The following is a 67774-nucleotide window of genomic DNA, read 5'->3' on the forward strand; positions in this document are numbered from 1 at the left end:
CAATGTTATTAGTCTGTCTTTTGACAATTTTCATGCTTATAAAATATGCACCTGCTTGAAGTGGGTTTTACAAAATAAATAAAAATAAATATATATTTCCTCCCTTTTGAGCACATATTGGACAGAGCGTCAGTGTCACGGACCCCCAAGAAGATCTAATAACTGCGATCCTCTTTCGAGCGACGCGAAGTGTCTCTGGAAGGATGATTGCATATTTTATAAAAACAATAAAACAGACTATGATAACGTGACTTTCACTGTGTTCTTAAAGGAAGAGTTCTTTGTAGAAAGGCAAGCCGACGGCTAATAGGATACCATCCAGATTTTTCTAAGTTTTATTAATGTTTGGTTTTATTATGTAAAATGAATGCGCGGATTGAGAGTCTGATACGGTTCCGAATTTTGCGGATGCGGTTCGGATGCGGATACAAAGTCTGCAGATGTGGATCGGATGCGGATACAGTTATTTAAGAACATTGGGGATGCGGAATCGGATGCAGGTACGAAGTCTGTGGATGCGGATGATTGAACTGTTATCTGTGCAGGACTCTACAAATAGGCAGATCCCCCACCCCGCCACATTTTCCTTCTAAATCCCCGTCTTCTATCCACTACTGCAGTTGTGTCCTGCACATACTTCAACTCAGAAGTTGGGAGCTCCATGATTTTTGAGTTTAATTTTCTTCAAATTCGGATGCGTTTTTTTTTTTTTGCCGGGGGTATTTTTTTTATTGCACATTCGGTATCTGTTTTTGCTAATGGAGAAAGAAAAAAATGTTTTTGTTAACGAGAAAAAAAAAAAAAAAAAAAGATGTGGGATTTCCAATTATCAAAGGACATGCTCGTGATCCAAAGACCTCAAAAACGTCCTTGTGTCGGTGAGAAAAACGAGAACATGGGCAACAGAAGTGTAACTCCCATGAAAACAGTTTTGAGGACGGTGCAGTGGGTACTAGCTTGGAGTCGACACAAAGTGAAGTTGTAAGGTTTGGATTTGCCTTATTGAAGAACAACTCTAAAATAGGCAATGGCTTTTTCTCCCCTCTCTCTCCCCCCCCCCCCCCCCCCCCCTTCCCAGTTTTACAGCTTCTCTACTGCGATCTTTCCGTTTATATGTCGACTGAACACTCGCAAGAGGATGCCCCACGTTCAAATCACGCTCCCTGACTTCAAAGTTTGGTTTATGGGTTAGGTGTGCTCACGGAGTGACTGCCATCTGGAGCAATGATTTTCCTACCCCCCCCCCCCCCCCCCCCCTTGTTTTTCCGAAGGTACCCCCTTAGTTCACAACGAATCCTTTATTCTATTGCCCCCCCCCCCCCCCCCCCCCCCCCCCCCTAAAAATGTAGACCCCCCGCCCTAATTTCAACTCCTGGGGAAACCCCTGATCTGGAACCGCACACCTGAACCATCTAGTAACTGGTGTGGGAAAGCCAGCCCAAGCTACACTGCTTGCTCTCCGTAGGCGTGGAGCTAAGCAACGAGCGCGAGCTGGAGGCCGAGGTGTTCGAACACGCCCTGCCGTTCTCACCTCCACGTACTACGTACCCTTTTACAGTGGGGCTATCCTTTGGAATGTAAAGGAGAGTCGGAACTGTGGCCAAGAGCTAACCGCCTGGGTCCGATCGCTGACGTCGGGTTACGCTAGTGTTTTTGTCCGTAATCGTTCGCAGAATCCGCGCATGTCGGCACGGGATCTTCCGGTGGCCTTTGGTAGCCTTGACCAATTGTCGGAACTGGCCAAGGAGAAGGCGGAGGAGAATGCGGCAAAGAGAAAAGAAAAACATCTCCCCCGCTCCCCTTCCAACCTTTCTTGACCACTCCTCGCGGTTCCTCCGTACCTCGTGACCTCGTGACGGCAAAACCGACAACCAGTCGCGAAACGGGCCGCACGTTTCGACGACGTCGCGGCGTGAATCATTCCTCGCCTTTTATGGGCATAACCACAAAGTCGTTGCGTCATACGGCTTGTCGGTGCTGCGAGTTTCGACCAAATCAGCTAATTCTATCGGACCCAAAAACGTCAGCAATATAACAAATCGCTCCAAAGGCTAAAACAATTGTAGTGCAAAAAAAAAAAAAAAAAAGGAGCGACATTTTTTTATTACGAAACGCGGGATTGGCCAATGTTTATTCTCCTGACGTCACGGTTATTGAACATCACGTGACTAGAGTATTGACGTTGCTTTGTTTTGTCTATTTTTAGTCTGTCGGGGGGGTGATGTCACCGTTTGCCAAGAATTTCGGCAGGGCTTCCCTCAACCTTCGGCGACCACCGTCGATGACTCATCCCACCGTCGGCTTGCACACAGCGCGGGCCACGAGCAGAAGGGACCGCTCTTAGCGAAGTGTGTTCTTTGGTGATTTTGCCGTCCATCGGGAAGCAGACGCGCGTTCGCGCGCGTGTGTGTGTGTGCTCGTGTTTTGTCCCCCCCAAAAAGCCTATCGCCATGTACTGCACGACAACGGCCAGCAGCAACGAATCAGCCGATCTGAGGATGTCCGTCGCCGATATCCTATCGTCGATGGCGAGCGGGACCAATGGAATACCAGATAGTCCGGTGACGACCACGGTGAGTTCAAAATCTCTCCCGTCCCGTCGGGCTCGACGGAGGAATGCCTCGAAGTCCAGGTTAGGACTAGCGTGCCCCACGCGAATTCCCAACTTCAGTTTCTTTTGGCATTTCGCTGAACTGACGACAGTCGGTGATCGATCCTCGTAATTTTATTTTTGACGGGTCTCGCCTTTCTCCGAAGTAGGTGTGGCGTGGTACTTATAGCGGCGATGAACTAGCAGACTGTGTGGGTTGTCTTTGGGCTAGCTTTCGGCGGCGCTGTGTGCGTGTGCAAGCTGTAAAACGGTAAAACTGTGCGACACGTATGAGATCGTAATCCACAGCGTTGTTTTTACGAGCGATATGCCGTCAGCGTGATAAGTGGAGCCGTCTCGCAAATAGCAACTTTTCCTTCTAAGCTGATTGTGTCTTCATTATCTCGCACGTTTTCTGGTATCGTGTTGGGTTCGCCTATCTTTTAGTCCTTTTGGACCGTGTTTATTCGACCATATGACGTCGCGGTGAAAGTTTGTACCGCTTGGCCTGACCCCGATTAATTAAAATGATTGACTTCTCTCCAATTACTTACAGCTTCAGAGATCGTAAGTCGTTCTTTCGGTATTGTTGTTTGTTAAAGCAGTTTGGAATTTACAGTTTTTACACGCCGAAGCGCAGCGCTCCCGACGCGTGTTAACTGGCGCGATATGTCGGTCGTCTGCTAAACGAGGTCTCATTTACTTTGGCTGTGGTGTACTAGCCCTTGACGGGTGATTGCTTTTTTACAGGGAGATGTCCGATTATTATTTGTTTTTAATTTAGTTTCTTGTCAGATAGTAGGTTCTGTCGTCAACAACGAATTCGCGTGGGGTTGCGGTGTCAAGCGGAATACTGCTGATGCAGTTGGTGTGGTAAATTCGGGGAGGGTGTGACCTTAGCGCTTTACTTTCCCACGTTGTAGCGACCGTGGTTCCAAGCAAGCTGTCGTCCCACCACGAGGGAAAGAAAAATAAATGTTTTCTCTCTGGGGAGTGCTATTTCGGTGTCGTCAGTGTGGGGTGCCTTATTCTGCTTGCTAGTGTGTCGGTTGTTGCGATTTTTTTTTTACTTGAAACGAAAGGCTTGTAAACACATAAATAAAAACAAATAGCGGTTTGGTTACGGTGACCGTAATAGGGAGTTTTAGTAGATTTTTCCGATAACGACAACCGGTAACAATACGATACATGCGCAAAGGCGCCGGCGCAGTATGGGGTACCGTTATCGGAGTCCTCGGTACGACTTACTAAAATTCCCGAATCACTATGTAATCTAGTTCGTTTCAGTTTTGGTGTATTTCAGTTTTCCAAATTAGGGTTTACCCGTTCCGCGTTTCGTAAAAGCCGCTTTATTTCGGTTCGTGATAAAAGACGGAAGATAGATCTCGGGAGAATCGTTCCCGTAACACAATTAATTATCGGTTAAATGTTTCTCCATGCTATTCGGTTTGAGCGCGTTGGAAAAACAATTACGTGAAGACGCGATGTTGTGAGCCAAGAAACTTAACTCGAACCCATTCGTGCGTTTCCCCTTTTCTGTATTTCACATTTCGACCGCCAGCTGGCGCCAATTTTCGCTGCACACTTGGATCGGTGGTTGTACCTTTCTCCACTGCTTCACGTCTTTTCCGCTGGGTGGCGTCACCCCCACTGGAGCGATTAAATTAAAAGGGTTCAGCGGTATCCATTCATCCCCATGACTGGTGGCGCTAGTCGCCGCCCGATTCAAAGGGAACAGCCGCCATGCATCTATCCATTCATGGCGAATAGAGCATATACTGTACTTTCGTTTCTTATAATAATAATAATAATAATAATATTTATTCCGGCTCAGGGCAGCCGCGACGCCGCAGAAAGGCCGATGGACCATACCGTAGAAGTCTGCGATGCCGCACAATACAAGGTTGAACACTCATGAATATGTACAGATGACAATGCGTAATGGTTTGAAAATCGGATGCATGTACAAACAGTTGGGAAAAAAAAAAGGGGGGGGGGGGCGGTAGGGCAGAGGTCTATGGAAACACACTTGAGGCCTGCCGGCAGAGGGCTGTAATGTCCTCGAGGTCATCGGGAATGTCTCCAGTCAGTTCAGGGGGCAGAGAGCACCAATTCCTGGCTGTGCGCATCAAGCGTGACTCGAGGTGGCGTAGCGTGCGTGCCAGGAGAGGCTGCATCTTTCCGGTGCGGGAGTTGAAGCGAGAGGTGTCTGAGGGCTTCATTGGGGTTCCCATCAGGTTGCAGAAGAGACGGATGGAAGCCACCTCTCTTCTGTGTGCGAGGCTGTGCCAGTTAGCTCCCTGTAGGGTGAGAGCGTGGAACGAGAACACTGCGCCTGTAGAGCGTGTAAGCAGCCCTGCACTGCACACTGTCCAGAGCTTGTTTGAGGCAATTCTGGGAGGGGCTCCACACAGACTAGCAAAACTCTAGGTGGGGTAGCACGTACAATCCCGTGTATAGGTGCCGGAACGCGCTGGTGTCGGTAATTATTATCATCCTAATATTAAAATGTGATGAATATAATAAATATAAACGCAAGAAGTCTATCAGCTTTTCGGGGCCTTGATTTTCGCCTATGCATGGAATTACCTTAGGGAAGATTTTCAACTGTGATCTAAGACATGATTTTTAAACTAAAGAAATTGCAGTTAATACATGCGATATGTAACTCGACGCATAGCACACGAAACGGTGCCGTCCAGTCAACCGAATCTAACAACTAAGGAAGCGAGGGGTGTAAATATTTTTACGATAGGTAGCGCGAGCTACCGCCCCATACAAAGGGTGCAGCCAAAACCACCCATCCATCCTGTACACGTTTAGCATACTGTTCGTAGCCTAAAAATATACTTTAAGTATGCTCCGTGGAAATGTTGGATATAACATGAGTGTATTTTGTGTATTACCTTTCACCAGAAAAATAATTCTGCTACATTTTAAATAAAAATTGTATTTACAATTTTTTTTTTTGCATTGTTTTTTTAATCGGTTCCGCTGCAGTTTTGTGTCAGCCGAACGAGTGGTTGGCTGATTCTGTTAACCTGACTCGGTTCCGGACGCAACATGGGGACATGGTGAAAACAAAACAACTCTCAATTCGTCCTGAGAGCTTTGACCGGGCGCGTCGGCGATTAAACTTCGTTTCACCCCAGGTCAGAGCGCACAAAAAGGCTAGATTTAAGACATACAAACAAATGCATGCGTACAGAAAAAAAAAATCATGCCGGGTTAGCTAGGCTTAATTGGTTTAGCCGGGGTGACAGCCGTGACGCAGCACTTTTCGGGCTGCTTGATTAACCTCGTCGGCGCCTTGCGTTGACTGAACTTCTCTTGCAGCCACTTTTTCCCCCGAGGCCCGAAGTATATACTTAAACCTAAATATCCTCCCCCCCCCCCCACACACACACACACACTAACACAAAAAAGAAAGAAAAAAAAAAAAAAAGAAGCAGCTTGTTTTTAGGGAGCTTAGCGACCGGGAATTATGGATATTGTCAAAAAGCGAGCCCAGTCAAGGAAAATGAGCCGGAAACGCCATCAAGTGCCTTGAGCAAAGACTTGAGGGCAGGAAAATATGCAATAAATTCTGCTTAGAGCTGAGCGCAGGCTCTGCTCACCCGATGCAAATGGAACAGCTGACAAATCCAGAACAAGCCTTGGATTGGAGTGGATCGAGGGCGCGACACTAGGCTAAATCTAATTAGAGCTACTAGATTTAGGGACAAATGGAAAAGCCGCAGACCCCAATCGAATCCAAGCCGAAAGTATCCGAGAGTGTGCATCTGGCGACCATGCTGTCATACGGTTATTGACGTGTGTGGTTGAACGTCGTGTTTTCATTGTGTTTCCGATAGAGGCCTCTTCACTGGCGATGTTGGCGGCGAGAAAGTGTTCGTTTAATCCCGACTGGACGAACCCGAATATTTCGGAATATGCAAGTTGGATTAAGCCCGTGCAAAACGATCCTCAAAGTGCTCAATGCTCATGCCTTGTGTTGTAATGGTCTTACATATTTAACCGCCTCTACAGTGGCCAGGGAATTTCACCTGAATTTGTCGGGGAAAACCTGGAAAAGTCGGGGAATTTCAAAATAGTAATTTGCTAGACACCCTGATTTTATCTTTGTTTATTTTTACATGTGTTTTTGCGGGACTACGTCCAAGAAAGCTAAGAATGGTTTAACTAGCAAGATAGGCGTTTACTAGAGTACCTTCTCTCGGCTCGAAATTGTGGCACCATCCGTAATAAGGCGGATAATTATGCTTTATTCACCCTGTAGGCTCGATGATGCCTACTCCATGCATTGCCGCATAATCTTCCCTAATTAGCCACAAGGATGAAGCACTTGCCTGGTTTCAAAACTTAACTGACCTCGGAGAACCTTTTCAAATATGCATTCTTCCTTTCATAAAAAAAAAAAAAAAAGAAAAAAAAAAAAGAAGAAAAGATCAAGGAAAAATGATTTGCGAGAATTATTTTTCGGTTCTTGCCCAAGCAACGTTTACAAAGAAAATATAGTAAGGGTGCAGGCGAGAGTAATAACCACGTTCAATTAACCTGAGCCTGGGGAATTGAGAGACATCAGTATAGTGATGTTTCTCTTCTCCAGTCTCGGGTTATTTCAACGTGAAATAAAATTTGCGAGAGCGCAACTTTCGCGAAGTGCCGTGTATGCACGGTCTGTATTTCTCACAGCGCTGCCTGCATGAAAAGTCACGAATTTGACATTTGGATCAACGCTGAACTTGGGTTTCTCGACGCAACCTGCTTGTGGGTGACGTCGAGGGAAGATTCCCCCGTGTCATTTCCAGACGGTGCTTTATAGTGTACCCTCTGAGGTTGACAGTTCCGAATAAATCCCCGATTTCGAGTCTCGAGTGACTTCGAAAGGCGGCCATAGGAGAGGAGGCTTGTCGCGGGGAAGAGTTTCTGTCTGTCGATCATCGGACAATCCCGGTGCGGTTGAAATTAATCCGCGTTTCACGGCTCGGCCGTCTCAAACACTTATCGCGAGTTTGGCGCGGAAATTCCACAATTTTACTTTGTAAACGGGGATTAAAAAAAAGAAATAGACACGATGTCTCGTTTTTAACCTGCCGGTGTTTATTGTTGAGGTTCACAATGCACCCAACTACCCAAGCCCGTACCACGCTGTACCAACGGTGTTAATGCTCTCTCTCTTTCTCTCTCTCTCTATCTCTCTATCTATATATATATATATATGAGCGGTTTCATTTGGATCCAGGCGGCGAGTGGCAGTCGTATTTTTTATTTTGCTTCAAATTTTTATATTTTGTGGAGCATGTTTTAAGAAGAACAATCCTTTTTATTTAAATGTCCTGACATGTTTAGTTTCTGAGAAAAAAAATCTCAAAGTAGCGGGAAAGAATGACGAGGTTTGTAGGATTGTCGTGTGTGGCGTGTTTTAATCTCACTCTATCTCAAAGTATTCAAAAGAGAGCGTCTATATTTTTTAGTGTAATATATATAAAAATAGGTGAAACGGTATTATAAGTACGATTTGTTATTCGTCGCCCCGATCTTTGTAAAAATCCCCAAACATACCTCTGTGAACAACTGTAACCTAAATTGCGGATTTTTTTTTTTATTTTTCTTTGAGTAGACTATGTTTAGTATCGCTTTTAAAATAATACAACGTGTAGAACCTTTAATTGTATTCCAAATTAAGCAAAGTTTGTGTTTTTATCATGAACGAGTACTCGGGAATAAATTATGATACAGAGAAGGTTTTCGCTTTCTGTTCAATTTCAGCACGCTGTATTTAAAAAAAAAAATCTATTTTTTTTTTTTTTCCGTGTCACGTTTTCTTCGCACCCTTCTTTTACTCAGAATACATTCGGTTAGAGGTATTTGCGCTGGTTTCGAGTTTTAAGCCTCTGAATATGCTAAAAAAGAGCAAGCGCTGATGGTGGGTTTTGACGGTTGTCGCGTGTGGCCTTTTTGAACCACTCTCAATCTCAAAGTATTCAAAAGAGAGCTTCTATATTTTTTTCTATTGTTATATATATGCAAGTCGGTAAAACGACATTTTATGTACTATTTATTATTCGTCGATCCAATTTTTGTAATAATCCCCAGGCATGCCACCGCGAACAACTGTGACCTAAACTGCGGATTTTTTTTTATTAGTCCACTATGTTTAGTTTTGTTTTTAAAATAATACCACGTGTAGAGCCTTTCATTGCTTTCCAGATTATGCAATGTTCGTGTCTTAATCACGTTAGAGTACTGAGAAATAAATTATGAAACAGAGAAGGTTTAACCTTTTTTTCTATAACAACAAGCTGTGTTAAAGCGTTTTTTTTTTTTTTACTTTTATTTTAGCCAGCATCTATTCTGCTAGAGGTATATGCACTAGTTTTGAGTTTTAAGCCCCTAAATATGCTAAAAAAGAGCAAATGCTGATGGTGGGTTTATGGGTTATAGCTGTATATCTTATTAATTCCTCATTATAATAATCTAAGGGACGTTTATTTAATAAATAATCATATAAAAGACATTGATGTCGTTAGGCGTATAATATTGCAACTGCCGAAAGCTGGTTTTCAGACATTTTCCGCTGGTGCCATGATTAGAGAGGCCTCAAGCCTAAACCCTATGCATCAAAGTATAATATTGTAAAACATTAGAGTAAAATGCACTTCCTATTGGAAATCTATTTTTTTTTAATTTCGAAGTTTTATATTTTTAATGCGAAATTCATGTTGATAACAGAACAGAATAATTTTTAGCATATTTAGCGGCTTAAAACTCAAAAGCAGTGCATACACCTCTAACGGAATGTATTCTGGCTAAAAGAAAAGTGTGATATAAACGCGACGCAAAAAAAAAAAAAAAAAATAATAATAATAATAAATAAATAAAAATAATAAAAAAATGAAAAAAAAAATGTTATCTTGTAAACCTTGAGATGGGGTACGATAAAAAAAACGGACCCCCATCTCAGGGTTTACAAGATGTCGATTAATTACCAGCTCGCCTGCACTCTCTCACTGCTTGCAATAAAAAATGATTTTTTTTTAATACAGCGTGTTGAAATTGAAGGAAAAGTGAAAACCTACTCTGTTTCATAATTTATTTCTCGGTGCTCGTACATCATAAAGGCACAAATCTTGCTTAATTTGGAAGGCAAGGAGAGGTTCTACGCGTGATATTATTTTAAAAGCGATACTAAACATAGTCGACTCAGAAAAAAAATCCGCAATTTAGGTCACAGTTGGTCGCGGAGGCATGTTTGGGGATGTTTTCAAAAATTGGAGCGACGAATAATAAATAGTACTTAAAATGTCGTTTTACCGACTTGCCTATATATAACAATAAAACAAAATAGAAGCTCTTTTTTGAATACTTTGAGATTAATAGTGGTTCAAAAACGCCACACACGACAATCGTCAAAACCCACCATCGGCACTTGCTCTCATATTTAGAAGCTTATAACTCAAAACCAATGCAAATGCGTCTAACGGAATGTATCCTGGGGCCTTTTTAAGAAAATTATTAAAGTTCGGGATAATTAAGTTGTTAACTATTTTCGCATATTTTTTTTAATGAGTTTAAGGGCATGTTTAAATTGGAAACTTGCTGAGGATCATCGAAAACCACTAAATAAAACAATTGAAGTGCGACAGAAGGCACGCGCTGCATTTTACATGTTTCTGAAAGACAGCGCAACTTCGACGGGTTTTTAAGTTTCGGTTTACCATCGGATCGCTTCTCGGCATCGACGGCACCGCACCCCGTGGAAAATAGTGGAATCAACATCTGTTTCGCTGTACTCGCGCAACGCAGCGGAAGCAGGTACAGCTATTTCTAAATCAACTCTTTGTAGAGCTACTTGAAGCTCGTGGGGTACTCGGCGGCGCACCAAAGCTATCACTCGTGAAGCAGGCACAAAGCTTGCAGTGGCGGAGCGCGATAATAATCTAATCATCCGCGTTTTGCCACTGCTAGCTTTGCCCTTGCTTCACGAGTGCTTGGTAACTTTGGTGCGTCCCCGAGTTTCCCACGAGCTTCAAGTCGTTCTAAAAAGAGTTGATTTAGTGGTCTATCTCTATCTCTGCTAGACGGCGGTCTGTAACATGTATCTCGCAGTAGTAAATACATGAACGCACGCTGGTACCTTTCGCATCCAATCGAAAGGGACAGGAGTGGGAATTGAACCCGGGATGCTTGGGATCTGCAGCGCGAGCTTTTTCTCCACCTGTTCCAAACTGCTGTGCGCATAAAAAGAAAAAAGAAAAAAAGAGGTTGTTGATATACCCCAAAGGGGGAGGAATCGGGTGTAGACAGATCAAGTTTGGTAACCAGTAGCCATATTTTTTTGTTTCTTCACTATTTGTCTCACCGATTTGTACGGTTGTGCCAAGTCACTGTCGCCGTGGCCTTCGCAGTGACCAGATGGTCACGGCGTTGGAGGAGTAGAATTCCTCGCTCATCGTCTTCGCATATGGATGGGGTCTGTATGGGCATTGGGAGTGACTACCAGAGGCACCCACGCGTGTGTACGGCGGCGGTTGGGGTGAGTAATCGGTGAAGGACAAGTGGCTCCCAGATGGCGGTGCTCACTTGAGTCACCTCTCGGGCACCATCCTTCGCGCACGCCGAGCTCGTCTTCCGTTCGTCTTCCGTGCCTCGAGTTCGGTGGATTTCCTGCTTCTCGGGTGTCCGATTGAGTCACCCTGTTTCTTGGGAGGCGCCACGAGTCGCGTATTGTTGTTTCAGATGGAACTTTTCGCCGAACCTCGAGCTTTTCGATTATTGTTCGGCGAACGGTCGAACTTCTGGCCGAGTTCCACGAAGTTGGAATTTTTAATTTAACGGTGTTGTCCGACTTCTACACGGAAATTTCAAATTTGTAGAAAAGAAAAAGTTGCTCGATCTAAAATTTTCGAGTATAATGAACAGTATTTTCGCACTATACAATGAACGCAAAGGTGTACATTTTCACTGATTTAGCGGATTTGTAAAAACTTAGCAACCCTCTCCCTCTTTCCCTCCCTCCCTCTGCCAGGTGGCGCAAGCTTTTTTTTAGTTTAGGCACAAGCGCAGAAAAGTAAAACTTTTCGAACGTCGAATATTAAATTTCGAAACCTGCGAACCTAATAGAACTCGAAAGGCGAAGTCAACTGTGTCCACGGATTTGTCTAACCCGGGTAGTGGATGTTCATCGCGTCGTTTCCGTTTTATCAATATAGTATAACTCGGCGAAGCGGTGTTTGCTGAAAATGAGTGATAGGGCGCAGGCGAGCTGGTTTACGTTCATGATTTAAGACAAGCCTGAGACTGGGGAAAACAGGAAGGACAAACACGACGAAATCTCAAACCACAGCAGCAGCTGGGGTTTGAGGTTTCGTCGTGTTGGTCCTTCTTGTTTTCTCCAGTCTCAGGGTTGTCTTAAATCGTGAAGCGGTGTTCGCGCTGAAATCAGTCTTACGTTAAGTTTAATTAACCGCATCGATCCAAAACGAATCAATGGATGAATGGACGCATAGCCTGTGTTTTTTGTTTTTTTTCGTGTCAAGAGGGAATATCTTCGTTATACGAGCCAAACATTAAGGTTAAGTTTTTAATAGTTATAATAGATTCGTTGATGGCGCAATCTACGTCCGTCGTGAATCACCGGGCAGCACCGGAAGCGTGATCACTTCATCGCCACTAGCCTTGCCCAACTTCGCCGGAGCAATGGCCTATTCCATTCGATTGAGTCGGGCTTGAAAAACACGACGGGAATTTTTTTGGTGATAATGTCGCCACAAATACCGACGTCAGTGACAAAGAGGCGTGCAGTGTCTCGATGGTTACGCTCGTAATATTTGCCCGAATTATGTTCGCTCAAAAATGCTAAAAAAAAGAAAAGACCATGGGAAGCAATAGGTTTATAGGGGTAGAATCGTGTAATTTAGCTGCTTGATCACTGTGATCTACCACTCTCTATCTGGCTTTTTGTCTAATCCAACGTAAAGCAACTAAAAAAAAAATGGCAGTCATGCGAAATAAGTAAGTGGCGGCCTTTTGCAGTGTCATCCGTATTGTAGGCGATAGTAGTATACATTAGGGATCGTGACCGAAAGCCAGAGTGTTGTGAAGCTGAGCGTACAAAAAAACGGAGTGGCGTTGTGGTTGATTCGTTGCGTATTCACCGAATCGCAGCCTCTGGTATGGTCCGCTGCGTTATTAGGGAGTTTTCGTAGACCGCGTTGCCCCCTCCGCTAAGCGTTCCGCAACGAAGAAGTTGCTACTGCGCCTGCGCGCCGATAGCCTTGACTGTGGAGTTCCCGCTATCGTAGCGGATTGCGGAGGGCCTTGCGGGACGGCGAAAACGATCTACGAAAACTCCTATTGTTGGGTCGGCGTGCTATCGAGCGTGAAGCTTTCCGGCATACCCGCATAAATGGCTTTGCGCGATCCTAACCAGGCGCGTGCTCATTGGGCGTGAGGAATGCTGCATAAGGCGCGCGATCAAAGTCCCCCTCGTCCACGGATTTCCTAAAGATCGTGAATGACTTGACATTATAAAAATACAGCTACCAAAAAAAAAAAAAAACTGAGGGCCACGAAAGGAACATTTGCGACAGAGCAACAGCTGTACCTCTCAACTTAACGTTATTATACTTTAAAAAAAAGGAAGACACCTTAACAGGATGAAATCGGATGCTAACAGATTAGATATTGTGATTGTGTTTTCTTCCTTTTTTTTTTTTCTTTGCAATAAAGTTTAGTTGCCGGTGGTACAACTTGATCCTGTTTTTTTTGTTTTTTTCTTTTTTTTGTACTTCTTATTTCTATCTTGTTAAACTATTACCAACTGCACAGTTCAACACTCTGGTTCAAGGAATAATCGTGTAGCAGTCAACGCGGGGGGAAGGTGGCATCACTGTTGTTTTGTATCATATAGACCAGGGGTGGCCAAGCTGCGGCTCGCGAGCCGCATGCGGCTCTCCGCGTGTTAAAGTGCGGCTCGCGGCCCCCTCCCCTACTTCCCCCCCCCCCCTTTCACTTCCACGCCTCCCTCCCGGTCATACGACCACCTCCCCAAGTAGAGAAATGGAACACGTTTTGATATCGAAAGACAGGTTGCGGTTTGTTAGTCTTGTGCTACTGCTACCTTACGTATAGACGCTTTACACACGTGCCAAATTACAGCCGCCATTGCTGACCTTCTCTTGTCTTACCGAGATGCCGAGCAACTGAAACAGTAGTTGCCGATCCTCTCCAAAGGCCGATGCTTTACAAAAGAACCCAGTTGAATATAATGTGGCAATAACCTGGCCTGCTATGGTAATGATGAAGTGCAATAAACGAAATAAGAGGAAACAAAAACTGAAGGTCAGTTATGGCGGCGCCCATGCACAGCTGCTGCAAAGCGTCTATAGTTGGACCGCTTATGACTCGGATAAATTGAAAGTAGTCCGAGATTGTTTTTTAGCCCTGAACAAAAGTTTGCCCCCCCCCCCCCCCCCCCCCCCCCCGGCTCTTGGAAGTTTCGTGGTTCTGTTTGCGGCTCTTAGGCTAGGTCAGCCTGGCCGCCCCTGATATAGACCGTTCCACTGACGTCCAATAAATTTCCACCCGCGTGCTGCCTCTTTTGCTTTTTGGGATGTGGTGCGTGTTAATTCTGACCCTGCGTAGTAGCTCTCTTCTGCGGAGTACCACACACACAGTGACGTGATTGCTGCGCCAATTGCGCCAAGGGGCTAACCCTGCTACATCCTGCTACATTTTTTTTTTCTCAAAATATAAATAACCTGCGCAAAAAAAAAAAAAAAAAAAAATGTCGTTTGCCTTTTTAAATTGTAACTAAACTGAGCACCGTATTGAACTTGCCTATATTATGTGGCGCAAGCGGCCAAGCGACACAAGTACCCTCCATGAATTATCCATCCGGTCCTGCATGGTTTTCCCGCCATCTGGCGTTTCGCGCTATCGTCGTCCCGTGGATCTCGTCTCGCGTCTTTTTTTTTGTTTTGTTTTATATTTGCAACAATAGACGCGGGTGTGTGCGGAGGCTCCGACGCTAGAGCGTGCCGGGTACCAGCCATGCCGTCGTGCTGTGAAACGAAACCGCGTTTTTGGGCGGCGGGAGTTACTTTGTGAACTGGAGCACTCGCTCCTGAAAGCAACAGTCGTGAGAAAACTATATTTGGCCCCTGCCTTCAGAGTCACTGTGGTCGCGCGATGTCGGGTGTTGCCGTCCCCACGTCGCTGCGGATATGACGCTTTCTAATGTGAAACTAAGTACCACAGCATGGTCATCAAAATTCCTGTCCGCCTTTTAATCATACATTACTACGAAAATCCCTCTTCAACTCAAAGACTGCTGTGTCGAAGTATTGATTACATAGGTTTCTCTCGGTGGGCTTTCTTTCGAGAGAGATTCCGGTACGTGAAAAATCTGCTGCGAAAGAAAGTTGCTGAAAGAGAAGTGAGCTAAAACAAAGAAGGCAATGTATGCCCGCTGAACCCATGGTTTCGGTTTCGATCGATCAACCGTTGTCTCCGCTCGTGCGACGATGCACGCGCGACTGCAAGCCTGCTGAAGTTGCCCGCACGTGTTTGTGAACTTGATTGCACGGCAGTGGCACTAGCTCCGACGCTTGCAATCTTTTTTTTTTTTACGTTTTCTTTTTTTAGACGAAATTCTGGTACGCCGGGAACCAGCAAAACTGTGGCAAGCGGTTTTTCGGATTCGCTCGGCAACGCCTACAGCACTGTACACTTGTTGGATGTCTCAGCAGTAAAAACACAGGCAGGAGCTTCCGTCACAACACGTCAATTTAGAACACTACAGAAGTCAAAACACAAAGTGCCCTTCGCTTGTACAGCACTTAAAAGGAATATTTTTATTTTTCTAAGAATATCTGCTCCAAAAGTCACTTGTGCTGCTCCGAAACACTGTCTTGGCTGCTCCAAAAGCCACATTTGCTGCTCCAAAACACTGTCTTGGCTGCTCCAAAAGGTGCTCCAAAATGGCTTAGGCCAATCACATCACTGCACACACAACGCGTGCGTCCCTGAACCCAGTACTGGAAAGCTGTAATTATTCGCTCTTCCTCGCGTGAGTTGAAATGTGGTGTCTCCAGGGTGCAAATAGCCCCCCCAATGTCTTCCGCTTTTGAAGGAAACGGCGGCAAGTTTCGCAGTATTTGCGAAATCAAATATACACGCTATCTTCTGGAAATGGCCACTTACGGCACTGTCAGGCTTAATTCACTCTTACAATAAAAGAATGACGAGTAAAAAAAAAAAAAGGAAGGAAATAGACGCGAACCGGAAGTGGCCGGGGCTATCCAATAGATGTCGCCACTGACTTTGTGGCCGAACAGAAAAGGTGCGAATACATGCCCGGGTGGTCTACCATACTTCGTGTCATTACGATTCAGATCGCAGCCGCTATATAGCAGCGTCGAAAGTGCGACGTCATTGCGGTTCTCATCTTTCTGCGCGTAGCTCATCGTCGAGAAAGGCGAAACCACGCCCCGCAGCCGTCAGTGACTAGGTAGAGTCTCTAGCAATATGAAAGACCCATTCGACGAGGTAGTTTCGGGCAGCTTGATAGACCCTTTTTTAATATTCAGCGCTATCTGGGCTTGTTTACCAGAAGCCGGATAACTTTTACCGCGGCAAAAAGTTAACCGCCCTTCTCTGCTAGTTACCTACAAGTACCTAGCCACGTTTGACGGGTGCTGGATGAGCGATAGCTCCGTGTTTTATTATGGGGTGGTAGTTGGTGTCATCTACCGGTTGTAGCGAATATTAGTGGCTTTCGTGGAAAAGTTCCCGAAAAGGGGGGACCCGAAGAACGCGCGCTGCCGGGTTTTCGCAACAAAGCGCGGCATACATTTGAGCTTAAGGAACACCTTTTGTTGCTCGTGGTGTTGGATGAGGTAAAACTAAATTAGCCCTTGTTTGGAAGGTTTCTAAACGTTTGGTTGTATCAAGTGAAGACAAGCTTGGTTGAAATTTTCTTCCAACTTCAAAAGGGGACGACGAAGGTCAGTGCTAGAAACGACGATGAAAAGGGAGCAGTGAAGGGCGGGCGGTACACCGGCAGCATGGTTGGCCAGCATGTAAGAACTGTATATAAAACCATCATAAATTGAAAACCGTGTAATTCGACTCTAGTGAAAATAGACCTATTGCTGAATTACCCAAGCATCGTGGACAACGCTGAAAGTGTCATTCTGCGCTGCGCACGCGCTCGCCTTTCCCGTATAAAAGATTCGAAGTGAATAATCATAAGGGGGGGGGGGGGGGGGGGGGGGGGGGCGGGGCGGCTTTGACGAACGCGCGTGCAAGGCGAAATTTCCCTTAGGCTTTTGCTTTAGAACAGTTGCTACTACAGACGCCAGCACGTGCATCGCGTGTATCTACACTCGCAGCATGGACCTTGGTGCATAGAAAATTTACCAAAAGGTATATCGGGACGCTGTATGCTTTTTCGTGCCATCCAACGAGGTAGAGGGCCTTGTAGAGCGATAGACTGGCAGCTGAAAGTGACCCCCCAATCGGCCGCCGCCATGTTGGACATTTTTGACCTCTAGACACGTGACCTTATAGTTCTACGTTTTAGCAATGTACCGCGCACAGATGATTGCTTATTGATCTTTAATAACAATGCAGACGAGATAAGTTATGTTTCCTTTGATTTAAAGGGGCACTGACACCCCAAAGGTCGTATTCTTTTTTATTGTCTAAAATGAGGCAAGTTGTAGCCATAGACACGCAAAAAAAAACCGCATCGCGAAAAAAATTTTCCCCGCGCGCGAGCGCGCCTTTTTATTTTGGGCGTTTATATTTCCCGCGCTAACCTCCTTGCTTCTTTTGATCGGTGACGTCAAAAATCAGGAAATTTAGAAGCTTTGCAGGCGACATTTCTATAACGTTTAATAACGGCAATCGTAAAACATGTTTTTTAACGCAATGACGAACGCACTACGGCCTTTCTTTTTGAAATACCAAAAATCAGATTTCGGTGTGATGTCGCCTCCTGAATTTCTGTTCTCCCTCGGAAACCTTGGCGGCGCTCGAGCTGAGGCTTATCGCCGAGTCGGGGAAGACCGGTTTTTCCCCGCGTCGGCTCCCTTCTATCCCGCGTGCTCACCTCCTCCTCTCTTCGGGTCGCGGTAGCAACGGCGCTTTGCTTCACAGCGTGGTGCGGAGGTCCGAAAGAAAGTAGAGTCGCAGGAGAACGCAAAATTTGACTCACTGCGCTGGCGCGGATCGCGCGGGAACTTCAAATTCGGCATTTGGAAATTGTTTTTTTAATTCACAAATACTGAATTCCCAAGTTTCGAATTTTTAGGGTAATGTCCCGGCATCATTTTCAATCGTTTCGGATAATAAAATAAATTACGATTTTGATGTGTCAGTGCCCCTTTAAGTCCAAAATGTGCTTTTACGACACAAACTCTAGCAGCTTCGCAATGGCTCCGCTGGATACCGTCAGCCGCGGTGCTGTATTTTGGGTTTTTATCGGAGCTAGACGCTGATCTCTGGGGCTAAAAGTTTTGAAAAAAAAAAATAGCTTGTGATGTTTTTTACAGCGATCGCAACGCAAGTCTCGGCTCAGTTATACGTAAAAGCCTCAGTGTTTGGTACGGTCACGTATCTAATGGTCAAAATTGTACAACATGGCGGCAGCCAATTGGCTAGTGAACGGGATACCAGTTAATCGCTCTAAGCCCAGAACGGGATACCGTTGTATTGCTCTAAGCCCCTCTACCTCGTTGGTGCTGTCAGTACTCGACCTACTGAGTCAAGGCAATCTATTACAGTAGTATACCAAAGACGTTGCGATGCCGACAATTACCGCGTTCATTTAGGCTTAGGAATGGCCAGAATCGAAATACTATCTAAGAAATAGCGGCGAGGTCATTGCTCGTGCTTTACGATTTAAAGGAGCTATGCAACAATTTTTTTACTTTGCGCAAATACCGCTTAAAACGGATCCCTGACGTTAATGACCTATGAAACACGCGTTCGTTTTTCACCCCACGCAATAGAAGTCCAAGAAAAAAATAAAAGAAAAACGAGCAGCGTTCACCCCCTCAACTCGGAGCCAGAACAAGCGGCCACGTGATCTGGAGCCGATTATATGCCGCCAGTGTTGATCATAGCCACGCGGTGGGGTTGGCAAAGCGCAGGACACGCGCTGAGTTCCAGACATTGTTACGGCTCGGCTGTTGTCGTCGTTGCAGCGATTGGACACGGGTCACAACCCGAATGCTTCTCGAGCTAGCAATTGTCACGAGCCCAAGTCGAGTGCCCACGCAATGCTCGGGTCCAATCTATGAACCGCATTCAAATATCGTCACTTGGGTGTACTGCGATCCCCGAGTTACGTCATCAAATTTTGCCAAGGAGAGATTGAATGGAAATGGTCGCTTTTGTCCTTGAAATTACACCGCAACAAAGGAGTTTCTTGGCCAATGGCGTTGCGTGTGAGTATCCTTGAGTCCCAGGTGTGCCAGGAGAGAAAAACATTCCAATTAAATATCGTTGCACAGCTCCTTTAAGTGAGGGAAGGCAAAGCGAAAGCATCCGGGACCATTCATTGCTCACTAACGCGCCCGTTATTGCAGCTACTACGACATATTATTTTCAGAGCGAGCGACGCTCGATCGCAGGGGCACCGCCATGTTTCCCCGCCGTCCTTACCCTGCCGGTCACGTGACTTAAAATTCCCCCTCGTAGGGAAATGCGGTTCACTTTTTTACCGCGCTTGAAGTTAATCGGCTTCGAGCCAACCGGCCCTGGTGGTTCAAAAAGCAGTTTCGCTTTCGACAAACTAATAGCGGTCGTGAAACTGTATTTAATCGGGCACCGTCGCTTTGGCCTGTCAACGGCAGGCGAGAATTGGTTCTTCGATTTCTCTATGATTAAGGTTTTCGATTTGTTTCAATTTCGCAAGGTGTGGATTCCTAAGGACTGACCGGTACAAAGTGGTGACCCTCGAACGTCTCGATTAGATTTCCGTTATCAAAAGGCTCTAGGGTCAAACGTGTGCCGAGAGATTGCTCTAACCACACTCGGAAATCAATGCTTACCCAGATGTTGTACCTAATTCGTGCGTCGTATTGCACTGATGTCTCGAGCGTAGAGACATCAGTGCAATACTGATGTCTCTACGCTCGGTTATACCGTATGTATAACCTAGTATATTTAACTTTCTTTCGTCGGCCTCAAGAAGGCCGCGACTAGAGTTTTACACACATATAACAGATTCACTGAGATGACGATAGGGTGACCAAGGTTTGCCAGTCTGAATTTAAATTGAAAAAGGGCCTATTTCCCCAACAAATAGGTGGACACTTTTTTTCTTCTTTATTTTCCCTTTAACGATGAAGTGCCTTTGGCCTGAAGGGTGCTTATTACCGCCCCATCAACTGCCTCGGCGAATGTGTCATTCTTACTGAAGGGTGACGACGCTTAATGAATTAAAAGCCGTGGCTTTTGGACGGCGCCCTTTTCGAGCGTCCAGTTTTCCAACGCAAGAAACAGACTCGCCCCAATCACGTTGGAAGCATGTTTTGCGTGGAGCATCTGTGTACGCTTTCTTTGCAGACATTTTGTTTTTTTTGTACGACTCAACGTGGCGGTAGCTAGGGATAACACTGCGCTATTCGCGCACGCCTGAAATGACCCCCCCCCCCCCCTCCCCCTTTTCCCCCGACCAAAAAAAAAAAAAATTGTTGTGTTGGGGCCACGCTGTCCATAAGTCGAAACTTCGGCGAGTTTGTCTAGGAGTTGGAAGGTTTCCCGAACCAGTCGAATCCAACCTCCTGGGTTCGGACCCTAGTTTTGACTTGAAGTTTGCGACGTCCCTAGTCACAGTGCTTCCAGGTAGCGAAGCCATTGTTCGACGTTAGCGTCTCGCGGGGGTCGGCGCGCTGGCGAGGCTCGTTGTTGCTCGGAGCCAAGGCTGCCAAGCGCGAGGAGCGTTCTGCGCGGCCTTGCCTCCGGTGCGAGCAACAGCCCCTCGGGACGGAACGGAGCCTTTGTTGTTTTTATGCGTGTCTCGTTGACAACGGGTTCGACGATCCTCGCGTTTTTTTTTTTTTTTTCCTCTTTTTTAAAAGTTTGTTTTGCGCGATGCGGAGAAGGTCTCACGATCAACGCCGTGTGGCGCGCTCGCAGGTTTTGATTTTTAAAATTTTGACGGTCACTCGTTTTGCCTCGAAATCCATTCAACAAATCAATATATTCCCCTGAGCTAGTAAACCAAATTACCGTTCACACTATTTTTTTTTTTCTCGAGGTTAATACAGTTTTAACTTTTGTCTCGGAGACTGAGAACCTCGACTGACCAACTCGGAAAACCTGACGTCAGACGTTTTAATGGGCAGTACAGCTCATTCCAGACGGGTAACGAGGAGTTTGATGGTGTGACAGTATTGCTAACAAAAATCAAACCAGCAAAAAAAAAAAAAAAAAAAAAAAAAGTGCTCAAAATAGTGATTTATTAGAGCCTCTACTGGACTTGCAAGTTATACAAATGACGTTACCCCGATGCGCGGAGAATTTGGAATGTTTTTTGCATCAACTTTATTTGTCGTTTCTTCGACAGTTACCTTGGATTTAGATATGATAAATAGGATGCCGGAAGGAGCAAAGCCTGGGTTTTACGAAAATACGTTCACTTTGGGTAGCCCCAAAAACCGCCGCTTTAAATCAACATTTGTAGTTATTCGTTCGCTCGTTTATTCAATGTGCTCACAAACAGCTGATTCCTTATTGGCGTACTTCCAAAGCGTATGCAGTTAGCGAAGGTGAGCGTTTTGTATAAAGGGGGTGACAAAAACGAATTATTAAATTACAGACCAATATCAATTCTTCCCGTTTTTTCAAAAGGTCTAGAAAAATTAATTAATGATAGAATGACTGCTTTCTGTGAAAAACATGGGATAATCACAGACTTTCAATTTGGCTTCAGAAAGGGTCGTTCAACCGAGTCAGCACTCCTGACACAAAAAGAATTGATTCTCCATGGTATTGAACACAAACTGCTAACACTAGGGGTTTTTGTAGATTACTCAAAGGCCTTTGACCGAATAAACCACGTTACCTTACTTAAAAAACTCGATATCTATGGCTTCCGAGGGGTATTTCTAGATTTGTTGAAAAGTTATCTTCAGTTTCGTTTCCAGAAAGTTGTTATAAACAACAAGATGTCCGATATCAAAGCGATTCAATCCGGGTTACCCCGGGGTAGCATCCTTGGGCCCTTGTTATTTAATATATATATTAATGACGTAATAAATATCGATAATGATACCCAATTTGTTAGGTATGCCGACGACACCAGTATGTTTTTTAATTCTTCCGATATTAGACAATTAATATATCATGCAAATAACGTTCTCGATAAATTAAACCAATGGACCCTGTTGAATTCACTAGCTATTAACAAGTCCAAAACAAAAGCTGTACTTTTCAGACCTAAAAATCAGAAAGAAAATATTGAGAACCCCCTCACGATAGGGACTTCTACTGTGGATATTGTTAAAAGCCTAGGAGTTGTATTTGAAGAACACTTAATTTGGAACAAACACATTGAAATAATTGCTAATAAACTCTCTCGCGTTGTAGGTATTCTTACAAAGTTGCGGTTTTTTCTACCCACTAATATAAAATTGCTTATTTACAATTCCCTGTTTCTTTCTCACATCAACTACTGCCACCTAGTTTTGGCGATTACAACCACGTCAAACCTTACTAAACTACGTATTTTTACTACAGAAAAAAGCCGTGCGCGTTATCACTGGCTCTCCCTACGATGCGCATACCGAGCCACTTTTTAAAAGTCTCAAGATACGTCCAGTTCACTTTTTATATAATGATATACTGCTTAAGAGGTACTATGCCGGTAAAAAAAACTAAATAACAACAACATAGAACAATTATCTAGATTAACAAGAAACACTAACATTTATAACACACGTCACAATGAAACATGGATTATTCCTCATGCACGTACGAATTACGGAAATCAATCTTTATGTTACAGTACCATTTTTATCGAATTCACTTGATAATTAGAAATGGAAAAATGAGTGTTTCATGTTCCATGCAGTTTATATATCTAGATCTATTGTTTCACCTTGTATATCTTCGTGTGCGTTGATTGTTTAATGTTTAGTAAGTGATGCTGATGTTGCGTTACTCGTTTGTTATTGTGTATTATTACCAGTGCTGTTCCCGAATCGTTTTTGCTTGTTTTTTTACATTGCAATGGGACTATGCATATGCAGAGGGGGCTCAGACCCAGTGAAGCCGCACCCTTGCGGCTTTTTGTCAGAGCTCCGTACATCATTTGTTTAGTACTTTGTACTTGGTGATGTTAAATAAACTTTGATTTGATTTGATTTGAATGGTGCTGGGTTCTTAACCGGCCGCCGGCTGTAATAATAATAATAAATAGTAATCTTTATTAGCGATAGTAGTGGTACTCTGGGTGGCCCGCAATGCTACTCAAGGCATTAGGGACCTTTAGCAAACCGTTGCCGTGTAGCGGTTTGCTAAACGTCCCTAATTTCAACCTCTAAACCAGGTTTTATTTTGAATACGGAACCCAAATAGCTTACAGCAGTGAGCTGTTTAGCTTCTAAAACTAAGTTGCGGATCTGTACGCCTAGGAGCGAGTTACTCTCCATCTCGGGTGGAAGTTAATTTATTTTTGCCTAAATCTTCTCCACGTTCGGGACTTCCTCGAAATTATTATCGTCGAAACATAGAACCTTAAAAAAAAGTGTCGTATTGACTCTTAGATACGAGGCCTACAACAAACTGTCGCGGGAACTGAAAGGCGAGTTGCCGGAAACATTTTGAGTGCCCGTGAAAAATAACACACTTCCCTTTCTGGAATGCATTTATTGAATACAAATCCGAACTATAACGTCCAGTTGTTGCGTAATAAAATTACATTTGTTTCAGACAAAACGTGTTCATCATAATTACAAAAGCCTCGAAAGGGGATTCAATTTACAGCACTTGAATGTCTTGAAAAGGAATTCAATTTACAGCGTTTGAATGCCTTGAAAAGGAATTCAATTTACGGCACTTGAATGCCTTTGAAAAGGAATTCAATTTACAGCACTTGAATGCCTCGAAAAGTGATCAAATTGCATCACTAGCGCGTTCGTTCTGTTCTCTGTGGAAGCACGTGACGGCTCTTCGCAGGAGGAAAGCACTCCGATGTTTACGCAGTCACGCGTTACGGTCACGTGCTACGTTGTTGCCTGTTATGGTCACGTGTCAAACTCCACTCCGACCCGCTCATTGGCTCACTGGTACCGCAGTCTTGGCCGTTTGCCGAGTTAAGCTGACGTGCAAGTTCGCAATCCTGGCTATTTTAGTACAATCTGGTTCCGATATCTGCCGGCACTCCTTCATTTCGAAGCCATCCCCTTTTATCTTGACATTTCAGCAGGCTATCTCGTATCGCCGGGAGTACACTTTTCTCTGATAGGGTTCGGTCGCCCGCACGCGGGCGTCCGAACTCGTTTTCGACGATTACATTCCAGGAGAGTGTGGCCGCCGCAAAAGGCGTGGTCGGTCCTCGGGGAACGTACGACCGAAGAGTCTCGGTACGGCGGAATGGTCATCACGGCGGGACGTGCATCATGGCTGAAAGCCCGTAGCAAATGGGTAATCTGGAAAATATTTTAAAAGAATCCAAGTTAAGATTTGAAGGAAAAAAATCCAAGTTAAGATTAAGACGGAAAAGTCCAATCGCCAACAGGACAACATGTCCGCTATTTTATCTCTCATTGTCGAAGGGTTTAGATTGGGATAAGATTTGTGTGTCTTCGCCGTTCCGTGCCGTCTCCAGCTAAATTTAGCTGACGGATGTTCAGCTAAATTTAGCTGGCTGTCCTGTTAAACTTAGCGGGCTAACGTCCTGCCAAATTTTTTTGTGGCGCGCTAAATTTACCAGGACGTGGCACAGTCCCACGTGTTGACACGTGTGACACCGCGGTGCGTGACGTGACAGCACGACTTGATAGCGTGTTTTCGCGTGACGCCACGCTTTCCGGATTTGCGTATACAGGGTATAGATATATATCGCTAGTACGTTGCGTCTGTGGGATGTTTGGGCGGTATAGATAAACATGTATGGGCTTTGTTTTCTCCTCCGTGACGTCGCCAGTGCCGTCACTGGGTCCTCGTTTGACCGCTCTTTCCTCGTGTTCGCAGCTTCCTCCGAGGAATGGGCTCTTTTCTCATACAAGAGAGTCGAAACATGCAGCCCGATGGGTCGTCACTATCGGCGGATGTCTATGTTTAGATGGGCGGTGTGCGCTTCAAGCGCTAGGCGCCTGAGTTATGCAATGTCCGGTATTTTTGGAGGAAACGTTTATTTTTTGTCCTTTTTAGCAAAAAAAAACTTTTTTTTTTTTTTTGTCTGGAACCCGTTTGGAATCCGCATTGTTTAGAAAGCATAATGGAATGCCGCGTGGAATGTTTTGTTTAATGCGGGTGCAGCTTTTTGCGAGTTTTGCAGACTGTGGGTTTCGGGAATATTTCACTAGCGCGAAATTTCGGTATTTGTGCGGTATGCTGTGTGCCTAAACTTACATATTCGCGAAATCTGCAAATATTTTTTTTTTTTCTTTTTGCGAAAATTAAGCTTTTTACATTACTGCGAATGCTGAGAACTCGAGAAGGTACTCCGCACTCATTTGCAGAAAAATAAACTTTCCAGAGAAGCTTTTTTCTTTATATATACTGCGCATTCCTTAGTGGTGCGTGAAACGTGTGTATATGACAACGCCGTTTAGTGAGACATAGATCCGTCTCACTAAATGTTTCGCAGTTTTGTCGTGTTGTTCCAGTTTTCTTGCTTTGTTCCACAGAATCATTAATAGCGAGTTTTAGAATAGGGGGCCCCACAGCTTTGGGTGCCCCAAACAGCTTGGGGTGTCCCACTGAGCATGCGCAGAACTTCTGAGCATGTCCATTGCGATGCCCCGAGCTGCTTGGGGCACCCAAAGCTTTGAGGCCCCCTATTCTAAAACTCGCTAATATCAGTCTAGATGTTTGTTGTTGTTGTTGGTTTTTTTTTGTTTTTTTTTTAAGCACAATACAGTTTTGAGTAAGACTCTAGAATATAGTCTGTATAGGTGAAATGCAAAATATATATTTATTTTAATTCATTTTTACTCAAGGGGATATTTTTGGGGAGCGCGGTGTCGGGAAAATTTGACACCTAAATGTATAAGATGTAAGATGTATGTATAAGAATAAGATGTAACCACGAGCGTTTGGCGTTGTGCTGTCTGACACTCTCTGCTACTCGTATGGCACCTGCGGCGTCTCTAAACGGTCACGGAATACATACATATATATATATAATAGTAAAAGTTGGCGCCGAAGTTCACCAAAAGGTCGAAAGATCGCCATACCAGTCGAACCTCGGGTCTATAATTCATACAGCAAGAGAAACGCTACCACGAAAATATCGAAACCTTTTTCCAGTGTTGCTGCTCCTGTAGCGGACGCGCGCTCGCAACACGCTGAAAAACCAGCAATTTTTTTTTTTCCTTTATTATTGGCGGATTTCGACGTGGCATTTCGGTTGTATTTCGCTTTGGTGGTAAAATGCCCCGTTTCATTTGAAATTGCGGTTTTGTTCGCCGTGGGTGACGGCAGTTGAAGGCTATAGGCCATAAACCGTCGCAGCGGCTGGCGGCATTTGCCATTTTCGCCCCCCCTCCCCGTCTTTTTTTTTTTTTTTTGTGCAGTAACTGCGCAGTTTACAACTTCGCTTTTTTAAGAGCGCGTGCGTACGTCGCCCGGGCGGTATGGTTGTTTGCGGGAGGGATATACGAGCCATAAATCAAATTCCCCGAAAGAACAACAAGGTAGACTGCCTCTGGAACTATTACTTTGTTTCGCTCGAAATTTTGAATTCTATGAAGGTTGTTCGTAAAGTAACGCTCGACATTATATATATATATATATATATATATATCTTATGCTAAAGTATAGATAACGTGTAAAATTTACCTGGTGCAACGCTGGCACTAGTGCCACTAAATAAGCTACACTGCATAGTAACGACACTTACCCATCTTGTGGCTTAAAATCATGGTTGTCAGAAGCTTTAGTGGAAATCACACAAAAACGCTTTTCCGCCCTCCACAATTGTTTAAACAGTTTGCAACAGAGCAAAGACATGACGTTTTTAACACTGAATCCAATGCTGAGAAAATCGCACTTTTGAATCGAGACGATCGGCAGTTGCGTCTGCTCTGTATACGAGCCAAAATGGCGGCGCCCACAACAATGTCGGGGAACGGAGTGCCGATACTCTAAACGCAGCTTATTTAGTGGCTCTAGCTGGCACTTCCTGCAAACATGTGTGCAATATCACGGTCGTCACGAAGGACGCTGCTGTACAGCAATAGTCCGCGAAAATGGCGTCTGGGTCCGACACGCGCAGCTTACGACGGTCAGGAATTAAAATCTTTGCGTCAAAAATAAAAAAAAAGACAAAAAGAAAGCTTGTGGGAAAAGAAATTGCCATCGTTTGTGTGCGGTGTATGGGAGTGGTGCAGTCGAAAAGAGCACGGTTGAAGGCTTGGTTCAGAGAACAGACCCTTTTTAAAACTCCACCCGGCAACAGTGGCGGTCGCCCTATTGCTTAGGCTAGGTGGCGCAAGCTACCGCCCGTTACATAGGGTACAGCCATTCATCCATCCATCCAGCTTGGACACGAAGCGCGTGGTTGGGTCCGAGTCCTCGCCGAAGGCTGACGCAGAGCTCGCGTCTAATACGAGCTCACCCGAGTTCACGCCGAACGTTGACGTCACCCTCGTGTCCAATACACGCTGAGGGGATTTGAGCGAGCAATGGCGGACAGGCGTCGGCGCGGACTTCTGAAAAGGGTCTCGCGGGAGAGTGAAGACAACGAGCTGCGTGATCGGCCGCGATCGGGGCGTCCTGTCACCACCAGCAACACATAAAAGACTGTGACGTCTTCTTTTTTTTTTTTTTTTTGGGGGGGGGGGGGGGGGGGGGGGGAGGGTTCTTTTGCCCCAAACGAAACACATTTACGAAATACCATGGTTTTACGCTTCCCGGTATGCTATTTATTTATCGTATCTATATTTAGAAATGGCAATTGAGAAAACGGTACGTGAAGGATTTTGCCCTAAAGCCAACATTCGAATTTTCCCGCTCTCTCGAGTAACTTGGCGTCCAGTGATTTGGCTCGACTTTGAAATCTGGCTGTATTTTGCGCTTTTTTTTTTTTTTTTTTTTTTTCGTTTTGCTTGCGCGAGTTTTTTAGCATTCATTTGGAAGCATCAGACTTGTTGTAACCAGTCGGGAACGAGCTCCTGCTCGTGTATTACAAAATTTGACGTCCTGTCTCCAGTGTTGCTTCTAAAGCCTCTTAACACTCTCGGACCAATTATTCTTTTTTTAATTGAATAACTTTGCGAAAAAGTATTTTGGTGACTTCTAATTTAGGTTACTGTAGATTAGACGCACCTACTAACGTGTCGAACCAATTTCGAGGCAACTCTGTGACTAGCGAAGTTTCGCCGGAGCTTTCTATCGAAACGGCACTAGAAAAAACAAACAAAAAAACATGTCGCTTGATGGATTTTTTGAAAAGGGGTCTATTATCGACGTTGCCAGCATGTCCGGCTGCCTATAACGGGAATCCAGGAGACATTTTGATCCAGCACGACAGTTTTCGCCCTCCCACGAGTTAGCTCGAAACCCAGGAGGCAGTCCCCGACCTCTTATTGAACTGCGCTTCTGTCCGATCTCTGCTACATAATTCTTAACTGACACCGCCAACTTTTTTTTTTTTTCTCCCATCTATCTGGATTAGTAAAGAATGCACTGCGTGCAGCGTTGTTTGAAATGGATACGTGAGCAAGGAACGAGCTGGTACAGATTGAAGGCTGGCATACTCCATAGTTTCCTGCTGGCGTAAAGCCGTAAAAATTAAACTGACGGGACCTAAAACACACACGCACACGCGCGCACACACACACGCGCACACACGCGCACACACACGCACGCACGCACGCACGCACGCACGCACGCACGCACGCACGCACACACACACACACACACACACACACACACACACACACACACACACACACACACACACACACACACACACACACACACACACACACACACACACACACACACACACACACACACACACACACACACACACACACACACACACACAAGAAAACGTGCGCATTACACATGCACAAATCTTCTATGTGTATTTCATACGTATTGACTCGGCAGTGTTCGAGAAACAAAATGTGTGTGTTTGTGTGTGTGTGTGTGGGGGGGGGGGGGGGGGGGAAGGGGGCAGGGGCACTACTTTTTTAAACACCCCTCACTTTTTTTTTCTTATAGTGTTTTGCTCTGAAACACGAGGGCCAAAGTTAAAAGCTAACGGAAACGTTCGTCGCGCGCGTCCGTATTCCAGGGCGTCGGAAACGTGACGTCGGAGCGCTATCGACAGGAGACTTGTCTATCGCTCGTCAAGACTCGAGTTTTGCGCGGTCTAGATGTAGCAAGCAGTCGCCCGAGCCTCCACTCAATCGATGATACTGAACAACGGCACGTCATTTGCGCGATTATCCCGTGGGCGGTAAGATGTTTTCGTTGCTCCCCCTCTTTGCGGTTCCTGGCCGTGACGTCGCAACCACAACTATCAGTTTCGAACGTCAAGTTCGATGGTGTGTAAACACGTAAAAACACAGTAAAAGCTCGGAGTCGTCGAAGTTCACAGTCTGGCATATGGCTCGTATTTCCGTCGATCAAAGCGGAATTTATTGCGCCGAAGACTTCGTGGTGAGCGTTTGGGCGCTCATGCAGAGCAACGCTTTGGGTCTTGCGCGTTGGTCTACTCCGTTCGACCCTAAGATGAGAGAGCGCTGTGTGTGTGTGTGTGTGTATGCGGGGAGGAGGGAGGGAGGGAGGGAGGGAGGGAGGGGATAATTCACCAATATCGATGGATTAAGGAGACAAGTGCTCGTAGTTGATAGTTGGGTGATTCTGATCCAAGATAATGGACGGTACGAGAATGACCCGTTTTCAAAACGCGAGAACTATTTGTCGTTGTGAGAATCTGAAGTGCAATCGGAAAAGTAACGGTTCCTTTTTTTTTCACGTAACGGCCCATCACTCTTCTTCTCGGGTAATCGAGTAATCTATACGTGCGCAAGACTGCAGTGCGTCCTTGCGTTCCCTCGTCACGAGCAGTTTGCGAGGCACCGCAGCACACTTGGGCACGTCGAAACGCAAATATTTGAACCGGCGTCTGTTTTAAACGCACGGGAAGAAGATTGCCGACATCTGTTTTAACGCTTTCCGCAAGCCTGTGGGGGGTTTCCGCTCGTTGTGCTTCGGGCTCTCGGTTACATCGGAAAGAGGCCGCCGCTGCCGTCTTCTTCCCCGTGACGGTTCCTGGTGCGTTTTTCGGCGTTCCGGCCGATAAGAGAGCGATTATTGTGCGCTGTCTGCTCCATCTTCGACCCGGACACTTGTTGTCGTCGCGCAGGGGCCTGAGACAAACAGGCCGCCCGCCCGCGATCGGAAATCCTCCCCTCCAGATCGTGCGCACGACGAGATAGCGGCTTCCTCGGTACCTCGTCGGCTGCAGGCTGCCCTAAGCTCGACGACCCGCGTGCATTGCTGCTGTATGTATCAATCTTTGGAGTGCAGTGAAGGGGCACGTGGAAAAGTTGTCGTATTATGCGAACTGGAGTCTCCACCCGGTGTTGCGTATCATAGTCCACAAAAAAAAAAAAAAAGAAGTTTAATTTTTTTGTTTTGGGGCTTACACCCAAAGAGCGAATATCCAACACCTCTAGGCTGAATTCTTATCCCCTACTCCCCTTTCCCACTTTTTACGAGTGACCTAAAGTCCGTGTGACGCGTATATATTTAACTAAAGAGGGTGTAATCAATCAATCAATCAATCATCCATCCATCCATTCGATCGGGCAATCAATCAATCATTCTTTGGGTAGTCCGAGCGTGAGATTTTTTATAGACAGCACACCTCGACAAAGGCTCGCTTTCTTAGCTCACAAAGAAGCCTGCATCACAACGTAACTTATCGTAAACACGTCGGAGAGGTTCGGGTGTATGGAGAACGTCCTCGGGAAGACATAGAACAGACGTCAATGAATGTCGTGGCTCGGGACATTGTCGGGACGTCCCGTTCTCGACGTTCCAAGAACTTTTTCGTGCGAACGTTGTACTCTTGTTGATGATTAATTATTGGGGGGGGGGGGGGGGGGGGGGGTGCTGGGAGTTAGGGGTTGGATATGACGCTCGGGACTTTGTAGTACGTTAAACCTTCTCCGAACCTCCTATGCGGGCGTTGCGGAAGATGTCGATAGAAAAGGCCTCTGGAGAGACCTCCGTCGTCAACGTCTAGTGCAGGGGTGGCCAAGCTGGCCTGGCCTACTTTTGTTCAGAGTCTGACGGTACTGTACGTAGGGGGGCACAAGGCGGTACGACTGTACGTATGGCAGTACGAGGCTGTCAAACTGCAAGCTGCAGTATGCTTTATTCTCAAATCCTTCTTTTTTTCCTGGGGAAACGCGGAAAGGGGTGAAAGAGGGGGGGGGGGGGGGGGGGGCGGTGTCCCCTTACGAGGGATCCGCGAGCCGCACTTGGACCAGCAAAGAGCCGCATGCGGCTCGCGAGCCGCGGTTTGGCCACCCCTGGTCTAGTGCTTTATTGTGACTTCATCTGGACGTCATGTAGTAGCTGTAATAACAATTTTCGGTGTTAGACAAAAAAAAAAAATCGCCGTTTATGGAGGCTCGTGTTTAAGAAAACAGTACCTTCAGGGAACGCGCGTGGAGGACGCGATTACTTGGAAAACGTCCCCGTACTGACAAGAGAAGGAAACGAGATAGGGGGGGGATGTGTTTCCCGAAGAAACACAAAAGCAGCCTCACAGACAAGTTCTGTGCGGTCCATGTTCCGGGTCAAACACACTAAGTAAAGCTCTGGTTGCATTTCCTCCCGGGAGTCTTGGGGTTCTGTTCACGGTGATAAACAGCGCACAAGAGAGGAAGACACAGTAGAAGAAAACAGCCATAACAAGGCGCTGACTCGCAACCCAATATATATATTGAGCGCAGAAGAAAGGAAGATGATAGAAATCAAAAGAGCCACGTCGTTAAACACAACACCGATGAAAGGAAGAAATAGGATGATAAAAATCCAAAGAAAACGTGTCTATGGCACGGGATAACACCTTCAAAGCGAACATCATTTCAAATATGCAGCCCTCAACACCCCCCCCCCCCCCCCCCCCCAAAAAAAAAGAAAAAAAAAAAAAAAAAGGGAAGCCTGGCATTTTTTTTTTTTTTTTATTATTGAAGTTGTAAAAAGCAGCTAGGGATTTAGGTTTCCGGTTTTCTCGGTATATACTGAAAGCACTGAGCTATATTTCGAACTCGTTAAAAACCCCGTTCCCCAGAATTTCCGCCCTGATGTTCAACGGTACTTGAGGTCCAACGAACCCGAACCCAAAGCTTCTCGTGGCAATCGAGACGGAAGGTCCAACCGAGACGAAATATCCAACGTGCCTGAACGTTAGCTATTGGATCTCTCGTCTCAGTAGATGTTCAGGCTTGTTGGACATTCGGACGCGGAATCAGAATATCGTACAAAAAGTGCACAAATCTATAATTAGGGTTCCGTGTTTTCGGATACACCCGAAAAACGGCGAAAAACACCCGCCGAAAAATTTTTTCCATCCGATAAACTCCGAATTCCGATGTGCCAATCACCCCCCCCCCCCTCCCCCACCCCACAAACGCACACACACACAAACACGCAAGTATTTTACACTTAATGGTTTGATAAGCGCGTAGAGTCAACGGTCCTGGGAAAATGCCACCACAGTTTTGTTTAAAATTTCGGTCAGGACAACGGGTCATTGTACTTTCGGGTCACGACAAACGCCACTGTTTCTGTTTCCAGTTTGGGTCATACTATTTGTGCTTTAGAGGGAAGGAGAGGTTGTGTTTTTGTTACACTGAAAGGTATGTACCGTAGATTGCATAAAGGGGGGAAGAGGGACAGTTGAAACTTCTCTATTACATCCTCAATTACAACGCGCGGTAGGTTGATGAAAGAGTATGGAATTTATACAAGCTTCCCAGCGACTACCTCTAGGAGTCTATTGATTTTAAGGCATCGAAATTTATGGAAGCAACACTTGTGTGCAACTTTTGTCGTAGGACAAATTAGTATTGCCAGTAGAAATGGCAGACCAACGCCAAATACAACTGAAGAAAATATTAATTGATACAATCGCATTTTTTTTTCTTTTTTTTTTCGTCCAGCATACGTTTACACCCGGTTATTATTTATTTATTTTTAATAACAAACACTGCGAAAATGAACTCCGAATTTTCGGCAAAAAATAAACTCCAAAAAGCACCCTCCGAATTTGACGAAAACCGAACTCCGAAAACACGGAACCCTACCTATAATACACGCCCCTTCATACTTTTGTTTTTCTTCTTATCATTATTTTATTCTAACACGTGTGCACCGAGAAATTGTGTCCGAGGAGGAGGCGAGAGTTGGCGGGCGGTGTTCGAACGCGGAGCTCTGGTTTGAATGATTAGTGGGTAGACATAAAGCTGTAGCTTCTTCACTGCAGTCGTCGAACGCGAGAGCCGTACGCCGGCGTTCCGCGTTCTAATGCGCTGTGCGAGTCCGATGGAGACCGCTACGACTTCGTCGCCGTCGTCCCGGTAGCGAAGCTGACTGTAGGACCATCTCCGGGCAGGACGGGAGCAGGAAACTCGAAGGAGCCGGGGTTCCCCGACATGTACACTGTTTAATACATATTTACAGCATGTAGACGGAATCTGAGAACATTTTGAAGGAGTGATTATAATACAATTAAATGCAAATGTGCGAGCGAGCTGGACAAGAATGACGAAAATAATCTTTGGAGAAAGGGAACAAGGGGGACAAAAGAGATACACAAATCTGCAAACAGAGCAGAGGACTGGTGGGCGACCGAAAAATATCCGCCTGATCCGGGTATCGAACCTGGGACTTCTCCATTTCCAGTGGAGCGCTCTACCAACTGAGCTAACCAGGGGTTAGACGTCAGTAGAGAAAACCGGTTTTTCCGCCGTTCACCCTTTGGTGGCGGCTGATAAAACGCGTCTGCTCTACTGGTGTCTATCTCCCGGTTGGGTCAGTTGGTAGAGCGCTCCACTGGCAATGGAGAAGTCCCAGGTTCGATACCCAGACCAAGCGGATTTTTTCGGTCGCCCACCAGTCACCTAGCTCTGCTTGGAGTTTGGTTTTTTTGTCCTTTGTACCTTTTGTTCCCCTTCTCCGGAGATTATTTCCGTCAGTTTGAAGGAGCTCGCTTCTACTTTTTAACGGGTCGGTTTTTCCTACTTCCCCAAATAGGGAACCAAAGCAGCTGTGTCCGCAGCCAATCCCGTCACCTGAAGTTCACAAACCACGAGGCTCCGCCTTCGTCGCCCTTCGCCGCGCACACACAAACACACGAAGGTCCGAGTCGTCAGCATGCCTTGAGGCCTTATGTGATGACAATGCCGGCGTTCACCCAACGAACATCTCGCCGGACGAACTCGTCGCTAGGGTACCTTCATGTGCGCTCGAAGGCTCTCTACTCGTCGACTTCTCGTGGTCAGGGGAAGCGACGAGACGCTGAGCCGATGGCCGGTCCGTTGTGTCGTCGAGGCGAGGCGGCGAACACTTTGGCGCTCGCGTCTGCGAGAAAGCGATCACCCCTTTCTGCAACTTCTGGTCGGAAATGACCGGGTAAGCCACTAAGTGGTCCGGACTATGGCCGAAGACTCCCGCGGTCTTCGCTCGGCCGATCGATCCCTCGAGACGCGGTTGAAGCCCAGCATTGCTGTCCGAGGGAAGTCCGGGTGTCGAGATGTCACCCCCTTTGAAGACGATAATTGCCCGTCATCGAAGGCTCAAGTTGGCCGTTCATAACGAGACAAAGGCAGCTTTAGGTCAACCCACTAATCGTTCCAATCAGAACTCGGCGTTCTGAAGCCCCCCGCGCGTCGCTTTGTGGGTAAAACCCCCGTATTCTCGATCCAATTCGGGTCCTCGGTGTGAGAGTGAGCTCTCGCTCTCCGACGTCCCATTTCGACGGTCGAGCCCTTTTCGTCTTCAGCCTCCGAATTTGTTTTCTTTCTCGGGCGGACCCGTGCTTCCGCGGACTTTCCCCGCTTCTGTCGCCCCCAGGAAGTGGCCCGCTTCGTTTTCGTTGCTTCTCGACCTCGATGCGATCGACGCGCGCCTCCTGGGTTTCTCCTCTCGCGCAAGGTTGGAAATTTCGGTAGACCGGCCCCCTTGCGACGGGCCTCGTTTTCCACCCGCAATCGCCCGTTGGTTCTTTCGCTCGTTGTTTTTTTCTTTTTTTCTCCACTTTGTTCATTTGTATATTTATTTCTATGGTAGCCCAAATCGCGCGGAGGACATAATTATTGTAGGGAGGTTACACCTGAGGGAATACAAGGCATGACCCACTTTCGGGGACATGTGTGGAATAAAATGTTTTCGACGAAATATCAAGATTTTAATTGTTTTGTGCTCTGTGATACCCAGACAATTACGGTCCTCGCGAACGTTACTATATTTTGTCAGGAAAAGCGGAAATGGATCATTTTGTGAAATAGGCGCTGAGGATTCAATGCGAAGTAACTGCAGAGCCGTGGTAATACAAACTGTACGCGCCCAAAGGTTTAATTAGTACTTTTTTATTATTTTATGACTTTAATCTAAGATATTCCCGGAGAACGTTGCGATGTTTGTTGTTTCGTTGTTGTTGGACACCCGCAAGGCGTTGATGTCCAAGAAAGTTACGGACGGGTGTTCGGGAGAAGCCAGACCCGTGTTCTTCTCACCGCAAGAATAAACCGCGCGTCGCCGAAGGCATTATGAACAGCATAGAACAGCGAGACGAAAGTATTTTGATCTTCCGAACTTTCTGTGGCATTTCAGAAGTAGTGAAGTGTTTTGTGCGTCGACAGCTTTGATTGGCGCTCAGAAGTACGCACGTGCGCCCAATGCTTTGACTTGCATGACCACAGAAACTTGTATCGGGCAAATATGGCGGTCTTGGGCAGGTTATGCTGTGCCATGTGCCACCTCAGCGCACAACGCTCGAGTTTCGGCGGCCAAGCGTTGAACTCAAAGTGGTTTGCTCCGATGTTCATTCACTACCTTTCAAACCGGCGGCGATTTGTTCGCGTAAACGAGCTTGCAGGGGGTCGCCCTTCTTCGGGGAAGCGGGGGAAGGACTGCGGCGGTGAGGAACGTCGATGAACGCAAAATGTCTCGTTCACGCTGTAACGTGGTTTGCGTCCGCCTGCTGGGTAACACTCTTCTACGACATTAACGACAGAGTCACAGGGACGACTGCTCCATCGCGCCAGCAGCGTGTAATCACGGAAGCCACAAGGGACGAGCAAACATCGCCAAATGAGCTGTTTCGTTCAGTTCAGTGCTTTCCCACTGGGTGCCGCCCGTTTTGCTGGAGTCGCGATATTGCCCGCACTAGAACTACAAACTAAACAACCGACACCGACGAGCCGAGAACATGTGCAGCTTGCACGTGAAGGTGGCTTCGTCTGGCTTGCGATCTCGTCGGGCTTACTTCATGAGCACCGAGGGACTGCAAGCCTGACAAAGAAAAAACAAAACAAAAACTAGAGTACGTAACGAATTTTTTTTTTTGATAGATATTGAATTGGAATATTTCCCGAGTGAATTGAGCTACACGATCGTGCGCTTGGTTTCTAGTTTTGAAAATATCCAGCGCGTTGGCGGAATGGTGGTACTTGAAATCTCGTAATCACGCTAAGGACGAACCGAAAAAAGATTCTACGAATAAGTCGAAGCTAAGGACGCACTGGCAAAACGGCTATTTTACAAGAAGCAAATAGCACGAGAGTCTCCATAACATGCTTTGTGTGACCTCGCAACGCACACAGATGCTCTCGTTTTAATTTAGAGTTAACGTATAAATACTCCTCTAACTGATATTTTCTGCCGTGAGGGCTGCGATGTGATGACATCTGATACTAACTCGCTCCGGAAGCGCCTGTGTAATCCGTCATTCCGTACATTCATTCCCACAGGGAAGGAAAGGGTGCTTTCCGATGAAAGCCATTTGGTCTGAAAAAAATAAGTGGTATGAACATAATAAAAGGAAGAGAGAAACGTTAGGAGAAGCAAGCATGTCGTTTGCGTGGAGTTGGGCGTTGATCCAAGACGCGTTCCAGCATGAATGAAGTGTCTGACGGCAACAATTCCACGAAAGACTACTACAACGGCCGCCCCTACCTACTACCAACTCCGCATGGCGATGGGGGCGAGGCGGCGAGCCCGCGAAAGCAGCCCCAGGCGAAATAGCCGCTCATTTCCTCGAAGACCTACGTTTTTCTACTACGGACCTATATTTTTGTAGTGGAAGGCCGTTCTCGAACAACGCGCAAGCTAAATACAAAAGGAAAAAAAAAATTGTTTGCCTTGGATGAGCTACTGCGAAATTCAGAGCTGTACCGGTTCTGCTGGTTTGCTACGCTCGGCGAACGGGAGATTAAAAAAAGAGAGGAGAGAACGAGTGACGTCATTCTCTTTCTCCTTATCCCCTGGCGGCCGTCCAGAAGAGTCATTTCAAAAATGAGCCGTGCCCCTGCGCGCCGCTCAGTTTCGCATCCGACATGGACTTCGACGAGTGGCGGACGTTGACGACGATGGTGGACGATGAAAACGATTTCTACGTCGGTGGTTCTTCGGCGGATCTTCTGAAAGTTGTGGATCTCGAAAGTCTCGAGGTGGGTTCCGTCTCGTTGTTCGCGACTTTGTTGTAAACAGGTTTTTTTGTTTTTAGTTTTGTAAAACGGTAGCGGTTTTGTGCGCGTCCGGACGTGCCGCGCGGGCGGGGGTTAGCAGACGACGTGATTGCCGTCATGCGCTGCAACGATTTTTTGTTCTTTTTCCGAGAAGGGTTTGCCGTCTTGCATCACCGTTGCCTTTCCGGTGTCGAGTAGCTATGGGCACGTTGAACATTCTTGAACGCCGGCGTTGTCATTAGACCCTGGGTGTTCTTTTGTCTCCGCAAATCCGAAGAAAATCGGATCGACTTGTGGACGTCTCGTCGGGGGTTCGCTTTGCGACGTTCGCGCAGCTGCGCGCTCGCGACATTCGCCGTTGTGAACGATCAAGTCTCGTTCGTCGACCTTATTCATTGTGGGCCTAGACAACAGCAGCACTTGTTGACGGTTGCACCAGGTAGGATGACTTTCTCGATCGTCTGTTTATAAACCGAGGCATCCACAACCCTCGTCTTTTTTTTTTTTTTTTTTTTTTTTGTCAATCTTTGGAGGTTGTTGTGTTAAGACGGGCGAGCCGTCTGACCCTCCCTTGTTTCCTTTGTGTGGAGGACAAACTGCTTTTCCTGGAGATGACCTTTTTTTTTTCTCTCTTTTTTTTCCCTTCGTACGTTGCCCTTGAAAGCCCTGATTTGGAAACCACTGCGCCTGTCTAGACAACAGTCGCCCAGTCTGCCACAGCGTCATTTTTTTTTTTTTTTTTTTTTTTCACAGAAAAAGAAGTGATCGTGAGAATGGTACTTATTTTCAACCGAGAGATGCTGATGACTACAACGAATGGAAATCTCACTGGTTGATCGTAGATACAATACATGCATTTGCTCGACCCCGATCTCAAATCGTCTCTCTTTTCTTTTTTCGTCTCGGACGCAAAGGCAATCTCGTTTTTTTTTTAGATAATTTTAGTTAACAGACGATAAAATAAACGATTAGATAGCCGGGTTAATTGCCGCTCTTCCAACGTATGGACACCTTCAAGGATTTTTGGGGACGCGCCGTGTTTCGACGGGTGCGGGACCTGTCTGGACTTGTATCGCTCGGACGGCGATTGCAATCTCGCCCTATCTTCGCGCTTTATATTTTTATATATATATAAAATTTTGGGCTTTCTCAACGTCTCCGTATTGAAACCCTTTCTGCAGTAACGGGAGATCGGTGGTACCAGGGTCAGCAAGCCAAGTTGCCGTCGAATTAGAAAATTGTTTTATCTCGATGGATGGCAAACCTATGCGACAGCTCGAGCCGATACGGCCGTCGCGATAGCGGTGCCTAGCCGACGTCACACTGACGTACTCTTTTTTTGCAGTTGCACGTTTCCGAACGCCTCACGCGTCACTTCCTTTTTCTAGCGCTCTTCAAATACAGACAGCATTTTTTTTTCTTCTTTTGCGCTGTTGCAAAAAAAAATTGCTTTTGGAATGTCGCACATGCGATTGCTCGCTGTTTTCGGAAGGGTGCAGCGAACCACTTGGGTACCCTGGGTGCGGGAGTTGGAAGAACACCCCGGATGTATCCATCGCGTACCCGTACGGTTTTTTTGCCGCACCTGTAAAAGCGAGGAATGCTTCGTTGTGGGTTTCCGCCAGCTGTTTTTGAGGTTTCTGCGGCTCGGCAGCAGGCGTCTCTTGTGTTTCAATGCACATCCATTAAAAACAATTTTATTTCTGCCTGCCTTTGTTCTCTGCGACTTTCCGGTCTCCTTACTCGCAGGATTCAATTCCGCAGACGCTTTTGACGCTTTGCTTCCGATTCGTTATCGACTTGCCTCGGGCTGCTTGGTTTGAAAATACAGGGTGTCACAAAAGAAATTTTACGCGGTCTTTTTTGCTGCAAAAATAAACTAGGCACTGCCGTGCGCTCATTCTCCACCCAAAGGTAGAGAGCTAGAGGTCATAACCAGATGCCAAAAGTTTCAGCCCGATCCGATGACTTAATCAAAAGTTATACGTGATTTTCTAAAAATTTCAGTGGGGAAATGGAGGCCATTTGTGCCCGTTTTCGGTTTCTGGTGCCATAGGGCCCCTTGTGTTTGAAAAGTCTGTCTTGCCATTTTCCCATTTAAATTTTAAGAAAATCGCTTATAACCAGTAGCAGTCTGCTGCACATGATGCAATCTCAGCAAGCATTTGCACGCTTCCTGGACGCCTCATTAACTGCCTATTCAAGTTGTGCATTTTTTTTTTTTTTTTTTTATTCTTCACCTGAATGGTTTCAAGTTGTTCCTTTTCAAGGAAGAAATTTAAGGTTCAGTCCGGCTGTGTTTCCATAAACAGCTGCCCTCTAGCAACCCCTCTCTTACCCCTTCCCTAATGTTTTGTGTATCTGTTCACTTCGATTTCTAACATGGGTTGATTTTCTCCATCTGCTTGAATGCGCATTGCTGAGATAGTGCGACCATCTCTGGTGCACATAGTCTTTTTTTTTGCCTCATTGGGGCTCAGTATGCTGGCTAATATCTTAAAGAACTTTCAAACAAATATTCACTTGCGAAAAGAAAAAAGGCATGCACAATCTTGGATGCCACCTTAAACTATGCTTTTACCGGCAGGAGTCCGACTACTACACATCGTTCACCCTTAAGCCGAGACTGCAGCAAATGCCACAAGCACGAGAGTTTAAGGTTGCTGCTTTGAAGCGTTTTTTCTGCAGAATGAGCACTTTTGCTAGAAATGTACGTCTCAAAACCAGGAGCGCAGGCTAGCTCACTCTAGGAGCTTTGGCTGCCGTCTCAGCTCATTGGTGAACAGAGTATAACACGTCACATGCACAATTCTCTTTGTGTACTGGTGGTGTGTGGTGCCATGGGTACAATTCTCAATTTGTGGGGCAAAAATGTTTTTTTTTAAATTTTTTTTTTAAATTGGAGCTCTGTCGTTATGATACAAGATACTTGGACTCGTGTTATAACCTTAACATTAAAGGGATACTACAACAAAATTTCGGCGCTCATTTTTTGGTCTATATGTGTTCAAAAAAGCAGTATCACATGGAACATACCAATATCTTGTTAAAAAAGTCTCGAAAAGGAATTTTAAAACGAATTAAACGATTAGCAAAGAGCACCTGGTGGATGTCGTTAACGCCTCGTTTGTAATGCTCGTCTAGGAACCTTGACAGCTAGTGACGGAGGTTGTCTCGTCTCCGGCCACGACGAGAGATGGGGGGAAGGAGGACCTCCCCTCTTCCCGAGAATCCCTTTTGTGTGTCGCAGAAGTCGCTATTGTCCCCCTAGAAGATTATAGAAGATTAACTTGTCACTCAAAATTCGCACAAAAGCAGCCGCTTCGGTGGCTGGAACGACTAGGCCATCCTCTCGACGTCAGCCTCGCCATAGCTTTGCTCGTTTCGAGACGACCTACGTCACGATTGCGTCGGATGTCACATGCTCTAAGCTGGGCCTTCTCCGAGCGCTTGCCAGACAAGGCCGTTTATAACGAAAAATACAGCCACCAGGATCAAAATACAAACGTGCGATTGTCATTTACGGATATTGTGGATCATATTCAACCTATTTTTGAACACGACGGGAATATTTCAAATTTTGTTGAAGTATCCCTTTAAGCTTTGGCAATCGCTCCGGTGTCGTTTTCACATTATTGTAGTAGAATCGGAACCTGAAGTTTCTGAACCAAATGCCACTAAGATCACCTTCCCAAATACAAGTAACAGATTTATCCCCGTTTTACAAATCTAGGAGGTACTCTCCAGTGTCCACCAAGAGCCATTAGCCTACCTCCTGGCTGTAGATGTCAAAGCACGGAAATATTTGTTGCACGTTTATTAAGGAAACGGGAGGAATGGTTTTATTGCCAAGTTTGTTGTCAGAATGAGTTTTGTATGGACAAGATTTGTGGTACACATAATTTAATGCATGTCAACAGTTCACTGATACATGTGACACGGGTGAACAGACCAACAGGTTTGCGGCACAGACCTGTACTCGCCAACCACCAACCATGAGATGTCGTGCTCGGTAACCCCTTTCTCTAATGATGCTGCCAGTTAGAACAGCCTTAAGAGTGGTAGAACCCAAGTAGATCCAATTACAAGCAGAGCCGTGGCACAGATTTTCACCGACCGTAACTGTTCTCTTTTTTGCCTTCCGCGCAGTTCTCTGGCTTCGGCGGCCTCACCTCGGGCATCCCGACGCGCACAACGGCCACTCTGACGCCGACCACGCTGAAGAACATTGAGGAATCCTTTCTGGAACTCCAGTCCGTGCCCCCGGCGCCCATGGAGCATCAGCACCAGGCGGGGTTCGTGCCTCCGGTGGTGAACATCGCCCAGTACCAGCAGCAGCAGCAGCAGCACCATAGCAATAGCTTGGGCCAGGGTTCGCCGTGCGTCGTGGTGAAGCAGGAGGTGGAGGAGGACTGGCTGCCGGCCTGCACGCAGCAGCAGCAGATGCAGATAATGACAGTGCACTGTGGGAGCAGCGGCGGCAGTGTGGGCAACAGCGGCAACGACGGTTCCCGGCACTCGAGCGGAGGTGCCACGGCGTCTCCGCCGGTCCAGGAGAAGTCCAAGCGGAGTGGCGGAGGACGCAGGCCCAACAGGAGCGAGAAGGTATGGATTTCTCGCTGTTTCTCTCTGTGGGGGAGAGGGTCATGTCTGTGTGGTACGGGGGGAAGGCGGCGAATTTCGCTCGGTGGCGTTTTCAATGCGTGTGACCTCGGAACGGTGGCTCTTGTGCCCACGCACAGAGCCAACACAGGGCAAAGATTTTTGTGTTTTCTGCCGCATATTTGCTTTGTGGAGTTTAGCCTTTATGCGTGTATCAAGAATGTAGGTGCCTTCGACAGACCGGTATTAGGCAAACAAGACACTAAATTAGTCACTGACAGCCAAAGAAATGCAGGGTATGAGTCATTATCTTCACCAACAATGCAATTGCTGCTCCATTTGCACCAGGCTCGGTCAGAGCTTGGTTTGCGGCACTGCTCAGAGATGGCAGCACACATGTTTTATTGTGCACGTTTTTAAAGATGGCGACCAATTGTGGAGATGCGTGCAACACATGCAATACAAAGAAAATTTAAAATCAAAAACTATAAAACAAAACAGAAAACAATGGCTGAGGAATTAATATTGAACATATAATAAATCGGGCCCTGCTACATGACCAGATCGTAATGATAGGCTTGTGGAAATTTTCAGAACTTTATTTTCACTTCAAATAGCATCATATTCAATTTGAATGCTCAGTCAAACATTGACAGTACCGGGAAGGGACGTTTTGCAACGTTTCTCATGCTTGTCGCCTCTTCTGGCTGGATAGCTTGCATCATTGACTGCAGTTGTCACCGTGCAGCGGTGTACTCTGGTGAAGCGACAACTGCGCAGTCGGCGTCGTCATTTTGCATGTCTTGCTTCATCGCAGCACACCCGTGTGCCAAGGGAAAAGCAGTCCTCTGGAGCACGACTTTACACGCGGTTTTTGAGTAAAACTGTACTAGGGTATATATGATAGGCCACTATAGTGTGACAATCAAGATATCTTTTTGATAATCAAGATTCATCAAGGATATTTGACTATTGTGAGAAAGCTTTTATGGACTGGTCAATATGTTTATTTTTTTATCTTAACTCTCATTTAATTATTACCTTTATATAGGTTCCATTCGTTTGATGGCACGGTGAATTAAAATTAAATTAGCTGGAGCATCAGTTGCAAGCCTGAAGTTCATATAAAATATCATTGACATTTGTAATCAAATAACAAAATATTTGCTATTTATCTCAATTTAAAGCTGCAGATTTATTACAACTTTCGTACTGGGATCTGTCCTACGATCTTGTGACATTCACTGTTTCAAGCTACGCCTTGTACCCAGTGGCCTTACAGCTTTCGGCAAGAGATCCCTACGAATTTGCTAGGCATTGAATCAATCATTTGACCAGTTTTGGTCTTCGAACCCAGGATTGCTATGCAAAACGCCGCGACCATTTCAATACATAACAATCTGAATTCATTTAAGCGTTTGGATAGCTACAACATTATTTGGAAGTTTCGAGCGTGCCGAATGCGTCGACTTGAAGGTTTTGGCTCACCTTGCTTGCAGTTGAGCCCGGAGGAAGAAGAGCGGAGGCGGGTCAGGAGGGAACGCAACAAACTGGCGGCTGCTCGATGTCGGAAGCGGCGCATGGACCACACCAACAGCCTGATTAAGGTGAGACCTGTCCCTGAGTTGCGTCGCTGTCTCCAATCCTCATATCAGCATGTCTACCCTTCCCGAGTAATTTAAAATAACATTTCATCGTTCGTGATTTGTGTCCTTCCCACAAGTCTAAACAGAGGTTGCAACTTTCGGTGCCAGAGTGTGACATAGTTGATTCGAATCAGCGAGTGCCTATTTTCCTCGGTACTTTGAACCGACGAGCTTTTATCGAGACAACTAGAGTGATGAAAAGTGCTCGCTCAGGGCACTATCCTCTGTCGTAAATCCTCTGTCGTAAGGTACAGGGCTTGTGTCGTTCTTTCGCTTCATTGTATGCACCTCGACGTTTGCAGGAGACGGAGGGCCTCGAAGACAAGCGCAGTGCCCTGCAGTCCGAGATCCAGGCGCTGCGGCACCAAAAGGACGAACTCCAGTTCCTCCTCGAAGCCCACCGCGCCACCTGCAAGGAACTCCACCTCCGCGCCTCCAACACCACCGCGTCGTCGTTACCGCCGACCAGCCAGCAGATGACCACCGGTCACGCCCAGTCCCAGCAGCAGCAGCAGCAGCAGCTTCGTCAGCAGCAGCAGCAACAACAGCAGCAGCAACAGCAGAGCCCATTCCGCAGCCACCAGCTTCAGCGGAAGCCCTCGTCACCAGGCCGCGCCGCTCCCAAGTTCCCCCGGCCGACGTCGCTGGCAGTCTCGTCAGCGTTCACGAACTCGGACGGCACAAGCGCCCTGGGCATGGCGTCGCATGTGTCGAGCGAGGTGGCGGGGGTGCCCATCCAGACGCCGTCCGCGGGCATGTTCAGCTTCGAGTCGCTGGTGGAGGGCACGGGGCTGACTCCGTCGGGGACCACGCCGCTTGGCTGCTTCAACTCGCCAATGACGTCTTGCGCGGGCCAGCAGCGCAGCTCTAGCAGCGACCTGTCCAGTCCAGACACCATCAACCCGCCCAAGCTGGTGTCACTCTGACGGCCGGAGGAAGGCCGGTGTCGCACCGTTCCGCCATAGGCACGTTTCGCAGGGACTCGGCGCACGGAAGGCTGCCCGTGCCAGTCTGTAAACCCTTTTTTTTTTTTTTTTTTTCACTTTAGGGTTTGGTTTTTGTGCATGCTAAGAAGGGGTCACTGCACGATTGCGGTTTGTGCGCAATTCTAGTTTGTGTCCGACTCCGGTTTGTGTTCAACGCTGTTTTTTTTCTTCCGATATCCGGTTTGTGCATTGGACTTTCTAGAAAAAATTATAATTGTCTTTTTTTTTCTTCGTTCAAGGTCTTACTGGTGGATCTGTTTCGACGGCACGTAGGTGGTTTATTTCGAAAATTTAGGCCAAGCATACTTCATGCGTTGGAAACCGCACCACGGAAAACGCGAAAGCACACTGGTGCAAAGCTGCGTCGGTCTTGGTTTGAGGCTGCGTTTCTACCTGGCATCTTCTGCATGTCCTAAAGAGAGTTTGAATGCTTGCAAGCATGGTCCGTGCTTAAAAACGGTGGCTCGAGCAGTTCTACATTAGTACTCGATCGTTCCAACCCAGGTGCACAGAGACCTTGTTGTGGATCTTGTCAGAAAAATCCACTTCAATGCAACATAGGCTCTTTTTTTTTTTTTTTTTTTTTTTATTGCCGTGGGGATGGGCGTTTTCAATGTTTCCTGTTTTTGCACCGGTAGGAGATTTGGAGGAAGCCTTTAATGCTGAAGATCAGTGAAACAAGCCCAGTTTAAATGGATCTATGGGATGTCCCATTTTACATCCGGCACAGAAGAGTGCATTCAGATGTTTTTGTACAGTTGAGCTCAATTTATAAAGAAAGAGAAATGGAGCATGTTGGTTGAAGACTTTTTAGTATGGCAGATGCATTAAGGGACAAAGAGCACATAAGCGGGTGTTTGCGTGTTCTGTGCCCCTTCTTGCGTTCGTCAAACTCCAGTTCGGAGCTCAATTTGTGCGACTTGCAATTTACAGAGCTATTGATTTCTTTTTTGCTGTACAGATTTTAATGTCGTGCTGCATACTAATTTTTTTTTTTTGCATCCAACAAGAAAGGTTAATTGTACAGTGGAAAGGGTGACTGCCTAATTAGTGCCCATTGATAAAGAATTGGGAAGGGAGGGGCTTCATGCATTACCTTGTGCAAGCTTTCAGTTGCCTTTGTACACCTAGCAACTGGTGTGGTTAGGCCATGGTAAGAGTGATATTTTTCGAGTGACATGGTGCCAACTGTCCTCAAGATCATTTGTGTTGCTCAATGGTGCACCCAAGAAAAATGTACTTGCAGTGTTTTTGTGACTCGGGTATACCCCTCGGAGACAGAAAACTGTCCTTGCCAATGGGTTGCGGCCTTGCACTAGAAAACAGTAAACAGTAGATTAATTTTTGATGCCACCACGAACCATCAAAGCGACGCCTAGTTATATTACTCTACCATCAAGCGCCTAGTGCCGACCCGACTGTCCAGCGGTGCAGGCAGCCATTACGAAAACGCATCCTCCAGAAGCTTCGAAGCATCGAGGCATTGCTGTGTACGTTGCTAGTCCACTCAGATTTGAGGCCATCGTGTAATTGCCGACTTTCCGGTTATCCATATTAGCAATAGGGGATGTTCGCATGTGCAAATGTGTCTGACCCAGAGTTATCTTAACCTTGTCATCTAGTGTATGAATGTCTTTCCCTAATTTTTTTTTTTAAAACATTTACATGTTTCTTGTTTTGCTTTAGATTCATTGTCACAATTCATTGTCACATCACCCCCATCTTTTATGGTCCGATGCATTGTAACTGTTTCGCGGCACTAGCTCAGATTATCAGCAACACTGCTTGAATCTCGGAGGCACGTTGAGAACCCTTCCACTGCGTGAGAGTTGGTTGGCTATGTAGCATGTTATGCTGGAGACATGGTTGACCTGGACTACATGCTGTACAGGATGCTTAGCTTGATCTAGGAGCTGTTACAGGTCCATTTGCAGCTAAATTTTTATATAGTGCCACAAGACTGTTTTCTCTTCCCGAAGTGCTACAGTTTAATCCCGCATAGCGTATATATTTTTAATAAGGAATCTATGACATGACAATAATATATGCATATATTGATATTTTACAGAGGAAGCAATAACTGTTTTAAGACTGGCAGCCCATAGATCGCGTGTCCACATCTCCCGTCGAGTCCTCAATGCTCAGGTCAATTGAAATGGCGCTGAATGTTCTTGTGGAATGTTTTTGTTTTGAAACTACCAAAGATGGTGCGAACGATTTGTTTTGTTTTTCTCTCGGCCTGCGGTCGTGGGAACCACGGGCAGGCCAGTCATTCTCATTGTGTTGTCTCGAGAAATGGTTTTTGTTATAGGTTCTTATTTATTTGCTTCAGCTTTGTCTTGTTTTTGGTGGAACAAATCCAGTGCGTTGGCGTTTTGTTTATTAGTTTTGGTCGTCGTCTTTCATGCTGCATTTAAACACCACGAGATTCATTCTGACAGTGTGCCTGCTTCACTGCTTTTAATTGAGAGACCACGTAATATTTTTATACATGCACACATGTATGGCTTCTTGGAATTCCAAATAAAGCTTGTGCGAATCTGCCATGGCTGTCTCTGCATGCTCATGTCACCGCCGTGTCCCTGGTCTTGTGCCACGGATGGTCGGCCTTGAAACTACTATATGCTCGTTCTGCTCCTATTCCCGATTTTCCTATATCCTCAAGGCGTTGCCGCTCAGATCGGTCCAAGGTGCCAGTGAACCAATCCAGTTTGGCAAGTTTTTATATACAAGTATCTGGTGCCACTCAGTGCTAGACCTGTGAAAATCAAACTGCTTGATAATGATGTCATGCAACAGATATACCAAATATATAGCTTGCACTGACGTTACTTGGTCAGACATAATGACGGAAGGGTGGGAGAGAGGTAGCCTCCACCGCTTTAACGAGACTTTTCGTTTCTAACCATTATTAGAAAGGGTTAAACTGATGTCACGTGCAAGCGTTCAGTCAGTGCCTGAATTTAAGCGTTTCCACCTGCTTGATCAGGTCACGTGGTTTATAGAATGTGGCGGAAACGTCTATCGTCTCTATGCTTTGCTCACTCGGCTTGAATGCCCAATATTCTGCTTGCTGCACGGCAAAACACGCATGCACTCGAGCTACCATAGTCAGTGACAGCTAAAGGGCTCAGGGGAAACTCGTCCCACTCTTTCCACTTTAGCAGAGCGCATGTTGGAGAGGAGGTGGTCTCCTCTCCACTCTTCACTCTGCTGAAATGGAAGGAGGTGGGTGGAGCTTCCATGTAAGAAACTCTCAGTGGTTTGAGTTGCTCCCCCTCTTAAATGTAAGCTCCCTAGCCACACAGTGGGTTTGTGGCGCCATCTGGGAAAGAGGTGGATGGAGCGGATGGTTTGAGCCAGGTTTGAGCTCCCTTTTTGCTTGTGCCGCCGAGATGTGCCCCCATTTTACGAACGCAGTGGGTTTGTGGCGTCATCTGGTGAGGACTCGTGAGAGCTCGCGCAGTGGGTTGGTGGCGCCATCTCGTAAGGCCCGCTTCAGACGGTATCCAAGCGTGCGAAGGCACACAGACGCAGCACTTCGGCTTTCGGCGTGCTGCGTTGAGATGTAAGCGGTTAAAAAAAAAATTAAAAATTTTGAAAGAGAAAAGGTCTTTTTTTGTTTCTCGGTTTTTTCAACCCCCCCCCCCCCCCCCCCAAAAAAAAAAAAAAAAAAAAACAGCTTACAATTTGTGAAACGGTGCACCCGCGCGCCGGCGCAATATTGGCGGGCGACAGTGGCAGTTTGATACCTTAAACCCATGTTACAAAAAAAAAAAAAAAAAAAAAAAAAAAAAAACAGGACGCGGGATGGTTAAACAAACATGCTTTTCGTGCAAGGCTCGTCAAATTATGAGGCGCTGGAGAAATGCAGCATTCTGCGTTAAATTTCCAACTCTTTTTGTTCGCCTTCCGCCCATTGAGAAGTATGCGGGAGGAGCCTTAGAACGCACTTAGTATCGCTACGCCGCAGCGTTCTTCAAAAAAAAATTGGGTTGTGTGAGTGTTTATACAGCCTAGAACTTGGTCTGCCTCACAGGGGCGACGAGTCTCCCAGCTGTAGATGAGAAATTTAGCCAGTGCTTCCGCAACGTAAAGTTCGTCTGCTTTCCTCGCCGTCACCATGGCAACGAACGCCGAATGAATAGAAGCACGCACGGTACTGCCGCGTGAAGCCAGCAAAAGCTGACGCCATTTTACGAACGCCGTCTGCTAGCCAAAGCCGAACGCGGTTTGTCAGATCAACCGCCTCCGCCGGTGCGCCGCTAGTAAGGACTTAACGCAGAATGCTACATTTCTCCAGCGCCTCATAATTTGACGAGCCTTGCACGAAAAGCATGTTTGTTTGGCCATCCCGCGTCCTGTTTTTTTTTATCCGTACCATGGGTCTGAAGCATCAAACTGCCGCGCCGGCTGCGGCCACCTCTCGCGGGATGTCGGGAAACTTCTAACGTCACAGAATACCCAGAATACAGAACCTGCAAGGAATTTCGTCAAAAGGAGTTTGGGAGTCTGCGAAGCACCTGGATCCATCCACCTGGGCCCGTTTTCTCGAACGCGAACCGTGGGTTAAAGTTAACTATTGTCCCTAGAAGGGGGAATTCTAGGTCACGTGATTGGGAGAGCAGGGGCGCCGATGGAGGAGCAGTATACCTACAACCGAAATGGCCGCGACGTCGCTGATTGAGGGCTAATAGTTCTGCTTGGTTCTGCTCAACGTTACTAAAACACTCAGTTGGGAAACTCCCATGGAGGCAGCTTTCAAAAAATGTCCCCAATCTGTCTCCGAACACCGAGCTAATGACGAACACAACGCCACCATTTCTCCCGCAGCGGCCACTCGAGGAACTGCACGTGACTTCTATTATGGCTTTAAGAACAGATACAGCGGTAGAGGTTAAAGGGGTGCCACACCCGTCTCCCCAGCGGACACACCGCGTTAAACTACCGAAGTTAAAATACACCTAGGTCGGGACGCTCTACCTGAAAGGCCCGCTGAGGCATGGTTGTATAAAAACGATATTAATTGTTCCGCAAAACCTTGCGAACTAAAGATGATAAAAACATCACGCCCCCATCATTTGGCACTAAACTCCAATAAATTTCATACAAAAAGAGTCTTTTCCGTTTGCTTTTACGCAAAAAACAGGCTTTCAAAAAGCTCAAGGTGACCACGTACGGACAAACGAAAAAGAGTGGCGCTGTTGTGGCATTTAGCTCGGTCTCGGTGGACGCCAGCGGCCCAGGTTTCGACGGCGAGTTTCCCAACTGAGTGTTTTAGTAACGTTGGTTCTGCTGAACATTCATTTCGATCCGGCTGTCATATTAATGACGCACCATCAACCTATTAGCACATCAAGCAAAGCGGTAGTTCAGAGGGACTTCTAAACTAACCGACGGCAGCATTCCGCGAAAGCATCACTCTTCAGCAGTCCGAGATCCAAGACATATGACAGTACATAAGCCTTGCAAGTGTTTTTATGGTGAGTAAAAAAATCTTTTGCGAACGAGTGTTGGTATATATTTATACTAACACGTTAAATTTGTTACACTATGCACGCCAACTCGTAAGCAGCGATTACTTTGCGGAGAAAGGGGGTTATCCTCGATAAAGTCTTTGTTCAGGGTGAACAGCTTGGACATTGTACTGTTTTTTTGTTCGCAGTGCGCCGACAATATGCCGACAGCATCGAGGTTTCTACATATCCCCGGTGGCCAGCGATTCAACGTTGACAAGAAGCTTAGCTTCTCGTCACCGGTGGATCGGTTGGGCCAACGGAAGAAAGGGCAAACAGTTGAGATCAGCAGGAATCGCAGAAACGTGCGTCGCAAGGAACAAAAACGAGACCACAGCACCGGCGTTGCCAGACTGGAAGGCACACGGGAAAGTTATGCGTTGTTTATGGTGAAACATATTGAAGGAAATGTTTCTTACATATTTGAATATTCGTCGACAAACTCTAGCATAGCAGCTAAAATTTCTTCGTACCATCTGAATCAAATAAATTGGTCTTCAAGTACAACATTACTATATTTTGACTTAAAATACCATACTAGATCGATAACAACCAGTGGAAAAAGAGGATAAACAAAGTGACTGGCTTGTTTCACCGATAGATGGCGCACCTTACTGCCCAATCAAAAATAATTATTGTTGTTTTATATCCAGCCGTTTATTACAGTACCTAGGTACTTTTTTCCTTCCTAGACACCGTGGTTTACCAAAATGGGTTTACCATCGCTTCGAGAAAACCGGCCCTGGTGGCAAGGACCTTGCTTCAATCAACCCTTGAGTGCCCTCGTCTCTCGCGTACTGCAGATTCCCCCTTCTTCTGCGCCAAGTGAAAGAAACTGGTCCGAGTTTGGAAATGTCCAGATCAAGCTACGCTACAGGCTCGCAGGGGATGGTGTGCAAAAACTTGTGTGCGTGCGCCCCAAACTGAATGTCTGGACGGCTTCGTCCGCTGCACCGCGAAGCATTGACGCGTCAAGCGGGAATGAATAAGAATTATTGGACGCGGATTGATATAAATGCCAGTCTTAACGCTTTGATGTGAAATCAATGCCTTGACGTGAAATTGTACCTAGATTTAGAAACCGCGGAAGCTGTGCTGTTGTCTGTGACTTTTGTGGGGCAGTAATGTAAGAATCGAATTCTTTTCAGTGTTAACGAAATAAATTATAAGGTTTTTGATAGCTCTGTGCGCAATCGTCTTTTTTTTTTGTTATTTTTCGTATTTTCTGAAAAAAACAAAACAAACAAACATGGAAAAAACCTGTTTTTTTCACGTCTCAAAATTTCATGAAATTTTACATCTCTAGTGCTACGTAGAGTCACTTTATGGGTTCCCAGAGTAATGCATCTCTTTTTGCGTTTTGCTGACAACGTACTCACCTAGCCGTTCATGTTTTGGCCTGATGAGCATCATTGGACGGTAGCGATCGCATGACACAAGCACCTCTAGACTCACCTCCATCAGCGCTTCAAGTGGCTCCAATCACCACCAGTGGCGCAGGCAAGTGGGGGGGTTCGGAAGGTCGAACCCCCCTTCCCCCCCCCCCCCCCTCCCCCCCTTCCTGTGTTGCTGTTTAATGTTTTGTTTTGTCTGGCCGGAACTCGTTGGTAACGCAGTGCTACCTCAAAAAGCGGAGGGAGTTGTGTGCTGTGAGGAAGCTTTTAAAGTTGGTGGGTCGCAACTACGACGACAGTAGAACAGGGAGCCCAAATGAAGCCTGCAATGTTTTAAAAGATAACAATGCAGCTTCGCCCGTTTTATCTTCAAGGGCAACTCCGGTCCATACTTTTGATTTTGGGATTATGACTGTTTTTGGTACAGTCAGCGTGCCTGAATTGCAAGGTGTAGTTTTTTTCTCGTTATTGTGCGTAGTTTTAAAGATATCGACGCCTGAAAGTTTTGTTTGGGGCGCGGCCAACAAAAACGAAACTAGCCGCTCGAGGCCCCGGCACACTGGAAATCAGTGAACGTGACGTCAGGATCGTTCTCGTTCAACGAGTACGCAGGCCGAGCGCCACCTACCTCTGTTGCGCTAGCCGTCTAAAGATAGGAGGTAAGCTGATTTTGTTTTAATTCTGTATACGTGGTAGTTACCCAGCATATGTATACATATGCTTTATAACTACCGCGTATACCCAAAAGCTAGCGACTGGAAATCCCGTGAACTCGTACAGTGCTGTACTTGGCGGCCACCGCCGTGCGTGCATGCGCTATACTCGTCGCTTGTATACCCAAAAGCTAGCGACTGGAAAACAAGTGAACTCGTTCGGTGCCGTACTCGGCGGCTGTCGCCGTGTGTGTGGCCTTCCGTACTCGTCGCTAGGCCTAAATTGTCATCTGGGCCCCGTGGATGAAGCGGCGTTGCTTTACGCCGCGCTGCTAGTGACGTACAGTACTGGGGGCCCTCTCGCTTTCGCGCTCCGGGTCAGTTCCAGACACGAAGCATTGAGGCTCTCCGGCGCGGGCCGCGGCACCCGAACACACGTGTGCTGGGCTGTACACGACTGTTTTTTCGTTCTTTTTTCCTCGGGCGTGTAAAAGCCGAAGTACAAAGTCCACTCGTCGAACAGCGTTTACCCACACCTTCTCCAGTATCCGGTCCGTCGGACACTTGTGAAAAAGCAGCTCCGTGTTGCGCAGCGGGTTGTTTGTGGAGCCCACAGCGCTACAAGTTGCACTCAGCATCTTTCGAGGAACAGCTGGGCAGTCTTGGGCGCACCGAGTTGCTCGCTAAAACGAGTCTTAAAGTCCTCACAAGCAAATAAACAAAAGGCTATACCGAAGCTACACGGGCTACAGAGAAAAGCAACGGCTAAACACGCCAATCACAAGCCGAAGTAGCGGTAGTAGCGGCTCAAAGAAGCGCACTCCGCGCAACGCCCGGACCGGAGGAAAAAAAAAAAAGAGTACGATACTGACCTCACGGCCCACTGTTGCTTTAGCGATCGGCAACCCGCTGGCCGCCCGCTAAGGAGCAGCGGCTCGCGGCGGGTCACATTTTTGTTATCGGCATTAGTTGAGAATGACGTCCTATGGACGTAATATTTTGGCTGGGGTCGTATTTGGTGTCACTACAGCGATACCAGTAATTTATTTCATATTGAGTTTTGGCCGGAGTTGCCCTTTAACAGCGCTTCCCTAATCTTTGCATGAGCGGCCGTAGCGCCGATATCACCCTGCTTCGTCATTTGGGGGGGGGGGGGGGGGGGGGGGGGGTATAACGCCTTTGAACGTTTCCCGAAATAAAATCCTGGCTACGCCGCTGATCGCCACCATCTTGGGTCCAGGAAACAACTGCTCATCGAACGCGCGTTTATGCGCTACGCGGTTACCGACGTCAAAAACAAGGAGGTTCTGTACTTAGTGGCACAATGCCTGCTTCTTGCGCTTTTGGGTGCCGTAGCAGGTCGGAGGATGGAAAGAGACTCTTCCGGATCCCGTTTGGAAAGAACGCAACTGCAAGGCGGAGGAAGAAGGCTCTGCTCGCCATAGTAAAACGGAAAAATTTCGAGCTCACTGCAACAAGCAAGCTTTGGGAGGTGAGTGCCGATTACAGCTGGTTCATTGTGGCTATCGCGGAATGAACCAGCTCCTTCAACACGCTCCAATGCATGTCACTATTGCCTTCATACCTCCGTCGACGCGTGGACCCAAGATGGCGGCGCCATGGTTTTGGTTTCAGCGCCGCGCCGCGGTTCTAGTACGAACCTTCGGAGTTTCGTTACTCTGGGAACCCATACAGTGACTAGTGCTACGGCTTCCCAAGGTAGCTTTGCTCACGCCGCGAGACCGGCGAGACTGATGTTCGATGAGTTGTGCCTTTTTTCTGCGGTGCTGCGCTTTCGTGAAAATTTCTACGTGTTCTCAAAAGCAAGTATCAAGGTTTACACAAAAAGAAGTAGAAAAAATAAATAAAAATAAAAACTTCTTCTGCGAATGGCGATAAACGAGTAGAAAACGTATCTTCAGCACGCTGCCGTCCCGCTTCTGCAACGTTCCAAAAGGCGGAATTTTCTGCATGCAAGATGGCCGTCCGGTGTCCGTACCAACACTGCAGCCTGCAGCAACCCAGAGGCTCTGCAACGACCTAGAGTGTATGTATATGCTTTTTTTGCGAAGCAGAGTATCGCAATGGTGCTCCCTGAGCGGTCGTGTTGGGTACAAAGCTGTACTGCGGGCAGGGACGGCGCCAGGATTTTCATAATGGGGGGCAGTGGGGAGGCGAACCAAATTGGGGGGGGGGGGGGGGGGGGGTTATGCCTTTTTGAGTTAATGGTTATGATAAGGCTAACAGAAAGATAAGGAACGAGGAACAATTGTTGGCGAAAATGACGAAAATAATCCTTGGAGAAGGGGAACAAAAGGGACAAAGGACAAACACAAATCTCCAAACACAACTAGGCGACTGGTGCGCGGCCGAAAAAATCCTCCTGTTCCGGGTGTCTAACCCGGGGCCTCTCCATTTCCAGTGGAGCGCTCTACCAACTGAGCTAACCAGGGCTTAGACGTCAGTAGACCAAACGGACCAGGCGGATTTTTCGGCCGCGCACCAGTCGCCTAGCTGTGTTTGGAGTTTTGTGTTTGTCCTTTGTCCCTCTTGTTCCCCTTTTGCAGAGATTATTTTCGTCATTCTTGTCCAGCTCGCTTGCACCTTTGCATTTAATTGCATTATAATCATAACCTTAAATTGCAAGCTTCACCCTCGTTGGTTTTAGACTGATGGCGGCTGATAGAACCCGCTTGCTCTACTGACGTCTAACCCCTGGTTAGCAAGTTGGTAGAGCGCTCAACTGAACATGGAGAGGTCCCGGGTTCGATACCCGCACCAGGCGAATTTTTTCGGCCGCGCACCAGTCGCCTAGCTGTATTTAAAGATTTCTGTTTGTCTTTTGTCCCTCTAGTTCCCCTTCTCCAGGAATTATTTTCGTCATTCTTGTCCAGCTTGCTTGCACCTTGGTATTTAATTGCATTATAATCACAACAATTGCTGGATCGGACTGGATATGGGCATTGTTTAAAGCTCAGTTCATTGTATCTTGTTACACGCATTTACAGCGAAGTTTTCATACAATCACACTTTTCAAATGTTCACCTATATTTACCATTTTACACGCTACTAGCCCAATATCTAGTGCAGGCGAATTCGTCTGCTATGGTGGCCAGCATCAGAGACGTCGACAATGTCATTGAAGTCCAGGTTTTTTGCAGTGGCTTCTTCTACAGCGAGAACCGCCAAGCGCATGAACCTTTCGCCTTACATCCTGTTTCGCACATCCGTCTTCAGCCGACGCAGGCATGAAAACGTACGTTCACATACGGCACTGGAGTCGGGAATTGTCCGAGATATGACACACAAACGATAGGTTTCCTGGAAGGCTATCTGAAACTTGCCTTGAAATTCAACAAACATTATGGTGGTTGTCACCTTGCACTGGTTCTCTCTCTCGCATCGCAGCAGAACTTTAGGAATCAGTTTCATCTCAGCCACCAAACTATCCCAGTCGCATGAGTAATGACTTGCAAGCGTCTCAACCAGTGTAACGTCCATGAAACGATCATGCTGCAGCTGGAAACAATTAAGGCCTTTGAGAGCGTCATCATTCTCGGCAAATCATCGCTGAAGTTCTTCGCACATCCTATCCAAGATGGGAAGAAAAACGTGCACTCGATACCCATTTTCGGTGCAGTAGCTGGTGTCTTCCCGGGCAGCGTTTCTTCTGTCACATATTTTGCAGGGTATGCAAGCAGACGGTTGATTCGTCGATCTGTGTGACTAATACCGTTCTTTTATGCAACACTTACGCATTGACTCCGAATGCTTGTGAAGCCCTCTGCCGTCCTCAATTTGCTGAACCGCTCACATGCTCCAGTGATCATCATAGATGCTTGAGTAAGGTCGCATGTCTTGTCTTCGTAGGTAGTCTTGTGAGCAAATTATACAATCTTGTGCGCAAAAACTTCGTAGGTAGTCTTGTGAGCAAATTATACAATCTTGTGCGCAACAAAGACGAGGACAAAAGCAGAGAAGAGGACACAACAAGGCGCAACTTTCAACTGAATTTTATTGAAAACGTGTTCCGGGTATCTATAGTCTCAACCATCGTTACAATGACAACAAAAAGACAAAAGTAAAGAAAAAAAGGAAAAACACCACGACAGAGCATAACTGGGAAACAGCACTATCTCGTTCTCAGGAAAAACAATTCCTTCTCCGATAATGCAATCGATGGCATAGCAACACACGTGTCTCCTAAATAATCAATGTGCTCGGCTTCTATGATTTCGCCTGTTACCGCTGACTTGCATTTCCCAATTTTTGCGCATTCATCCAACAGCGGGGTACAACCGCATGTCCTGCAATGCAACTCAAGAAAGCCACCGTTCTTTTTTTGCACGTTGTTATTGTGCTCGCGAAGCCGATCATTTAGGCAGCGCCCCGTCTGGCCGACGTAGTGCCTGCCACAGGACAACGGAATGCGATAAACCACGCCATCTGTACAGTCGACAAATTTCATTCTGTGCTTCTTTTCACATCCGTGCTTGGCACGCACGCCAGGCTTTGATAGTTTGCACAGGTCCATGAGCTTATTGGGCGCAGAAAACACTACCTTTAAATTTGATCGCATTGCTACTTTCTTTAAATTGTGCGACACTCGGTGTATATACGGAATCACGACAACTTTTCCTTTTTGTCTTACCGGCTGGCTCCCATTGTTTTCCACGAGACAACGCTTTCTTAGAAGGCCTTCCACGACCGCAACAAGAATGTGCTTAGGATACCCAGCTTTGAGCAAGCGCAAAACTTGCTGATTAAAACCCTTGGGGATCAAATGCTCACAGGACTTTTTTAGTGCATTGGTGAAACACAGGTTAACAATACTCCTTTTGACTAGCTTGGAGTGGGCTGAATGAAAGGGAAGTAACGGCTTATTCGCACGTGGCTCATAGCACCAACAGATGTGGTCGTTGAGAAATAAAAATCTGATGTCAAGGAAGTGAATAGTGTTGTCCACAGGTATCTCATGCGTGACCTCGAATGGGCCAAAACGTTCCTTAAACGTGGTCAGGGTTTTGACAGCCTCTGCTTCAAAAGCGTTTGTGTCAGATGCGATGAAAAGCTAAAAAATCATCTACGTACCTAAAATCTTTTTTTACCTTAGATCCCTGAAGCCGGCTGTTAAGAGTACTGTCAAGTTGTGCTAAATATATATCGCTTAGAACAGGCGCGATACACGAGCCGATGCATATGCCCTGTTTTTGCAAGTAAGGCTTGCCTCCCCACTGAATAAAAGTTGTTCGAAGATAGAAACTAAGCAATTCTAAAAAACCGCTGCTTGACATCCCTAGCTCATTTTGAAAGGCTGCCGCTTTTCACACCAGTAGTAAGCCCAGGACCACCTCACATTTCGCACGTTTTCGGTACCGCGGGTCGCCCCCGTCGGTGAAGGAAGTTTCCGCGTCGTCCGGTTAAAATATGACGCAGTGATATTTAGTTACTCAACCCGTGCCCGGTGGCTTGCCCGAACCCCAAGAGACGTGGAAAGCGCAAAAAAGGTATACGCTTCAATGTGATTAAAGCTAGATGAAAAGTTAAGGGACACCATGATGTTGCAAGAGTAGAGCTAAGCAATTTATGAAATAACCTTCGTACTATTTCATTAAGTTTTTAAATTACTATAAATAATTTATTCTAGATCGATCGAGCTCTGAGTAAGGACAAGTCGGCCGAACAAAAGAATAGTAAACGCCTGGGCCGTCTTGCTAGAAACAGCGTCTCAGCTGAGACGGGGGAAAAGAAGGCACTGTCAAAGCCAGCGTACGAGCTGAACGGGACTTAAACCTCGACTCAAGACGCTTGCGCGTCCCAGCCTTTACAGTGCTTCCTTTCACCCAGTCTGAGCTGAGACACTGATTCCAGCAAGCCGGCCCCGGTGTCTTACCTGCGCATCTATTTATATTAGAAGAAAGTACTAAGTTTTTTACATACAAAATAACGAAAAATAATTGACTGGAAAAGAAAGTTTACAATATGGAAAAGTAAGCATAAAGACGTCGGTAGGCCTTTCCGAGATTTTATACTTGTACAGCAACTGCACCGATTAATCGAATTCTTAATTAAAGGGCGGCGATTAATAATAAAGCTATGTTTCATTTTGATGTTCATTATTGACGAGCGTAAGACAGAACTGAGAGTCTCTGGAACTCTTCACCTGAATCCGAACCCCCGCTTCTGTCTCTTTCAGAATCCTCTGGCCAGGCCCCTGTGTGGAATACCTTTGCCCAGCCTTTCGCCCAGCCCTCTGCTGTGTCCTCCACCGAGCCTGCCTAAGCCCCCCTGGTTGCACAAGGTTTTAAATATTTTTATTCGATTTAAATAAATCATGAACTGTCAAACGTTATGAACAATTCATTCGAATGCTTTAATGATTTCTAAAGTGTCCAAATACGGTAAAATCGCTGCATTTATTAGATTTTAGCATCAGAAAGGAAACAGTGCTTGAGGAAAAGGGGCAAGATACTTGCTTCGTTTTCTGCACTGTTTTTGTGACGCTGGTTATAACACTGGCTGAAAAATGGCATAGACAATGGACGCAAAAAATAGCCAGTGTATTAGACTGTATGCCAATATTGGAATAGCCAATATTTAAGCCAATGTTGGAAGAGCCAGTGTGTAAGGCGCTGGATGCCAATGTTGGTTCAGCCAACGGTGAAACACCTATGCCAATATTGGATGAAAAAGCGCAAACCACGTTGGTCCAACGTGGGCTAGAACGTTGGCGAACCGGTGGTCCAACATGGACACCAATATTGGACTACTATTGGATCGGGTGGCGTTTTAGAAAATGCCAAGGTCAGACCAATATTGGAACCATTTTTTTGCCAACATTGGGCCAACGGGGGTCCAACAATGCTGTGCTGCCTGGCGCATGAAGTCCCTTCCGTCGACCCTTTATATTGGATATGCTGTGTTATTCGATATCTCTCTTAAATAAATCCGTTTCTCATAACGCGGCATCGTGGGGTACGTACAATGCATGTTGTTTGATTGAAGAGACCTTTTGGAATTCAGGCTGTGAGCGGGCAGTGAATGCCCATACCTTTCGGCCATCTTGTCTGGTGAAATATTTTTGACAGTTGGGATAATCTTAGTCTAGCTGTTCAATGTAGTAGACACGCTCAGTGTATGGCGTCATAAAACATATACAATAAAACAAACATTCCTCTCGCGTTTGTTCTGTCGCTCACGAACTGAACAAAAATGGCTTTCATTGCTTTGTTTTTGTTCCCGAAAATGGTACAATGTTTTTTTTTTAAAGGCCTCGATAAATTATATTCGTCATAAAACACAAAATAAACAATAAAAGGCTTTAGTTTAACCGCCATCAGCATCCGGAATTGCCCTTATGCAGGCTGCCACAGCCCACTGAGGAGAAAACCCCCAGCCCATTGCAGTGGGGCAACACTGACGTACACTCAAAACCAAGGACGCGCTCTGTAAATCGCTTCGTTCGAGACTGCCGCTGCAAAGGACTATACCGAGAGTGTCCCAATATTTACCAATATAGGGCATATACTGGGTAATATTGGACAGCTATACCAAGATTATACTAATATTTACAAATATTGGACATATACTGGGCAATATTGGCAATATTGTACAGCGGTACCAAGATTGTCCCAATATTTACCAATGTTAGGCACATGGTGAATAACAGTGAACACTTATAACAAGATTATACCAATAATTACCATTATTGGGCACTCACTTAATAATACTGGGCAGCTACACCAAGATTACCCCGATATTTACCAATATTGGGCACATGCTGGGTCATACTGGCCATTTGGACAAATACTGGCCCAATATTTTGTGCTGCCTCGGAAGTGACCACAAAATTCGCAGATATTCGCGAAAAAGTGGTGAGTTGGTTTAGTTGTGATGTCGTCTTTAGACTTTCTCAGTTTTGGGCGTTTATTTCCGCGCAAATATTTAATTTTTTGATGGAAAGCATTTTGGCCACATAATTTCGTTTTCCATTTGCTCTGAAGTGTTAGAATACTCGATATTAGTATTATAAACTGGCCGCTGTAATGTTTCTGTATTTTATAACGTTGATACTTCGGGGACTGACGTGAGATATCTAAGTACATTATTCTCCCTCACCCCCCCCCCCCCCCCCCCCCAAAAAAAAAAAAAAAAAAAAGAAGAAAGAAATGTTCATTATCGACCTCTGAGCTTCCGCAGAAATATACCGCTGGCGGTCCGGACTAGACGCCAAGGGTTTATAACTAATTATTATTCTATTCAAAAGTTATAAGCCATATTTTTATATTAATTTTCATTTAGAAACTTGCGTTTAACGAAGTTTACGAAAACAGGAATGTGAATGGCGTGAACTACAGGAAACGGGTCCCATTTTTATATTGAAAGTTTTAGAAAATTACTTATAATTATCGAATAAGGTAGCGGTTAGTCCTGAAACATTAAAAGTTGTTCCGGACCGCTAGCAGCACATTGAGACCCAGCTTTCAGCGATGCCTACTTCATTTTTAGTTGAAACAAAAATCACTATTTTTTGTCATAGGACAAGCTCTGCTTGTGAAATATTACGACTTTCACTAATCATGTTCGTCACAACAGGGTTTCTTTCTTGATCACTGCATAAATGATTAATTATATACTCTACGACCCTGTATTGGTAAGCGAAAAATGGGGCATTGCCACAATTCTCTTGAGAATGGGGAAGAGGGGCCATATTTGTTTATGTTCGATTTCGCGAATTTCGAAAAGACCCGGAATTCGCCATCTCTAGACAGCAGAAATATTCGCGTTCCCCTAGAGGCCGCAAGTTTTCCAGTTCGCAAAGTTCGCGAAAATTAGGGGGTCGCAAAATTAAAGCTAGCGAATCTACTGCTTTCACACTAAAAAGGAAAGGGGGAGGGGAGGTTCTAGATCTACAGCTCCTGAAACGCGTCTTGAACCGGTGTGTTTATAGTCCTCTCCCTCTAACACAACATGGCTGTGTTCCAGATCCTACCCAAATGGACCCGAGTTACTCCGGCGTGTCGTGTCATGTGACTGCACAGGTTGAAAAGCGCTGGACGCGGGAATGGGTTTCGAACGCCAAAGTACAAAAACACTTAACCTGGAGTAAGATTATGTTGCCTGGAGCGCGTCTCCAGGACTGGTGCGTTTAGCGTCCTATTCCCCCTATACATCAAATGTGGTCCTGAAGTGGCAACAAATGACGTCACAGAACCGGAGTGTCACCCTGTCGGACGTCGCGATCCTGGTGGTTGGCGCTAAAAGCCCCGGCAAAAGATACGAGAGAACAAGGCAAGTGTCGCTGTCATCGCGGCGCCCCAACCCCTGGTTGTCGAGGCTTCCGTGGACTTGTAAGCTGGAGAGCGACCTGCTACAGGACAAGCGTCTTCCCCGTCCACCACTACTGCTGTCAGAGCTACAGGGGGTCTCGCTCGGCGACAGCAAGAAACATTTTTGACGTCATCTTGAGGATATCGAGGGATCACTTTGTAGGACGCGGTAAGTCGAATGAAGATGTCGGAATATGTGTAGATCTGACACAGCTAAACAAGAACATTGAGCGCGAGAAACTGGTCTTGCCATCAGTGGAAGAAACCTTGGGCCGTCTTTCAAATACATCTTTGTATTCAAAACTGGACGCCAAGGCAGGCTTCTGTCAAATCAAGCTGGCGGCGGAGTCACAGCTCTTGACAACTTTCATCACCCTATTTGGTCGGTTTTGCTTTCAAAGGCTTCCATTTGGGATTTCATCTGCACCTGAGCACTTCCAAAGGAAGATGAACCAAATCTTGGAGGGCCTTCCGGGAGTGCTGTGTCATATGGACGACATCCTGGTGACGGGGTCAAACGAGAAGGAACATGACTCCAGGCTCGAAGAAGTTCTTCAAAGGCTGAAAACAGCAGGTGTCACACTAAATGAGAAGTGTGAATTTAAGAAGACCTCTGTCAAGTTCCTTGGCCAAATAATCAGCAACCAAGGACTTCTGGCGGATCCAGAACGGGTTGAAGCAATCACTAAAATGCGTCCACCCACCACACTTCATGAGATAAGGCAATTCATCGGGATGGCCAACCAATTCGGTAGATTCATCCCACACATGTCGGAAAAACTAAAACCTCTACGAGACCTGCTGAAAAGAGACATAGAGTGGGCCTGGGATGTTCAGCAGCAGCGTGCTTGGGAAGCAATAAAGAAAGACATCCAAGACGCCGTAACCCTGACTTTGTATGATCCAGGACAACACCTCATCGTTTCGGCAGACGCTTCGTCGTATGGCCTCGGAGCTGTACTGCTACAACGGGATAAACAAGGACACGTGCGACCCGTAGCATTCCCGTCCAAAGGATTGAATGACACAGAGGTCAGGTATGCACAAATTGAAAAGGAGGCGTACGCCGTAACATGGGCGTGCGAGCGTTTTGAGAAGTTTCTCTTGGGAATTGATAGACGTGCTGCGCTGCGAAGTTCTACAGAACAAACGCGTGACTAAAAATTGAAATGAAAAGGATGAGTTTACATTGATATAATTTCTCTTGGGAACTACGTTCCATTTCTCTTGGGAACTACGTTCCCTGTCCAGACGGATCACCGTCCGCTGGTACCTCTCTTTGGATCAAAAGAGCTGAACCTTATTCCGGCGCGAATACAGCGGTTTAAACTTCGCCCCATGAGGTTTTCCTTCACGATCTCTCATGTTCCTGGTAAAGAGCTGTATACGGCCGATGCTCTGTCCAGATCGCCGGTAGACTTGCCGGGAAGAACTATGGGAGAGGAACTGGAAGCGTACGTACAAGCCATCAGCGGTTCCTTGCCAGCTTCAACTGAGTACTTAGACAAGATTCGGACACTGCAACGGGAAGACCCGGTCGGAAGAAAACTGAGGGAGTATACCACCACTGGATGACCCACAAAGGCCAAGGTTGCTCCTGAAGTGGTACAGTTTTATTCCGAAAGAAACAACCTCACCATACAAGACGGGCTTTTAGTGAGGACGAACCGCCTTTTCATCCCCCAGCCGCTTCGCAAGGAGGTGTTAGACAAACTTCATGAGGGACACTTGGGCATTAGCAAATGCCGCGAACGTTCGAAGATGTCCGTCTGGTGGCCACAACTCAGCACACACCTGGAACAGCCAGTCACGAACTGTTCCAGATGTATTCGGGAACGTGTCCCAAGGGTAGAGCCATGATACCATCGAAACTTCCAGACCGCCCGTGGCAGCGCGTTGCGACATATCTCTTCGAACTGAACAAACAACACTACCTCCTAGTAGTCGATTACTACTCGCGGTATGTAGAAGCATGCAAGTTGAGGCAGACAACATCAGAAGCGGTAATTGGCCACCTCAAAGCAATATTTTCCCGTCATGGTATACCTGAAGTACTCCGATCGGACAACGGTCCTCAATATTCGGGAAAATTATTCCAAGACTTTGCTGCGAAGTACCAGATAACCCATGTCACAAGCAGCCCGTATTACCCGCAGGGTAATGGAGAAGCTGAGAGGATGGTAAAGGTGGTCAAAGACATTCTCAAAAAGTCTGATGACCCCAACCTTGGCCTTCTATCTTACCGGACAACGCCGGGAAGCTGTGGCTACAGTCCTGCAGAGCTGCTAATGGGCCGCCAGGACAACGCTACCAACTCTTCCCCCAACGTTAATTCCGAAACTTCCCAATCACGAGGAATTTAGAAAAAAAGACAAGGAAGGAAAACAGAAACAAGTGAGAAACTATAATAGCCGACATGCAGTGTGTGAACGCTTGAACGAACCTCTTGGTAGCACGGTCTGGGTGAGAAATGCGGCGACAACTGGAAAAGTCGTCAGAGAGAGGACAGAACCAAGGTCGTACGTCGCAGAGATCCCGAAAGGACTTCTGGTGAGAAAGAAATGTCATCTCGCTCCGCTGCCGAAAGACATAAGTAAGCAGACGCCTCACTCACTGGTCTCGGAGTCAAGAACTACGCTGCCAGACCCGGCTTCCAAGGGCGCCAAAGTACGAACAAGGTCCGGTCGGATTATCAAAAAGCCAAAAAGGTTCACAGAGTGACTCCTTTTAGTGCTTATGTGTATATATATGTATATATCTGTGTCCTCGCGTGTATGCCCCTTGTGTCCGCAATTTGTTGGTTGTAGCCTCTATAGGGGGAGGAGAGATGTAGCAAGAGGCATGGAATAAAGAAGAACGAAGCGCCGGCGACACACGCGCTTCATGTCTAGAGCCCAGCGGACATGGCCTCGTCTCGTCCTTTCTAGATATTGCTACTCTAAGGACCATCCGCCAAAACGTAGACAACAATCAACGCCTTCTCGTCGAGGTTCCTTTCTCTGAAAAAAGAAGAAAGCATCACCCAAGCCCTTCGGAGCTGGAGCAAAAATATGCGAGTGTTTGAATCGTTGAACTATAAGTATCCTCAATTGTAAATGTCCTTTGCGCCGTGTAACAGAGAGTAAAATAAGCCTTCAAAGGCAAGACGAGTTGTTGCATTCTTTTTAATATCATATTTATAAAAGATCAACGCAACCGATTAATCGATTAATTAATCGATTAAAGGGTGGTGATTAATCGGGTAAAAATTTTTAATCGACGCCCAGCCCCAATAGAAATGTATAACGAGCTTACACTTCTTAATATATTTATTAAGTATCAAAAAGTACATATGAAGATTTCGGTTCAGAAACTTAATCGAAGGCCAACATAGGAGGTTATCACAGACGACAGTGGAAAAACAAAAACAACAGCAAAGTTGCAGACGGCTCTCCAAATGTCCGGGCATAGCGTAGCAGACCAACCGGTGGTAGTAAGCGACGAAGCGAAGGAAAGAAAGTAAAAACTAAGCCAAACAAGGCAAAGCGAAATACGCGATAGTTCGAACGTCAAGTAAGCACAATAAAAAAAGCAAACAAAAGTGAAAGCCGTTTACAAATCCCTGTAACGCCGAATTGGAGCGCAGCTCTTGAGGAGGAGGAGTGAAGGGTACTAAGGGTAGACCCCTCCCCCTTCTCCTCCTCCTCCCCTCATTCTTTAGTATGCTCCGGGGGGGGTCACGTGACCTCGGGGGGGTGTCACGTGACTTCGGGGAGGGGGTCACGTGACCTCGGGGAGGCGTGACCTGGGGGTCACCTCAAGGTCACGTGACCCCCAAGGTGACCCCCACGTGACCTGGAGGGGTCACGTGACCTCAGAGGGGTCACGTGACCTCAGAGGGGTCACGTGACCTGGGGGGTCACGTGGGGGTCACCTTGGGGTCACGTGACCTTGAGATGACCTTGGAAGGGGTCACGTGACCTTGGGGAGGAGACCACGTGTCCTCAGAGGGGTCACATGACCTTCAAAGGGTCACGTGGGGTCATCTTGGGGTCACGTGACCTTGAGATGACCTTGGAAGGGGTCACGTGACCTCGAGGGGTCACGTGACCCCCAAGGTCACGTGACCTTAGGGGTCACGTGACCTTCAGGGGGTCACGCGGGGTCACGTGACCTTGAGATGACCTTGGGAGGGGTCACGTGACCTTGGGGGTCACGTGACCTTGGGATGACCTTGGTTACGCCGACGCCGACGGCGACGGCGACGCCAACGCCGACGGCGACGCCGCTCAAGCCGGGAACGGGCCCCTAAGAGCTGCGCTCTAAAAAACTTAAACGCAAGAGGAAGAAAGACCGCGGCGGCGTAGCATCGCCTCAAACATAACAAGAAAGTAGACTTTGAAAGATGAAAGGAGGTGCAGGACCGTCCATCGGGTGTTCTTTTTAGAGCGCAGCTCTTAGGGGCCCGTTCCCGGCTTGAGCGGCGTCGCCGTCGGCGTCGGCGTCGCCGTCGGCGTCGGCGTCGCCGTCGCCGTCGGCGTAACCAAGGTCATTCCAAGGTCACGTGACCCCCAAGGTCACGTGACCCCTCCCAAGGTCATCTCAAGGTCACGTGACCCCACGTGACCCCCTGAAGGTCACGTGACCCCTCGAGGTCACGTGACCCCTTCCAAGGTCATCTCAAGGTCACGTGACCCCAAGATGACCCCATGTGACCCTTTGAAGGTCACGTGACCCCCAAGTCACGTGACCCCTCTGAGGTCACGTGACCCCTCCCAAGGTCACGTGACCCCTTCCAAGGTCATCTCAAGGTCACGTGACCCCAAGATGACCCCACGTGACCCTTTGAAGGTCACGTGACCCCCAAGTCACGTGACCCCTCTGAGGTCACGTGACCCCCGAGGTCACGTGGTCGCCTCCCCAAGGTCACGTGACCCCCGAGGTCACGTGACCCCCAAGGTCACGTGACCCCTTCCAAGGTCATCTCAAGGTCACGTGACCCCACGTGACCCCCAGGTCACGTGACCCCTCTGAGGTCACGTGACCCCTCTGAGGTCACGTGACCCCTCCAGGTCACGTGACCCCCAAGGTCACGTGGGGGTCACCTTTGGGGTCACGTGGCCTTGAGGTCACCCCCAGGTCACGCCTCCCCGAGGTCACGTGACCCCCTCCCCGAAGTCACGTGACACCCCCCTCGGAGCATATTAAAGAATGAGGGGAGGAGGAGGAGAAGGGGGAGGGGTCTACCCTCCCCTCAGTACCCTTCACTCCTCCTCCTCAAGAGCTGCGCTCCAATTCGGCGTTACAGGGATTTGTAAACGGCTTTCACTTTTTTGTAACTCCGCTTTTATTAGTTTCAGCAATAGCGTCAGATTTGCACGTGCACAATCGTCTTCTTCCATAGCATACTGATATCGCAGTAACATACCGGGTTCGAAATTGCCTTTTGCTTCTTCGCCTATTCCGCGAAACGGTTTTAAGCGATACATTCATGAGAAATTGGAATTGCAACAAGAAAACGAATTGATCGATATGAACAGTAAAGTTGAAACGTAGCGATATTTTAAACATTTTTTTTTACATTGCACATTCGTGCAATGTAAAAAACATTCGTGTTTTGCCTGGCTTGCGAAAGTTCTGACAGAATGTTTTCTTCAGGAGAGCCCAAAAATTGCACCCTACAAGCTGTAACATCGTTCCCACATGAAGAAAATGTCATTGACTTATTAGGTGGAATCTACTTTTTAACATTCAAAGCAGCGAATACTCGCTACAATTTTTTTTCATTGGTCACCTCGCACGGAGATAGGCAAAGCGAATGCATTGTGATGAATTCGTCTGCTAGCGGAGACTCCGAGCTCGCCAGGGGCGCTGCGATCCCTTTTCACCCGCGATCCACGGGAGTTGCCAGTATTGGCTTACATGGTATTTGATGTGATTTCTGAACTGAGCTGGAATGAGGAAATGTGGTTCATTTGCGGGAGCTGACGCTATTCAGCTCAATGTATTCGTGGGATTCGTCGGCAGGTATTTTTCATTTAAAAACTTCTCAAAATCATTTAGAATTTTCAATTCAGACAATGAAAAAGCTCTGAAATTTTTCCATCTAGTCCGGACCCCCAGCGCTACATTTGGGTGGATTTTCGGCGTTCGGCAATGTGTGGTTCGTTTC

General features: G+C 46.7%; 1 protein-coding gene across 2 annotated transcripts; it reads left to right on the forward strand.

Annotated features, from left to right (window-relative positions):
* The first annotated feature begins 2170 nt into the window (after nt 1–2170).
* Nucleotides 2171–47277, forward strand: LOC8036056 (transcription factor kayak). 2 transcript variants are annotated; one of them, XM_029971529.4, is made up of 4 exons: nt 2171–2573; nt 41647–42102; nt 43599–43706; nt 44048–47277. In XM_029971529.4, the coding sequence occupies exons 1-4, from the start codon at nt 2451–2453 to the stop codon at nt 44669–44671; spliced, it is 1311 nt and encodes a 436-aa protein (XP_029827389.2). In that variant the 5' UTR covers nt 2171–2450; the 3' UTR covers nt 44672–47277. The 2 variants fall into 2 exon arrangements, with proteins under 2 accessions (XP_029827389.2, XP_029827390.2); XM_029971530.4 differs by lacking the exon at nt 2171–2573 and adding an exon at nt 37321–37479.
* Nucleotides 47278–67774: the final 20497 nt, after the last annotated feature.

This window comes from Ixodes scapularis, unplaced genomic scaffold (genome assembly GCF_016920785.2).
Source record: "Ixodes scapularis isolate PalLabHiFi unplaced genomic scaffold, ASM1692078v2 PGA_scaffold10__122_contigs__length_95168666, whole genome shotgun sequence".
Classification (NCBI taxonomy): Eukaryota; Metazoa; Arthropoda; class Arachnida; order Ixodida; family Ixodidae; genus Ixodes; species Ixodes scapularis.

Bases quoted from the DNA above. Each gene is read 5' to 3' on its own strand.
- LOC8036056 (XM_029971529.4), top strand. From the start codon at position 2,451: ATGTACTGCACGACAACGGCCAGCAGCAACGAATCAGCCGATCTGAGG. The intron at 2,574-41,646 runs GTGAGTTCAAAA...CCTTCCGCGCAG, and splicing joins ATAGTCCGGTGACGACCACG to TTCTCTGGCTTCGGCGGCCT. The intron at 42,103-43,598 runs GTATGGATTTCT...CCTTGCTTGCAG, and splicing joins GGCCCAACAGGAGCGAGAAG to TTGAGCCCGGAGGAAGAAGA.